At 41.9% G+C, this 72,089-nt stretch overlaps 3 protein-coding genes across 6 annotated transcripts; all 3 read right to left on the bottom strand.

Annotated features, from left to right (window-relative positions):
- Positions 1-29,186: 29,186 nt before the first annotated feature.
- On the bottom strand, positions 29,187-46,732 carry LOC116209446 (DNA mismatch repair protein MSH1, mitochondrial). Of its 3 annotated transcripts, XM_031543088.1 has the most exons (23): positions 46,361-46,732; positions 45,214-45,355; positions 45,001-45,098; positions 44,389-44,464; positions 44,139-44,258; positions 43,977-44,024; positions 43,507-43,571; positions 42,788-42,873; positions 42,426-42,590; positions 41,272-41,381; positions 41,075-41,180; positions 40,916-40,991; positions 40,708-40,766; positions 40,075-40,142; positions 39,277-39,450; positions 38,266-38,472; positions 37,454-37,710; positions 36,467-36,610; positions 35,922-35,979; positions 35,459-35,758; positions 33,704-34,432; positions 32,934-33,102; positions 29,187-32,089 (listed from the first exon to the last, which is right to left on the bottom strand). In XM_031543088.1, exons 1-23 carry the CDS (start codon positions 46,477-46,479, stop codon positions 31,884-31,886), a joined length of 3,582 nt encoding a protein of 1,193 aa, XP_031398948.1. In that variant the 5' UTR covers positions 46,480-46,732; the 3' UTR covers positions 29,187-31,883. The 3 variants fall into 3 exon arrangements, with proteins under 3 accessions (XP_031398948.1, XP_031398950.1, XP_031398949.1); XM_031543090.1 differs by lacking the exon at positions 46,361-46,732 and having other exon boundaries at positions 45,029-45,098; positions 45,214-46,315; XM_031543089.1 differs by lacking the exon at positions 29,187-32,089 and having other exon boundaries at positions 32,549-33,102; positions 46,361-46,731.
- Positions 46,733-51,910: 5,178 nt separating this feature from the next.
- Positions 51,911-53,858, bottom strand: LOC116207350. Its single transcript, XM_031540257.1, has one exon. It carries the CDS (start codon positions 53,690-53,692, stop codon positions 52,061-52,063), a length of 1,632 nt encoding a protein of 543 aa, XP_031396117.1. The 5' UTR covers positions 53,693-53,858; the 3' UTR covers positions 51,911-52,060.
- Positions 53,859-55,993: 2,135 nt separating this feature from the next.
- LOC116208423 (nuclear transport factor 2-like) lies at positions 55,994-65,975 on the bottom strand. 2 transcript variants are annotated; one of them, XM_031541861.1, is made up of 10 exons: positions 65,762-65,975; positions 65,534-65,645; positions 64,821-64,955; positions 59,748-60,066; positions 58,404-58,672; positions 57,929-58,120; positions 57,585-57,707; positions 57,429-57,494; positions 57,116-57,194; positions 55,994-56,638 (listed from the first exon to the last, which is right to left on the bottom strand). In XM_031541861.1, exons 2-10 carry the CDS (start codon positions 65,570-65,572, stop codon positions 56,421-56,423), a joined length of 1,440 nt encoding a protein of 479 aa, XP_031397721.1. In that variant the 5' UTR covers positions 65,573-65,645; positions 65,762-65,975; the 3' UTR covers positions 55,994-56,420. The 2 variants fall into 2 exon arrangements, with proteins under 2 accessions (XP_031397721.1, XP_031397720.1); XM_031541860.1 differs by having other exon boundaries at positions 57,585-57,706; positions 57,925-58,120; positions 65,762-65,969.
- Between the last annotated feature and the right edge of the window lie 6,114 nt (positions 65,976-72,089).

Genomic DNA, 72,089 nt, shown 5'->3' with positions numbered 1-72,089 from the left:
TTCCTTCGTTTATCCGCATAATTCTTTTGTCGCCCTTGAGCGGTCTTTAATCTTTCCCTGATAACCTTGACCTTTTCGGCCGTTAAGTCGACTATTTCCGATCCAGTTAATTGCCTCTCTCCAACTTCATTCCAACGCAAAGGTGTTCGACAAGCCCGACCATAAAGCGACTCATAAGGAGCCATTCCAATACTAGATTGGTAACTGTTATTATAGGCAAATTCCATCAAAGGAAGGTAGTCATCCCAGTTACCTTGAAATTCTATGATACACGCTCTTAACATATCCTCCAATGTCTGAATGGTCCTTTCGCTCTGCCCATCTGATTCGGGATGAAAAGCAGTGGTCAAATTCAGCTTCATACCCAGAGCAGTAACAAAACTATTCCAGTACTTGGAAGTAAAATATGAGCCTCTGTCTGATACTATAAATACCGGCACACCGTGCAACCTCACAATCTCTTTAATGAACAATTCTGCCAACTGATCAGTACCAAATGTCGTTTTAGCTGGTAGGAAGTGAGCGAATTTAGTCAGCCTATCAACTATCACCCATATAGAATCATGCCCCCTTCGGGTTCGTGGAAGTCCCGAGACAAAATCCATGGTGATCTTCTCCCATTTCCATTCAGGTACAGGAAGAGGTTGTAATAACCCGGATGGGTGCTGATGTTCTGCCTTAACCTGCTGACATACTAGACACTTAGTAACATATTCAGCTATCTCCTTTTTCATGTTATACCACCAATAACTTCTCTTCAAATTATAGTACATCTTGGTGCTTCCCGGGTGCATTACATATGGTGAGCTATGGGCTTGTGCAAGAATTTCTCTCTTCAACTCAGCGTCATCAGGTAGACAGATTCGATTCCCGAACATAAGTGTATCATCCTCTTTCAAAAGAAATTCAAACTTCTTGCCTTCCTTTACTCTGCCTTCCTTAATCTTGTTTTTCATCTCTACCAAAAATGGATCTACTTGTTGCGCTTCTCGAATTCGATCAATTAGCACTGGCTTCACATCATAAATAGCCATCAATGTTCCAGAACTGGTCGCCTCTAGTTTAACTTCCAATGACCTAAATTCATTAATAAGTGTGTCGTGAACACTCCACATACCTGCTAATCTTGCTGCTGATTTCCTACTCAATGCATCTGCCACGACATTTGCTTTCCTTGGATGATAGTTGATCGTGCAATCATAATCTTTAATTAATTTCATCCATCTCCTCTGTCTTAAGTTGAGTTCTTTTTGAGTGAACAAATATTTCAGACTCTTGTGGTCTGTATAAATCTCACATCTTGCTCCATACAGGTAATGTCTCCAAAGTTTGAGAGTGAATACCACAGCTGCCAATTCAATATCATGTGTCGGGTAATTCTTCTCATGATTCCTTAGTTGCCGAGATGCATAAGCCACCACTCTGCCATTTTGCATTAATACGCAACCTAAGCCTTGATGGGATGCATCACTATATATCACAAACCCCTCATCAGTGGACGAAATAACAAGCACTGGGGCAGTGGTCAATCTCTTCTTCAACTCCTGGAAACTTTGCTCACACTCATCTGTCCATTCAAACTTCACACTCTTCCGCGTTAGCCAAGTCAGGGGAGCAGCAATAAGGGAGAATCCTTCCATAAATCTTCGATAATAACCAGCTAATCCTAGGAAACTCCTCACCTCTATTACACTTGTAGGACGATTCCAATTCAAGATAGCTTCAATCTTCGTGGGATCCACTGATACGCCATCACCTGAAATCACATGCCCGAGGAATCCCACTCGGTCTAACCAAAACTCACATCTGCTAAACTTAGCATAAAGTTTTCTTTCTCTCAAAATCTGCAACACTACACGAAGATGTTCTTCATGCTCATTCTGGTTCCTCGAGTATACCAATATATCATCGATGAAAACCACCACAAACTGATCAAGATATGGCTGGAAGACTCTATTCATTAAATCCATAAAAGCTGCTGGAGCATTTGTTAACCCGAAAGGCATCACAAGGAATTCATAATGTCCATACCTAGTGCGAAAAGCAGTCTTGGGCACATCGGAGTCCTTGATCTTCAGCTGGTGATATCCCGATCTAAGATCGATCTTTGAGAAGACGGTGGCACCTCGGAGTTGATCAAACAAGTCATCTATCCTAGGTAAAGGATATTTATTGCGCACTGTGACCCGATTCAATTGTCGGTAATCGCTACACAATTTGAGCGAGCCATCCTTCTTCTTCACAAACAAAACTGGAGCACCCCAAGGAGATACACTAGGCCTGATAAATCCCTTTTCTAATAATTCTTGTAGCTGGACTTTCAATTCCTTGAGCTCTGACGGGGCCATACGATACGGTGCACGAGAAATGAGGGCAGCACCGGGCTCTAACTCTATAGTAAACTCAATCTCTCTATCATAAGGAAGGCTAGGTAAGTCATCTGGAAAAACATCTGGAAACTCGCAGACTATTGGAATTTCACTAAGTTTCGGTGAGTCGACCTCGGTAGCAACCACATGTGCCAAATATCCTTCACACCCCCTTTTCAAAAATTTCGTCGCCTCAAGGGATGATATAACATTGAATGGAGCACCCAACTGATCTCCATGAAGCTTAAATTCAGGCTCATTTGGTATTCTAAAGATAACCTCTTTCTTGTAACACTCTACAGAAGCATGGTGAGAAGCAAGCTAATCCATCCCGAGGATAACGTCAAAATCCCAAATGCTTAAGGGTATTAAATCTACTAGCATCTCCTTATCCCCTAAGTGTATCCTACAACCGCGATACACTTCCCTAACCACTACGCTCTCCCCCGTCGGTGTAGCTATGGACATACGACTATCTAATAACTCTCGTGGTCTATCAGAATGCATGGCATATGACAATGAGATATATGAATGAGTGGACCCTGGGTCTATCAGTACATGAGTAGGTTTATTAAAGAGATTTAACGTACCCGTCACAACAGCAGGAGTAGCGTCTGCATCCCGCTTCGTTAAGGTGAATACTCTACCCTGCGTCATTGGTCTATTTGCCTGGCTTGCTGAGCTCACCATCGATCCGCCCCCTCGGCTTTGAACACTCTTATTGCTACTCATCTGCCCACGGCCTCTCATCGCCGATGGCCTATTTCCCACATTAGCACTGCTAGACGCCGCTACTATAGGTTGCCTACAATTCCTCTGTACATGTCCCTTCATGCCACATCTAAAACATGTAACCCCCTCACTCCTTAATTGTGGGCAATTGTTTCTTAAGTGATCACGACGTCCGCAATGAAAACAACTCCCGGACTGCACTTGACAAACACCGGAATGAAATCGACCACAATTCTAACAATTTTGATGCCTCGGGAGGTTAGTTTCACCGTAACTTCCACCACTTTGACTCCTCATGCCCTTATCTTGAGACCATTGCGGAAATTGCTGATAAGTCGATTTCCCTCTATTGAAGCCTTGAATGAACCCGCCTCTTTTTGGGGGTCGGGAGGAACCCTCTACCATTAAACTACTAGGCCGGGTCCTACTTTGCTCCCTCTGAAGAACTTCCTCTCGTAAGTCCTCCTCAGCGATAATGGCTTTATTATACAGGTCTGCAAATAATGGGATCTCCAGAACGGAAACACGCGACCTAATATTGAGGTTCAATCAATCCAAGAACCTACTGCATTTGGAAGTTTTATCCCTTGCCTGCACTCGGTCCAACCTCGCACTCAAACGGGCCATCTCCCTGTCTAGGTGCGCGACTCGAGCGCGTGCTCTGCCCAATTCCGTCTGAAGCTCCCTGTAGTCCGCGACCTCTGCGCGGGAATCAACAAGCTCGCAACGGAGCCTATCTCGTTCCTCCCTGATGGCCCGTAGCTCCGCGTGCATGGCTGCTTGGATGGAGCTTTCGGCTTCGGGAGCGAGGGTAGATGTAGCTCGAGGAGTCGGGGTGGCCTGGGACCGTTGTGGTGGTGTCGATCCCTGCGGGTAGAACCAGGCCACGTATGCTGATGTGGCGGAGAATGCTCGCTCTTCGTCGGTGGGGTGCTCGGGGAAGTACAGGCGCTGTATGGTGCTAGCATCCCGCTGACGGCGGATCTCCCGAATCTGTAGGAATCTATCGGGGGCCGTGGAAGTGGAGTCGGCCCATTGGATGCGGAAAGGTAGGCGGTCCGCCTCGACGGGAATGTCCTGTAGGCCGCCGAGTTGTCTGATTACTCGACCGGGAAATACGAGGGTGCTCCCCAAATGGCTGAGGAGGGGAACTCCCACAATTCCGGGACATCCCGTGATCATGGGGCCGCCGGGGTTCCATCGGGCGACCCAAAGGAACCGTGAGGGCGTCAGCTCGCGCCAAAAGCGCCTCCATTCCGAGAAGCTGTGCTCGGGAGGTGGGATGACCGGCGCCAAGCGTTCGATCAGCGAGCGCTCGTCGGCGATGTAGAAGAACGGATGTGACGAGCAGAACGGGCGGATATGAGCTAGAAGCCAAATCTGTAGCAGGTGCGGAGATCCTCTCGTCCTTCCGCGCCGAACCTCCCTAACATAGTCAAGAGACCGAACGGTCTCGGCTAACAAAGCCTCGACATAACTATGGCCTCCTACCGCTTGGAGGATGACTTGGGCTATAGCCCCGTCGATGGGGTTCGGCGAGTACGGGAACAGGAGGGTGCCAAAGACCAAGAGCAGGAATCCATGGCAAGCATCGCGCTGATAGGAAGCCGTAGTAGGCGTCATTGCGCAGAGGAGTGTCCAATCAGAGAGCCACGCAATCCTAATGCCTTGATCCCACCTCTGATGAAGCTCCTCGTGGATATCTTGAGCGGGTATGTGGAGAAGAGTGGAGAGCTGACCCTGGATGGTTGCGAACGGGTTGGGTCTGAATATGCCTTGGGTCGTGGGTGTGGGCCTCTGGATGAGTGCCGTGTACTCCTCGATCGTAGGGGCTAACTCCGTCCCCTGGAAATTGAATACTGCGTGCTCGGGATCCCAAAGTTCGGCAGCGGTCCTCAGGAAGATCCAGTCTACCGGAGTCTCGGTGAGCATGACCACGTCTCCGATGATGTCCTGGATGAATGCGTGGTCCACCGGCCGGAGAGTCCTCCAGATGCGCATGATGTCTTGCCTTGGCGGCGTGATTGCTTCGAGCCTAAGACCGGGAGTCGGGCGGTCCATCCTTACCTAGATGGAGGAGATGCCGGCTTAACGTTTTTAGAATCAAATCAATGTAGTGTCCTAAGTCTTTTTTTCGAAAGAATGTATGCAGTACGGAAAGATAAACTATAGTTGTGTTCTTTACAGTATACATCGCTCTTTCTTACAAAAACTACAAAAATGTCCGTCCTAAAAAAACTACGGGCCGACTCAAGGACTCGACTTTGGGTCGGTTGACGGCATGGAGGTAAAAAAATTGGTCCAGCATGACGGTCCCTGTGTATGCATGGTTTTCGGTGCTACTGGGAGAACCGCTAACTAGGGATGGGGGCTCCCGACTCAAGGGTGTCAATTCCTCGAAATCGAGCAAGGATCTTTGGGGGCCGGTTCGGTGGCATAGCCGACTCGATCCGTTCCCTTACTCGGAACCTCTGACTAACCTAGCTTCCTATATTGGTGCCCGTGGGATGTCGGACAAGGTACCTAAGAAGCTAGTATGATGTGCAATGCATGTGCGGAAAATAAAAGTGTGTAAAATAGATAAGCGGGAAATGCGGAAAGCGGTAAATAGACAAGCAAACAAAACAAGCGGGAACGAGCCCGAACCCTCTACTGTCCCCAGTGGAGTCGCCAAGCTGTGCGCACCCGAATTTAATCTCGTCTGGGCACGCATGCGCGCGCCTAAGCAAACGCGGCTTGGGAGTATCCACCTTCCCGGGGACGCGCGACGAACGCACGTGAGAAAGAGTCGCCACTCGCCATTTTACGACCCGAAAGTCGAGGGCCGGCAAGTTACCCGGGTCTAGGGGTACGGGGTACACCTAAATGCTAAGGCAATGGTCATAAGGAACCGAAAATTCCGAACTCGGGGGTTCTATTACGTGCGGGCCTATATCCCGCACGCCCTTTCGGTACTCTAGCTTGCTAGGCTTGCCATTTTGTTTATTTACCGCGTGACTTATAGTTGCGCTTGACTCGCTCGTTTTGACATCGTAAATTCGATGAATTGATCAAGTTGGGCCCAGAGTCCGAAAGATGAGTAGACTGGTGCATCGAGGAGTCGGTTCACTATCTTAGCGTTACAGTTCATCGAACCGTGACGGTCGATTCCCTGCGTGAACCGAAACCACGAGTATCCAAGCTTACTCACCCTTTGGTGGCGATAGACCAACTTAACCGACCCAGCACTCGGACCTCTCGCTCACCGATCGGGGATCCTTACAATTGAATGAGCGATTATACAAGTAAAATTCTCACAATGTTCTCTCGAATAATTACAAAGTATAACTGAATAAGTAAATGGATCCCGATCGGTTTGCATTGGGCCAATATTCCGCTCCGGCTCACTGTGTGTTTTGAATGACCAATAAATAAATTAAGACAACGCGAGCTCAAAGAGCCGGGGGTCGGGTCCAATCGAACCGACGGTTTACAGGAGAACCGATTAGTTCCCGCTGTAACCGTTAGACCGATTGAGCTCCCGGGTGATATCTAAACACGTTTCACACATTCAATCCAAATTACCTTCCACATAGGCCATACTTGGAGTGTGATGGTGACTCGAGGTTATATCCCATTCCGCACTCGGGTTGTACGCTCTCGGTGAGTTAAGAGGCGTTGGACCTCGTGTTCAGTGATTTGAGGCATTGGACCCCGTGCAACACGTGACCTATGAGTTCGGACCCGAACCGCAATAAATCAACAAAGACAAGAATAAAACAGAAGAAAACTGATATAACTGACACAGTACAGAAAGTAACTGACAACCACTGATAAGTGTCAGTGAATACAAACGAGTTTGTGTGTTATGCCGAATGTACGTGATTTAATCAGTTATTAACCGGGGTTGGTTAGCAAACAATGTATCTAACCTAGGCAAACATAGGTGGTGGATTAGAATAGGGTTCTAAGCCAATTATATGTGTGTGTTTGCTTTATGACTCTTATTCAGTTAAGTGTCACTGTGGTTTCACCGAATTAGCCAAAATCGTGTTTTGACTCTAGATTGGAATATATCATTCCGCCTATCCATTATCTAGTGTTTGATTACGCCGGATGTATGATTAGTCCGGTTCTTTGTATTTTGTAACTGAGATAAAATGCTTCCCACCGAATCTACGATAGGAAGATAGAAACACCGAAAGTGGACGGAATGGGCCGTGCGAATGAGACTCGTACCCGAACGGGTAGCCCTTTTCCGTCCATAGATCGAGGCGTTTCCAACTCCCTAACGCCTAGGGTATCAGTGAATCACAAAATGACGATTATGCCCTTGGATGATAAAATTGCGATGTTTATGTATAAATTGGAGGTCGCGTCACACGAAGGAGTCTAAGAAGGGCTCTCGTGCCCCGACTCGGGCCGCCTCAAATCGGGCCTGGACTCAAGTCATGGCACGTGAGTACTCCCTAGACATCAATTCTATTCGTGTTACTCGACTCGGTATTTCGAAATCGTGAACTTTTAACGAAAAAGGTCATTTCCACTGTTCCGTGAACCATCGATGCGCTTACGAATTGATATTCGATTTGTCCAATTATTTAATTCAAGTGGTTTAATTAACCAAATGATTCGTCCCATTTATCTCGTTTGTGAGACTTTTTTTGTGTTTATCATTTCGCATTGTGGTCATGATTTTGTCGGGAGGTATCCGAGCCTAGTACATCCACTATACAATTTGGGTTCGTCTATCAACTAAAAGAGACAATGTAACCACAAACAATTCCAAAGACCGGTTTCGAAGTGACGATGGAAACCTATCCTCACTCAAAGGGGGTCCTAAAGCTTTCGGCCGTCTCTAAAGATAAGCGGCCGAATGCCCTATGACTCGCTTCGAGTGTCGATGGGCTTCCATGTCCATTTTAACCAGCCTTTGCATGCAACACATAACATGCACGTGGAAGTAATGTACATTTCATTAAATCAATATCAATGCGATCCCGATCTACACAAATAAGCATGTGAGACGTCCACAATAGTATATTCAAAAGATCAACAAAGACGACATTGGATCATTTGGCGGTAAACTTGGAGATAAGCCACGGGAAACACACGGCATCACGAAGCAAAGAACTCCCGAAGCTTCGGATGGACCAAGGGACCTCTCGACCCCCTTGCAAAGGGGATGGCCGCGGGTCTCCCTTGACACACCCGACCCCTTTGGGTTTCTCACATCAAGATCCGGAACATTTCCAACATGTATACATATCATAGGCACGGCAAACGACAATAAACGTAGGGGACTACATGTTTCGGGGTGAAAGAGCACCCGGTGCGTCCATGAGGGGCAAGGGAACTCTCGGCCATCCCTTCGGGAGGCATGGCCGTGAGTTCCGCGACCCCCACGGACCACGAGGGGCTCTCTAGCCTCGAACTAAGTCACGCCCGACCATGAGATACACGTTCATACAACATTCGAGAGTAACCAAAGAGATAAAACGATAGGACGTTGCATGGAATTGCATGGAGGCATAGATCCGAGAAAAAGATGACATTTTTCATGCCTTCGGGTACCCTAAGTCACATTAACATTTCACGTGAACGAACATCAAAGACCTTAGCTCTTTTAAGTTGTAGAGGGACGTTACCTAGCCCCAATATACGAGGGAAAGAATCGGGGAAGTGGCCGTGGGAGTCGCAAGACTCGGATAGAAGTCACGGGTGGGTGACCCGGGTGGAAGACAGCCGCGGCCAGTCGGGGAAAAACAAGTCAGCACGCTTGCTCCGGTCACGGTACGGTGCGAGGTCGGGCTCGTTAGACTCCTAAGAGGCGGATCTAGATGACCACGGGCAGACCCGAACGTGCCGAGGCCTGAACAAACCCGAAAATGTGAGAAAAAGTTCGGTAGAAGTCAAATGAACCAGGTAAAGGAGAAACGAGTGAAACGGTGGTTGTGCACGGTTGATTAGCCCTCGGATCGTGACCACCTCTTCACGAGAGAGGGTGAGAGTTGTGAGGAACCCTTTGAACGTGATGGCACGACTCTCCGAGGTCGTGGGAGGAAATGGCACGTCGAGGGAAGTCCGGTGCGCACGGTTAGGGTCTCGGGACCCGATTATACTTTCGGCTGGAACGGGGTGTAGAAAACTCCAAATCGAAAATCTAAGCCCGAAAATGGACTTAGGGGGTGGAAAATATGTAGGCTAGGGAGTTTGGTGATTTTTGGCTTAAGTCGGGTCGGGTGGTTACCGGAATACCGTGTGGTTTTCCGGCGGTTTCGGCCGGTTTTGGCCTTGGCACAGGCTGAACGGAAGTGAGGGAGAGGGCTGGAGGTTGAGAGGATTCTAGAGAGAAGTTGGCTTGAGAGAGAGTGAGAATGAAGAAGTGATTAAGTCTAATGATCAATGGGAACTTATAGGATGTGTTAATGGCTTGATTAAGGGGAGTTGATTGCGGTTTAATGGGTTAATGGGCTGCCGAATCTGACTTAGAGGGCTGCCGAAAAATTAGAGGAGCATTGATGAGGGGAAAATGTCACATAGTGTGTAGGGAAAGCAAGAAATAAGTGATAGGAAGTGATGGGAGTTGATGGATGGATGTAAGTGTGTAAGAAGATTTGAAATGGGTGGTGGAGAGAAGCTCTTGGAGATGGAGCCGCCGGCCTTGAGGGGTTTGAGCCGCGGCTTAGGGCTGTCCAATCGGAGCCGAGGGTTGAGCCGTGGCTTGATGGCTTGGCTTGGCTGAGCTGTGGGTCCCGTTCGGTCGAGAGAAAAGCCGGAAAATACTTGAGACTTGATTGAGCGCGCGTCCGATCTCCGATGTCCAATTAATTTATGGATTTGGAATGCTTGAATGACGAGGATTTGAATGAGCCTAATATCGCCATGCGTCGTGTGGACGGACGTTCGGGCGACTCGGCGCCTCAGGAGTCGGTTTTGCCCTATTCGGACGTTCGGAGTGGAGTTTAGCGTCCCTCGATCCCCGATTGTTCTTTGTGCATGCCTGCATTCGTTTTGGCGATCCTTTTGCCCCGCGGGGGATCGCTGGCCCGTCGTCCTCGATCGGGGACTGTTGGCCCGGGAGGACCTAGGGACTTTGACCGGGATTTTCTCAGTGTTCCCTGAATGTCTTGAGGTGCTCGGGGATCATTGTGAGGTGCTCGGGGATCGTTGTGATCTCTATTTCCAGTGGAAGTGCCCCGAAGGCTCGCCGGGAGGCGTTCGTGACCACTGGAACGTCCCTCGGGAAGCCAAGTCGAGTTCCAGTAGGTCATCTGAGGCTTGTTCTCCGACTTTGGTGGTCCTTGGGTGCCTGTAGGCCCGTTTCCGGGTGCCGTTTACTTGTCAGTGGGTCGGGCCCCGGGAGCTCTGTAAGAAAAGGCGTCCGTGAGAGACCGGGGTGTCCCGGCTCATGTGGCTTGCCCCGGAAATGAGTCCGGACGTGCCGTTGGTCACTTTGGCACTGAGAGAGATTTTTGGAGTCCCATATTGGGCACCTTTCGGTGCTTCGGTGACTCGGTGATGAATAGTGCCATAGTGCCAGCTCCGCCATTTCGGGGTTCTTTGTCCGTTAGTTCTTCCAATGGCTTTCCTCCGTCTTTCTCAGTAACCTAGCTCTTCTCCCGTTGTTCGTGACCCTGTGCCTGCCTATTCGCCCCCTGATTGCCGGGCGAGGAATAGTGTCCCAAGCTTCGATCTGGAATCCTCGTGCGGGAAGCCGGTGGGCCAGAATGGGGTGCTGACACTAAGTTTTTTCGAAAAATAATACATGCAGTGCGGAAAGATAAGCTATAGTTACGTTCTTTACAGTATACATCACTCGTTCTTACAGAAAAACACAAAATGCCCGTCCTAAGGAAAAAAAACTGCGGGCCGACTCAAAGACTCGACTTTTTGGGTCGGTTGTCGGCATGGAGGTAAGAATGGGTCCAGCATGACGGTCCCTGTGTATGCATGGTTTTCGGTGCTACCGGAAGAACCACTAACTAGGGATGGGGCCCCCGATACAAGGGTGTGAATTCCTTGAAATCGGTTCGGTGGCATAGCCGACTCGATCCGTTCCCTTACTCGGAACCTCTGACTAACCTAGCTTCCTATCTTGGTGCCCGTGGGATTTCGGACAAGGTACCTAGAAACCCGCTAGAATGATGCGATGCAAATGCGCGAAGTAAATGCGAGAAATAAATGTGCTTAAAATAAATGTACGGAAAGCGATAAATAAACATGCAAGCAAGCAAACGGAATTGAGCCCGAACCCACTAAGTATGTTCCCCAGCGGAGTCGCCAAGCTGTACGCACCCGAATTTAATCTCGTCGGGGCACGCATGCGCAAAGCCTATGCAACGTGGCTTGGGAGTGTCCACCTTCCCAGGGACGCGCGACGGGCACGCGTGAGAAGGAGTCGCCACTTACTGTTTACGACCCGTAGGTCGAGGGCCGTTGAGTCGCCCGGGTCTAGGGGTACAGGGTACACCTAAATGCTAAGGCAATGGTCATGCGGAACCGAAAATTCCGAATTTGGGGGTTCTATTACGTGCGAGCCTATATTCCGCACGCCCTTTCGGTACTCTAGTTTGCTAGGCTTGCCGTTTTGTTTATTTACCGCGTGATTTAGGATCGCACTTGACTCGCCCGTTTTGACACCCTAAATTCGATGAATTGATCAAGTTGGGCCAAGAATCCGAAAGATGAGTAGGCTCGTGTGTCGAGGAATCGGTTCACTATCTTAGCGTTACAGTTCATCGAACCGTGATGGTCGATTCCCTGCGCGAATCGAAACCGCGAATATTCGGGCTTGCTCATCTCTTGGTAATAATAGACCGACTTGACCGATTCGACGCTCGGACCTCTCGCTCGCCAATCGGGGATCCTTACAAGTGACTGAGTGAATATACAAATAAAATTCTCACAATGTTCTCTCGAATAATTACAAAGTGTAACTGAATAAGTAAATGGATCCCGATCGGTTTGCATTGGGCCAATATTCCGCTTCGACTCACCGTGTGTTTTGAATAACCGATAAACAAATTAAGGCAACGCGGGCTCAAGGAGCCGGGGGTCGGGTCCGATCGATCCAACGATTTGCAGGTGAACCGGTTGATTCCCACTGTAACCGTTGGGTCGATCGAGCTCCGGAGTGATATCTAAACTCGTTTCACGCACCCAATCCAAATTGCCTTCCACATAGGCCGTATTCAGAGTGTGACGGTGAACCGAGACTAGATCCCATTCCGCACTCGGGTTGCACGTGCTCGGTGAATTAGGAGGTGTTGGGCCTCGTGTTCGATGATTTGGGGCGTTGGACCCCTTACAACACGTAACCTATGGGCTCGGACCCGAACCGCAATAAATCATCATAGGCAAGGATAAAACGGAAGAAAACTGATAAAACTGATGCAATACAGACAACAACTGACAACTATCGGTGAATACAGACAAGTGGTGTATTAAGTCAAATGTACGTGATTTAATCAGTTATTAACCGGGGTTGATTAACAAACAATGTGTCTAGCTTAGGCAAACATAGATGGTGGACTAGGATAGGGTTCTAAGCCAGTTACATGGGTGGATTTGTTTTAGAACTCTTATTCGGTTAAGCGTCACTGCGGTTTCACCGAATTAACCAAACTTGTGTCTTGACGCTAGATTGGAATCTAATAATCCACCTATCCATTATCTAATGTTTGTTTAGGTCGAGTGCACGATTAATCCGGTTCTTTGCGTTTTGTAACTTAAATAAAGAGTTCACCACCGAATCTACGATAGGAAGATAGAAACACCAAAAGTGAACGGAATGGGCCGAGAAAATGAAACTTGCACCCGAACGGGCGGCCCTCTTCATTCATGGATCGAAGTGTTTCCAACTTCCTAACGCCTAGGGTATCGATGAATCATGGAATGACGGTCATGCCCTTGGACGATAAAATTGCAATGTTCGGAAATAAATTAGAGATCGCGTCACACGAAGGAGTCTAAGAAGGACTCGCACGCCCCGACTCGAGCCGCCTCAAATTGGGCCCGGACTCGAGTCATAGCACGTGAGTACTCGCTAGACATCAATTCTATTCGTGTTACGTGTCTCGGTATTTTGAAATTGTGAATTTTTAATGGAGAAGGGCATTTTCGCCGTTCCGTAAATCATCGATGCGTTTACAAATTAAGGATCGATTCACCCAATTATTTAGTCCAAGTGATTTGATTAATCGAATGATACGTCCCATTTGCCCGTCTGTGAGATTCTTCGGTGATTATTGTCCCATGTTGCGATTACGGTCTTAACGGGAAATATCCAAATCTAACAAATCCCATAAGTAATAAGCATGTAGACAACAATTAGACGAAAGCACAATTACAAATAATTCCAAGGATAGACTTCGGAATGATGAAGAGGCCAACCGAGACTCCAAAAGAGGTCATGGAGGAATCGGCCACCCCCTCCAAGGGTAGTTGGCCGAATGCTCCTTGACCCGATTTGGGTTTTGGTGGGTCTCTCACGTCATTCCTAATTGTCCCTTGCATACATCATATAATATGCACGCGATAATAACACGCATTTCATTAAATTGACATCGACACAACTCCAATTTGCACAAATAACGTACGAGACATTCGAACGAACAACATATTCATGAGATCAACGGACGAAATTAACTCGTTTAACGATGAACTTGGAGATAACCCAGGGGAATCACGCGGCCTCAAAGAAAAAGAGCCCTAGGGCTTCGGGTGGGCCAAGGAACCTCACGATCCCCGTAGCGAAGGGGGCGGCCGTGGGTTCTCTTGGGCCAACCGAACCCTCCGAGGCCTCTCTCTCTTGGATTCCGAGTATTTCTCGTCATGCTCGTGCGTTATATGATGTTCGAGACAGTAAAACGTGGGGAACGATGAACTTCGGGGCAAAAGAGCACCCGGTACGTCCATGAGGGGCGAGGGAGCTCTCGGCCATCTCTTTGGGAGACATGGCCGCGAGCTCCATGACCCCCACGGACTTTGGGGGGCTCTCTAGCCACGAAGTAAGCCGTGCCCCACCATTACATGCACGTTCATACGACATTAGGACGTAACAAAGGAAATAAAAACTAATAACGACGCATGGGATTGCATGGCAATATGGATCCGAAAGAAAGAAAAAAAGAAGCTTTCATGCATTCGGGTTCTTTAGATCGTATAAACGGTTCACATAAGCAAAGTCAAGGATCCTAGCTTCTCTAAGTTGTAAAGAGATGTTACCTAGCCTGGTTGCGAGAGGAAAAGAGTCGGGGAGGCGGCCATGGGAGTCGCAAGACTCGGCTGGAGGCTACGGGTGAGCAACCCGAGAGGGAAACAGCCGCAGCAGCTCGGGAAGAAAGAGGTCGGTACGCTTGCTCCGGGCACGGCACGGTGCGAGGTTGGGCTCGTTGGACTCCTAAGAGGCAGATCTAGGTGACCGTGGGCAGACCCGAACGTGCCAAGCCCTGGACGAACCCGAAACAGTGAGAAGAAGTTCGGAATGAACACAAAGAACCCGGTAAGAGAAAAATGGTGAAACGGTGGTTGTGCACGGTTGATCGGCCCTCGGACCGTGATCACCTCTTCACGGGGGAGGGTGAGGGTTGTGAGGAACCCTTTGAACGTGATGGCACGACTCGCCAAGGTCGTGGGGCGAAATGGCAAGCGTAGAGGTCCGGCGTCCACTCGGGTGACCCACGGGACCCAATCCTCCTTTCGGCTGGAATGTGACGTTGGAGGCTTCAAATCGAAAATCTAAGCCCGGAAATGGACTTAGAGGGTGGGAAATATGTAGGCTAGGGAGTTTGATGATTTTTGGCTTAAGTCGGGTCGGGTGGTTACCGGAATACCGGGTGGTTTCCTGGTGATTTTGGCCGGTTTTGGCCTTGGCACGGGCTGGACGAGGGTGTGGGGATGGGCTGGAGTTTGAGAGGATTTTGGAGAGAGATTGGCTTGAGAGAGAATGAGAATGGAGAAGTAATTATAGTTAATGATGAATGGGAACTTATAGGCTAGGCTAATGGCTCGATTAAGTGGAACTAATTGCGGTTTAAGGGCTTAAACAAGGGCTGCCGAAAATTGATGGAGGTTAGGGAGGGGTTTGGGTCATGTTGAGTGTGGGGAAAGCAAAGGAGAAGTGATAGGAGTGATGGATGGATGATAGAAAGTGATGGATGTGTAAGAGAAATTTGAATTTGTGGTGGGGGAAGCCTTGAGCCGCCGGCCATGGGGGGGAAGCCGCGGCTAATTGCAGCCAGCCGAGCTTGAGGGGTTGAGCCGTGGCTTGGGGTTGAGCCGCGGCTTGACAGCTTGGCTTGGCTGAGCTGTGGGTCCCATTTGATTGAGAGAAAAGCCGGAAAAAGCTTGAGACTTGATTGTACGCGCGTCCGATCTCCGATGTCCGATTAATTTATAGATTCCGAATGCTTGAACGAAGAGGATTTGAATGAGCCTAATATCGCCATGCGTCGTGCAAACGAATGTTCGGGCGACTCGGCGCCTCGGGAGTCGGTTTTGCCCTGTTTGGACGTTCGGAGTGGAGTTGAATGCCCCCGGTCCCCGATTGCTCTTTGTGCATCTTGACATTCGTTTCGGTGACCCTTTTGCCCCGTGGGGGATCGTTGGCTCGTCGCCTCCGGCCGAAGACCGTTAGCCCGGGAAGGCCTAGGGATTTGTGACCGGGGTTTTCTCAACGCTCGCTGAATGTCTCGAGGTGTGCGGGAATCGTTGCGATCTCTGTTTTCCGTGAATGTACCCCGAAGATTCAACGGGTTGGCTACCACTGAAACGTCATTCGAGGAGCCCCGTAGAGTTCCGAAAGGTCGTCTGAGACTCGTTCCACGACCCCGGTGGTCCCTGGGTGCCTGTAGGTCCGTTTTGGGGTGCCGTTTACTTGTGAGTGGGTCGGGCCTCCCGGAGCCCCGTCAGAAAAGGCGTCCGTGAGAGATCGGAGGCGTCCCAGCTTAAGCGGTATGCTCCCGAAATGCGCCCGGACGTGTCGTTGGTCACTTTGGCACTGAGAGGGATTTTTAGAGTTCCATATTGGGCACCTTTCGGTGCTTCAGTGATTCGGTGATGAATAGTGCCACAGTGCCAGCTCCGCTGTTTTCAGGGTTCTTTGCCTGTAAGTTCTTCCGACTGCTCTCTTCTGCTTTTCCAATGGACCCAGCTCTTCTCCTGTCGTTCATGACTCTGTGACCGCACGTTCGCCTTCGATTGCCGGGCGATGAATAGTAACCCGGGCCTTGATCGGGGATTCTCATGTAGGAAGCCGGTGGGCCAAAATGGGGTGCTGACAGCCACCCCCTCAAGGAGAATGTCGTGGGCTAGCTTGATCCGACTCAGGTCTTGAGCAGTTTCCTCACATAATTCCAACCCATTTCCTGCATGCTAACATGCAACATACTATTATACGATCGTGGAAACACGCTAAAGACGTATTAAACAAAACATCCACAAAAATTGATCGGGGACCGCCTTATCACCCCCACAAAACTCGAAAATTAAAAGTCCTAATTGATGTCATACCTATGCCTTAAGGACGAAAATGAGTTGGGAAAGTGTGAGGTGAGCTGTTGGACGCTCAGGTGTAGCAATGATCCGAGGAAGCCTTCCTTGGAGCTCGGGTGAGACGCCATTGTGAGGGAAAGGAGGGGCGTCTCCTCCGGTCCGGCACGGGGTTCAAGGTTGTTAAGAGGTCCACGAATGTGGCTGTGGATGGTGCTCAAGAGGCGAGTACCCTAGCTGACCCGAATCAACAAGAAAAACTGTGAAACCTTAAAGAGGAAAGAAAAAATGAGAAAGAAAGAGTGGTTTGCACGGTGGAACGGCTCTCGGGCCGTGACCTCCATGTCATGGGGAGAGTGAGGATCGTTAGAGACCTGTCAAAGAAGAATGGCACGACTCGCTTCAGTCGTGGGGGTCGGAGAATGCAAGGAAACCGGGAAACCTCGAAGGAGCTCGTTTCTGTTCAGCTCTGGAACGGGTGGCTAGGGACTCCAAATGGCAAAATGGATGTCGGAAATGGACTTGGGGGTTGAATACGTATGGAGTATGTGTGACTTCCTCTTTTTTCTTCTTGTTGAACCTAGCCTATTTTTTTTATTATTCCCTCTCAAATGCTGGCCAAATTCAACCCATTCCTCTGCTGAAAGGATGAGAAAAAATAAGGTAGGAAAGAATTTTGAATTGGAAAGCGAATGAATGTGATTAAGGGCCATTAAAACCGGTCAAAATGGAGAAAGTTGCTGCCTTCTTCTTTCCCTTATCATGACCGAATTTATTTCTTCTTTTTGCTGAAAATGAATGGGAGAAAGGCAAGCTAGGATGTGAAATCCGACAATTTTAATTTGAATATCACTAATTATATACGTTATGTGTATTTTATATGTATATATGTTTATATATTGCTGCCGGTTGACACCGCTGACTTATGTAGGTATTGATATATATCTATATTATATATACACACACATATGACTATAATGCAGGTGTCTTGAAACGGAAAAAAAAAATGCTAATGGGCTGATATGCTAGTGTAGACTTGGAATTAGTAAGCCCACAAGGCCTCCAATATTCTCTGGGCCCATAATACTAAATTTGTAATTATTTATTTATTCTTCCTTCTTGAAGCTTCCCACGTCTCTTTCATTTTTTTTGTTTTGTGTTGGGTTTTAATTTTCAGGGAGGGCTCTATTCTTCGACAGAAAGGAAAAAAAAAAAACCAGGGCACGAGAGAGAGAGAGAAAGAGAGAGCTCCATTCGAGAGCAGAGATAGGACGGACGATAGAGGGGTAGAGAGGGTAGCCGGGAGCTCGGGATGAAACTCATGCAAGAGAGGGTCGAGTTTCAGCTCTGTTCACGGGAAGAAGAACATAGCAGACCCGATTAGAGAAACAACGCGAGGGAGAAACGACAGCAGAGCAAGATCGAAGAAGAAGAAGAAGAAGAAGAGTAAAAGGAACGATAGGTTCAGGGAGTCTTCCAACCTAGCTTGCATTCGAGTAATGGGTATGCGAATAATAGGGATCGCGGAGACTAAATTCTAGCACTAAAAGGGTCGATCCAATGAGCTGTATTTCTTGGAATTGTCGGTGAATACCTTATTCCATTGTGAAATGATATATATATATATATATATATATATATATGCGCACCCGAATTTCATCTCGTCGGGGCACGCATGCGCGAAGCTTATGCAACGCGGCTTGGGAGTATCCACCTTCCCGGGGACGCGCGACGGACGCACGTGAGAAGGAGTCGCCACTTACTGTTTACGACTCGTAGGTCGAGGGCCGTTGAGTCGCCTGGGTCTAGGGGTACAAGGTACACCTAAATGCTAAGGCAATGGTCATGCGGAACCGAAAATTCCGAATTCGGGGGTTCTATTACGTGCGGGCCTATATCCTGCAAGCCCTTTCGGTACTCTAGTTTGCTAGGCTTGCCGTTTAGTTTATTCACCGCGTGATTTAGGGTTGCACTTGACTCGCCCGTTTTGATACCGTAAAATCGATGAATTGATCAAGTTAGGCCAGTAATCCGAAAGATGAGTAGGCTTGTGCGTCGAGGAATCGGTTCACTATCTTAGCGTTACAGTTCATCGAACCGTGAGGGTCGATTCCCTGCGCGAACCGAGACCGCGAGTATTCGAGCTTACTCGTCTCTTGGTGACAATAGACCAACTTGACCGGTTCGACGCTCGGATCTCTCGCTCGCCGATCGGGGATCCTTACAAGTGAATGAGTAGATGTACAAATAAGATCCTCACAATGTACACTCGAATAATTACGAAGTGTAACTGAATAAGTAAATGGATCCCGATCGGTTTGCATTGGGCCAATATTCCGCTCCGGCTCACCGTGTGTTTTGAATGACCGATAAATAAATTAAGGCAACGCGGGCTCAAAGAGCCGGGGGTCAAGTCCAATCGAACTGACGGTTTGTAGGAGAACCGATTAGTTCCCACTATAACCGTTGGACCGATCGAGCTCCCGGGTGATATCTAAACACGTTTCACACATCCAATCCAAATTGCCTTCCACATAGGTCGTATTTGGAGTGTGATGGTGACTTGAGGCTAGATCCCATTCCGCACTTGGATTGCACGCACTCAGTGAGTTAGGAGGCGTTGGACCTCGTGTTTGGTGATTTAGGGCGTTGGACCCCGTGCAACACGTAACCTATGGGCTCGGACCCGAACCGCAACAAATCAGCAAAAGGAAATGGAAAACAAAAGAAAACTGATAAAACTGATGGAAAACGGATAACAACTGACAAACGTAGGTGAATACAGACAAGTTGTGTATTAAGTCGAATGTACGTGATTTAATCAGTTATCAACCGGGGTTGATTTGCAAACAATGTGTCTAGCCTAGGCAAACATAGATGGTGGGCTAGAATATGGTTCTAAGCCGATTACATGTGTGAATTTGTTTTAGAATCCTTATTCAGTGAGATGACACTACGGTTTCACCGAATTAACCAAACTCGTATCTTGACTCTAGATTGGAATCTAATATTCCACATATCCATTATCTAATGTTTGTTTTAAGTCAAGTACATGATTAATCCGGTTCTTCGTCTTTTGTAACTGAAATAAAAAGGTTCACCACCGAATCTACGATAGGAAGATAGAAACACTGAAAGTGAACGGAATGGGCCGTACGAATGAAACTCGCACCCGAACGGGTTGCCCTTTTTCGTCCATAGATCAAGGTGTTTCGGTCTCCCTAACGCCTAGAATGTTGGCGAATCACGAAATGATGGTCATGCCCTTTGAACGGTAAAATGTGTAGGGCGTGTATGTGAAAGTTGGGATCGCATGACACGAAGAGGTCCAAAGAGGACTCGCGCACTTAGACATGAGCCTCCTCAAATCGGGCCTTGACTCAAGTCATAGCGCACGAGTGCTCCCTAGACACTAATCCTATTTGTGTTAAGCGTCTCGATGTTTTGAAATTGTGAATTTTAAAATGGCGCCCTCACTGTTTAGTGATTCGTCGACGCGTTTACGAGTTGATTTTCGATTTATCCAATTACTTAGGTCGAGTGGTTCATTTAGCCGAATGGTACGTCCCGTTTCCCGTTTGTGAAGTAGTTTAATGAATGAGACCGCAAACCTCAATTGTTATGGATCAATGAAATGATTGTTCGATATTAACGTACCTAACATACGAATTAACATGGAACCAACAATTAAATGAAAATTATGATTACAATCAATTCCAAGAATCGGTTTTGACCGTTTCTTGCATGCATAAAACATCAAACACGATGACAACGTACATTTTTTACATAGCCGGTGCAGCCATGATCTTAGGAACGCAATTAAACATACAAACAAGCACAAACACGATATTTAGAGGAATCGATAAAACGGCACCGACTCATGGGAAGCGAAAAATGTAAAAACTCGGGAAACGACTTGAGTCGGGGAAAGGAAGCCATCCATGGCCCGAGGAAGCCAAGAGGGGCTCTCGGCCACCTCCCTTGGGATGAGGCCGAGAGGCTCCTTTGGCTTGCTCGAGACAAAGATGTCTCCTCGACTCCGATTCAAGCTATTTCCCGACATGCTAGCACTATATACGATGAAGACATGCATAATACGATGTACAAACACATAAAAACATAAACTTGCATGCGAATCGGTCATGGACCGCCTTATCGCCCCACAAACGCAAAGAAAACGTAAAAGTCCTAACTTCTCTGAGTTGGGAATGATTATACCTAGCCCCGGGATGCGGGAAAAGTCGAGGAAAGCCGGAAAAAGGGCTTGGGAAGTCGGTTCTGCCCCCTGGAATGAATAGACCCGAATCAGTAAAGTCGGGTCGGCGGCAGACCCGACTGGCAGTCCGGCTTGTCGGGGCTGTACCGGTTGATCAGGATGGAATTTTCGTGCGGGGCCAGTTGCATTGGATTCCCAAGAGACCAAGGATCACGTCTGCGGTGGTTTTGGGAGGAGAGCACGCGTAGATTTTCCGGAAATCAAAAATAAAGTCGGGTCAGTAAAAAAAAAAAAAAAAGACCCAGTCGGGTCAAAACAGACCCGACTGGCACCCGACGAAGGAATGGCTCCACAGAAGGCTCCCGGTGGTCTTTTGATGCAAGGTCGGTGGCATTGGACTCCTAACTAACTGAGGATCGTGGTGGTAGGTGGCTCATAGCAAGATTCAACCCGAGCTGACCTGTACGTTCTTGCAAATTTCGGGTTAGAAAAGACGACCAGAGGAACAGATCCGACTGGGCTGTTTGTGTTGAAACGGCTGCAAAGGGGGCTCCGGGTGTTGCACCAAGCTGGCTCGAGTTCCTCCGACTCCTAAGGGACTGCTCTTGGTGTTCGTGACCAGCTTATGGCGTGCGCCCGACTGATTTCAACTGGAAATGCAAAGAGAAACCGATAAAAAATACAGTGGAAACCCGGTAAAGGAAAAGAGTGAAAAAGGGCGGTCTTGCGCGGTTGAGCGGCTCTCAGCACGTGACCAACCCGTCACGGGGGAGAGTGAGGGTCATGAGGAACCCTTAGAAAGTGATGGCACGACTCGCCATGGTCGTGGGAAGGAATGGCGTCGAAGAAGCCAGGGAAGCCGTGAAACCGTCTAGGGAACTCAGTTCTGGACAGAGCTGGTTCGGCAAGCTGGAAGCTTCAAATCGCAAAACTAACACCGGAAATGGAATCGGGAGGTCGAATACATGTGGGCTATGAAGTTTGGTTGAGCTTGCTTAAGTCGAGAATGAAGAACTCGCTTAGAAACCGGGAAAACGCCCTAGGGACCCGAATCTGGACAGAGCTGGAACGAAGTGCTGGGAGCTTCAAATGAAAAATCTAAGGTCGGAAATGGACTTAGGAGGTCGAAAACATGTGGGATATGAAGTTTGGTCAAGTTTGGATCGGGTTGGATGGCGGTCGCCGGAAAACGGTTGAGTTTTCCGGCATTTTCGGCCTTGGACGGGCTGAGGGAAAGCTGGACGACTTTTGGAAAGTGCTGAAGTTTGAGAGGGCTTGGAGAGGGTTTCCTAGAGTGAGAAAGCTAGAGAGATGATGGAAGTTGAGTTGTGATTAAGATTACCCAAGAGGCTTATATAAGAAGGCTAATGATGCAAAATTAGTGAAATTAAGTGTGATTTAGAGGGGGTTTATGGGGCTGCCGAATTTTTGAAGAGGGGTTAGGATGGGGAAATGTCACTTAGAGTGTGGGAGAAGCAAGAGGAGAAGTGATGGGAAGTGATGGATGGGAGATATGTGTAAGAAGATGTAAGAGATATTTGAATTTGTGTGGTGGAGGGAGCTTCTTGGGTTTGAGCCACCGAATTGAGCCGTGGCTTAGGGATTGAGCCGTGGCTTGGGGTTGAGCCGTGGCTTGGGGTTGAGCCGCGGCTTGGAGGGTTGGCTTGGCTGAGCTGTGGGTCCCATTTGACTAAGAGAAAAGCCGGGAAAAGCTCGAGACTTGATTGTACGCGCGTTCGATCTCTGATGCCCGATTAATTAATAGATTTGGAATGCTTGAATGAAGAGGATTTGGATGAGCCTAATATCGCCATGCGTCGCGTGAACGAACGTTCGGGCGACTCGGCACCTCGAGAGTCGGTTTTGCCCTGTTTGGGCGTTCGGAGTAGAGTTTAGTGCTCCCAGTCCCCGATTGCTCTTTGTGCATCTCAACATTCGTTTCGGCGACCCTTTTGCTTCGTGGGACATCGTTGGCTCATTGTCCCCGACCGAAGGCCGTTGGCTCGGGATGACCTAGGGACTTGTGATCGGGGTCTTCTCAGTGCTCTCTGAACGTCTTGAGGTGCTCGGGGATCGTTGTGGTCTCTGTTTTCCGTGGACGTGCCCCGAAGGCCCGCCGGGAGACGTTTGTGGCCATTGAAACGTCCCTCGGGAGACCAAGTCAAATTCCGGAAGGTCATCTGAAGCTCGTTCCCCGACCCTGGTGGTCCCTAGGTACCTGTAGGCCCGTTTCCGGGTGCCATTTACTTGTCAGTGGGTCGGGCCTCCCGGAACCCCGTTAGAAAAGGCGTCTGTGAGGGATCAAGGTGTCCCGGCTTAAGCAGGATGTCTCCGGAGCGCGCTCGGATGTCGTTGGTCAATTTGGCACTGAGAGGGATTTTTAGAGTCCCATATTGGGCACCTTTCGGTGCTCCGGTGACTCGGTGATGAATAGTGCCACAGTGCCAGCTCCGTCGTTTTCGGGATTCCTTGTTTGTCTGTTCTTCTGATGGCTCTTCTCCGCCTTTCTCGGTGGACCAGGCTTTTCTTCCGCAATCCATGACTCTGTGCCCGCCTACTTGCCTCCAATTTCCCGATGGTGAATAGTGTCCCGAGCTTTGGTCGGAAATCCTCCGTTGGAGCCGGTGGACCAAAATGGGGTGCTGACAATATATATGTATGTATGTATGTATGTTATGTGAATATTCTAGTCCTTTGTGAAATGATGCGTTCTAATTATATAAATTGTTGAGATGAATATTGTGATAGTTAGATTAAGAAATTGGTCGTGCTATGTTCCGTGATGGAATTTGAGAGGTATTATCTTGTATGTTTCACTTTGATTTTAGATAACGCAGTGTGATTGTGTTTACTGGTTGTGTATGAGATATGTGATGGTAATGTGCTGCCATTGTTATGTGATTGGGATTATGCTGGGGTATAATGATGTATGACGTGAGATGGTATGGCTACAAATGATCATGATTGTGATTGTGGTTTGACTATAGCCATGGGCCCGCTGGACCCGACGGATTACAAAATGGGCCAAATCGGCCGCTGGACCCAGCGGAATACAAATAGGGCCTGATCGGCCGCTGGACCCGGCGGAATATAAATAGGGGTATGATCGGCCGCTGGACTCGGCGGAATATAAATAGGGGCATGATCGGCTGCTGAACCCGGCGGAATAGAAAAAGGGGCTTGATCGGCCGCTAAGACCCGGCGGAATACAAATTGAGGTCAACTCTTACCGCTAGAGGTTAATAGGCGGCCCCCGCTTATGAGATATGAATATTGAGAGTTGAGGATGATATGAATGAGATGTGCGGGGTCACGGTACCGTCACAACTCTGTTGCGAGGAAATGCAACCCTATGGCTATATTGACTTTGGTTGTGTTGTCTATTGTTTGTTTGGTTTGATTGCTGTATATATGATGATTTTTATGATTGTCTGACTTATTATGTGGAAGCCGTGTTGTTTGCTAATGTGATTTAGTTGAGTGCAAGGTGATGTTGAGCTAATAGTTAATTCTAAGAATAGTTTTATATGGTTATAAAGATAATTGATTGGTTACGAATGAGTTTGATAATTATTTGTATGTATTGTATAATATACCGTGTTGGTAGATTAACTGATAGACTTGGTTATGCTGTTACTATCTATATGAATATTTGGTTGTTTAAAATATATTTATCACTTAATATTATTCATTTTGCTTTGGAATTTAGTACTCACTGAGATGCAACTCACACTCTGCATATATTTTTCCAGATAAGCTTCCAATTGTGCGAAGGAACCACTTTTTGATATCGGGGATCAGCTCGGAGAACTAGGTAGGAATCCTTAGTTAGTTGATAGATATTCTTGTGTATAGAAGGGACTTGAAAATGTTACGACCTGGAAATTTTGTTTAGTTGTATCACTGATGTGAGAGCGAAAAAAAATTTCCGAAAAAGTGTGTATACATATTAGAGTTAATGGATTTGTTATATACTTTGGAAATTTATTGGAAATCAGGTTTTTATGTGAACAGTTATTTTATGATAATGGATTCGAGGAAATATAGCAAAAATTTTACTGTAATTTTGGGTCGTGACATAGGAAGGCAAGAAATGACTAGAAATTGAAGGCATTGAATACTAGTCAAATAAGTGATAGTCTCAGCCATAAAGAGAAGGAACCAAAAGAGGAAATTTGGCCATCTTTGCTGAAAATAAATGAGGAGATCTTAATGGAAGAACAAGCTTGGATTGGCTAGTGAAATGAATGTGATTGATGCTTGATGACTAGTCAAAGAAGTAAGGGGATTTTTTGCCATAAGGAGAAGAGAGCAAGGGGAAAGAGTGTCTTGAAATGGCAAGTTCTTAAGAGAAGTAAAATAGGAAAGGAGAAAGATGGGTCATGAGGGGAATGGAAGGGGTTTAAATTGCAAACTAGAAAAGGAAAAAGTTGAGTTGGAAGTAGGGTTCAAATATGGAATAATGATATCAAAAATGGGAGAAAAGTTAGTGAGGGAATAAAAGTAAAAAAAGTGACCAAATGTGGAATAAAATAAGAAAGAAAGGACATGGATGTGAGTTAAAGAGAAATATGGACGGAAATGTGCTAGATTGGGAAAGAATGGGATTAACTTGCAAATGAAATAAAGAATGCCACTAGTTTGTGAAAAATAAAAGATTGGCCAATTTGTGAATAATGAAAGGGTGGTGCTAGTTTTGTAAATAATAAATAAGAATAGGCCAGTTTGCAAATAATAAAAGAAAAAGAGCTAGTTTGTAAATAATAAAAGAAAGATGCTAGTTTGCAAATAATAAAGGAATTGGGCTAGATTGCAAATAAAGGAATGGAGAAGTGGTCGTGGGTCCCGCGCGGATTCAAGAGATGTTGGAGAAGTTCGGGTCCCAAGCAAATGCACGTTCAAATTTTATAACCCAAAAGACAATGTATTGTTAGTGTGTGCATTTGCTTGAGGACAATCCCGACAAGCTTGATATCGGTTTATCATGACTTAATGCACTTGGAGCTGGGGAGCCAGTTTTGTCCGATTTGGGTGACCGGAGAAAAATTGACTATTCCAATCGCCTGTTTGCATATCTGTGCATTGTACTGCTTGTCTGTGTATGTTCTGTCATCCGCCTGTAAACTTCCTAGGAGGACCTAAGACCTTCATTTGCCACCATGCTTCTTAAGTCGCTTGGTTGGCTCTGTCGATCTTTGTCTGATTATATTCTGTTGGTGGCCTGATTGGTTATCAAGACTTTGCTAGAGTCAATGGACTAAAATGGGATGCTAACAACTCCAAATACACATATACTCCTTTTTGCAAACAAAACATGAGTTCTAAGCAGTTGCAAAGTTTGCTACAAATGGCCAATGTGCTATTGCAAATCTCTACTGTAAACCAGTATATCATCAAAGAAAACCAAAATGAACTTCTTCAAGTAGGGCCTAAACACTTCATTCATAAGACTTCGGAAGGTTGATGGTGCATTTGTTAGCCCAAAAGGCATAACTAAAAATTCATAATGGCCTTCATGAGTTCAAAAGGCTGTTTTATGCACATCGGGCTCATACATTCTAATTTGATGATAACCAAGCCTCAAATCAATCTTAGAGAATTGTAGACCCATGTAATTCATCAAGCAATTCTTCAATGATGGTCAGGAAAAGGTAGTCTTGGTCACTACTATGGCCCTGTTTGCTAACAATTCAGATAGTTGGTGGATTGGGTCCTCGCGTCATATTTTCTTCCGAAAGGAAGAATTATGTGCAAATATGATTGAAGAACTAGGTTCTTCATATATGGGCAATGGCACTTCAACTGGTTTCAGAGGCCGAGGGAATGTGTAATTGCTGTTGGAAAACGGAAAGTAAGAAGAGGTATCAAATGTTGATTTTCTTTTTGTACCTGAAAAGAACCTACTCTCGATGAGAAGAGCCTTGACTTTCTGAACTATTAAAGCGCTGGCGCGCTACTTCTAGCAGCTTGTTTCCAAGCTTTACTAATAGGGCTTTATAGAGAGAGGTGAGTAAGGGGGGAGACCAATCCCGTTGTTTTGAAAGGTTATTCTGTCAGCTGATTCACCAGGGTTCAATAGGAATTTGTGAATTGGATACAAGAAGATAGGATCATCGATCTGTTCTGCAAGTAAATCCAATACTAGCTTATGATCTACTTGTTCTTATCTCCATAGAAAGCGAAGCACTTTCAGACGTCAGCATCCACCCCCACCCACTCCCTATTTGAGTAAGGTAGGAAGGAATTGGCAGAATTTTGTTAGGTCCCAATGAGGGGGGACCGGGTCATGCGACGGATGCAAGCTAGACTTTAAAGCAAAAAATCCAAGATTTCATAGAAAAAGGAAAAATCAACGTGGCGGATAAACAGGAAGCCCCTAAGAACCCCAACGAGAAAATAGGAGTTTTTTAGAACTCGCTCCCTAGTCACGCTCCGATCTCAACATGCTGGGCCGAGGAAGTGTCCGATTTCCATCATCCCGCTACCATCACTACAATGAATGCTATTAAGACTATCTGGCTTTGTGAGGAAGATCCCTCCCACTGGATCATCATGACCCCTACGTTCCGGCTTCCAAAGGCGATCCTAAGGGAAGAAGAATTTCTAATAAAGGGAGTTGGCTACAGCACAAACAACGAGAGGAAGCTCCACCGAAAGAAGAAGAGGAAATAAGACTCGAGTTTCTGCAAATGTTTCAAGAGGGAGTTCCATGGGAAGAGGAAAATGTTTAAAAAGAGAGAAAAGGGAAAGAAAAGAAGTCAGCAGGTCCTTTTCCGCTTGATCGCTAACTCATGAGCAAAGCCGCCTTCGGCCCTTCGATTAGTAAGCCCCTCTTCGAACCTCTACTGAATTCCACAGAATACTTATCTTTGACTGTTATGTTGTTGAGTCCTCTATAATCAATGCACATTCTCCAAGAGTTATCTTTTTTCTTCACTAGAATGACAGACCCCTGATTAGAGCATTTCCCTTGTCATCTGCTCAATAACATCCTTATGCATTGCAGGATGTTTGTATGGCTTGCAGTTGACAGGTTGGGATCCTTCCTTCAAGGGTATCCTGTTATCCTGCTGCCTGCGAGGAGGAAGGCTTTTTGGTTCTTGAAATATATCAGCAAAATTCAGCTAATAAGACTTCAATCTTCTCATAGCCTTATATTCCTGATTCTCATACAGCTTGCACACTTCCCATCCCCCAACCAGTTAGGCTGTGCAGTTGTAACACAGCCAATTGGCCCTTCTTATTCCAAAATTTATCAATTCCCTCACTGCTAACCACTTTTAATCTTTCTCCTGGATTCCCATGCAGAACACAGTCCTTCCCATTCATCTTGAACTTCATATTAAGGTTCCTAAAATTCCACAAAATATCGCCTAATGTAGACAGTCAGTGAATACCTAGGACCATATCATAGTTGTCCAAGGTTAGTAGCAGTACATCAGCAGAATAATCCTGGCCCCGCATTCTCCACCTGAAATTATTACAGATGGAATCACAGCTTAGCTCACTCCCATTAGCAGCTGCCACCTTCACAGGACTGATCTTAGCTGTGATATATCCTAGTTTCGTTCCAGCTTCTTTATCCAAAAAGTTATGAATGCTGCCAGAATCCACCAAAATATGTAAAACTTTAGTTCCCACCTAACCTGTGACTCTTAGGCTACGTTTGGTTCACTGGAATAAAATAGACAGGAAATAGGATAGACAGGGAATATGATAGACAGGTAATAGAATAAAAATTCTGATGAAATTTTTTTGTTTGGTTGGAGGGAATAGCAAAAGTGAGAGTTATAATTCTAATGTTTAGTTGGGTTGAATAAAGAATGGAAAGAAAATGAATATAGTGAAAAGACAGAAATGTCCTTCATGCTAAATTTAATGAGTTTTATAAAATAAATAGATTACTTTAAGGATAATTTTTATAATTAATAAAAAATACACATTTTAAATAATTTTAAAAAATTAATTATTTTAATTAGATTACTAAAAATTTTGTTTGTTAATAAAATTAACTATTTCAATGTTTAAATAAGCATAATTATCTATTTTATAATTAACAAAAAAACATTTTAAATAATTTAAAAGTAAATAATATTTACAAATTAATTATTTTAAATAATAAAAAATATTTCAAAAATTAAATAATATTTGAAAAATAATTACTTTAATTAACTTACTGAAAATAGTTTTTCCTAATAAAAGTAATTATTTTAATAATTTAATAAGCATAATTATCTATTTTTATAATTAATAAAAAATAAACATTTAAATAATTTAAAAGTACATAATATTTAAAAATTAATTATTTTAATTAATAAAAAATATTACTAATTATAAAAATCTAAAACCCTAAAACAAAGAGCTGATGGTCTATACAAGCAACAGCCTATTATCGATGGAGCTAAACCGAACTTTGGTTATTTCATTGCTCAAAGCATCAAATTCATACAGCATCATCCCTCAGATTAGCTAGCTCATGCTTCTTGATCCAGAGACAGATTCATAATGACCTAAAGAAGGTCAAAAACGTTACATGATAGGAATTATCCGATTTCAGCTTTAGCCAGTCCATAAAACTCAGCAAATGGTGCAAACTGCAAAGGCTTCGAATTCCAACTTTTCCTTCATACGAAGAAATCCCATATATGTGCAACTCGAGAAACGGAAACTGCTGAAATGTCAGGGCTAAGATTTCCTCTTCCCCAGGATTTAAGCAAAGGAAGGTGATCCTACGTATGGGAAAGTTCCTATCTTCAGCCATCCCCATACTTCCTCCTCAACTTTTCTTTGACAAATTCACTGCGAGTTTATATTCGCGCTCGCTGCGGAGCAGCATTGACGTATTAAAGATGAAAGCCGTAATCGAAAAGTCCAGCTCCAGCTAAGAAGAATCCAACAGTTATTGCGAGCTTCTTTGGTGTCGAAGGGTAGCAGAGTGTCATCTCCCGCACCGAGGAATCAAAAACTCAGGCAATGAAAAACGAACACACTACTGGAACGTTGATGATTCAGAAAATAAGCAGAAAACGATCATTTCGAGGAACTCCAGAGAAGTGGCAGTTAATCCAACATATACAAACGTCTTCACCGGCTCTGCCGCTATCTTGAGATTGAATTGGGAACTCTACAAACCTTCACTTTCGTACATCCCAGCAAGAAAGAGCATTTCATCAAGCAAGATCATATCACCTCCGAAGCTCAAACTACAAGTTCCAATATCAAGATTCGTCGACTCCAACTAAACCAATACTACTACTTTCCATTCTAATGTTCAATCCAAGTTTCTTTTCTTTGGGGTCAAAAAGCGAAAAAAAAGTAAAAGATGAACATCACGATGAGCAAAACTGCCATCTCTCAATGGCTTTCATCGAACAGAGAAAGCACACCGCCGGCTCGAGCTCAGTGGGATGTGGGACTTGTTTGCCGAAAATGAGTTAATGGAGGATGAGATTTTGGTGGGTCTGAGTCGACAAGGTGAGGCGGAAGTCTCTCTCGGCCGCCAGGCTCGGCCCTGATCAGCTCACTGGCCGGCAAAGAACCATACGCCGATGTCGGGCTCTGTTTCTCTTCTATACTCAGTCCTTGCTCCTCGCTTTGCTATGATATTTACATACGGAGGTGGAAACCCTAGCGCTTACGGGCTGATGAGAACACCTGAGGGAAAGATGTTGTCCGCCGCTTGCGTCGAGTCCGCGAAGGCCAACGAAGAGGGAAAGATGTCCAGTTGCTGCTTTCTCCGGCAATGGAGTGGCGAAGATCTTCCCCGGAGTCCTTTTCCGCTAGTCGAGGGACGAATCGACGCCGGATTTGGGAGGAATTGAAGACCCAATAGCTCGATTGCTCTGGTTAGGGTTTCTACGAAGCCTTCCCGGTTCAATTTGGGGCTTTCTGCAGGAAAATAGGACGATGGCATGCAATTGTAATAATTCAAAGAAGTTGAGGGCATTTTTGACTTTTTGCTCGAAATTCCGGATGGGGGCCCGCTAATCCGGACACTCACGGGAGGCTTCACCATTCCTCGTGCAATCAAGATAGGGCAGCCCGGTCGGAACACTTATTCCGCATTCCAGTGAACCAAACGCCAGATAACTTAATATGTACGGAATAGTTAATCCCTTCCTTACCTAATCGTGCGAACCAAACATGCCCTTATGGTTTGATAACTTTGAGCCCCACAGAGTGCATGTATGGAAATCTAAGGTGTAATATTTTCCACCTCCACACTATTTTCCTGCTCAAACTCCTCTTCTTCCACATGTTCAACTTCTCTTATGAAAATCTGCCTCTTAGTAAACTAGTGACCAGGAGTAAACCTTTCATCACTCCAAAAACATAGCCCTTTAGCACGCCTCATCCATTTCTTTGCTGGTCAAGGCTTTGGTTGGTCTGAGATTTTTGCTGTGGATTGGAGCCACATTAGAGGGTAAAGGTAGCAGACCAGTTTGGTTAATATGGTTTGGTTTGGATGCTCCTACAGGATTTGTAACAGCAGGTTTTGGAGTATATGGGGTGATAAATCTGGGTGTGGAAGCAGTGGTTTTGAAAGTTGGGCCTGTATTTGGTCTATAAGAGAGAAGGATTTCCAAGAGCAACATAGGTGGCCTCCTGCAACTTTGCCAATGCATAAGTATCATGCAGTGTTTGTGGTTTGAACATCCTCACAGGGTTTTGGATCTCAGCCTTCAAACCTCCCAAGAACAAACTAATGGCATTTTCCTCACTAATTGACACTTTGTTAAGCAAAGCATCAAACACATCCAGGTAATCTTACCTGTCCGTGTGAGATTCTTGAGCTCTGACGATGGATCCTCGAATGGTTTCTCATTGAACCTTGCAATGATAGCCCTCACATATTCTTCCCAACTTAATGGGCCAGCTGCCGCACCTCTTCCTCTGACAAATCCCTGGTGCCACTGCTATGCTTTTCCTTCAAGATGGATGACCACTAGCTTCAACTTGGCATCCTCAGGTGTGGAATCAAATTCAAAGAACTGCTCACATCTGTATATCCACCCAGTGAGATCTTCCCCATTGAATCTTGGAAATTCCATCTTTCCCATTCTTGAAGTGTTGAAGTAGGGGGTGTTCCTCGGTCATGGTTTCCTGCAGCTCCATTCTGGGCGGCCAATTTGGGCTCTGTTCATCACCTCAGATTGTTGAAGACTGAGTGCCTTGATCAAATCTCTAAGTTCATCGAATCTTCTATCACCTTGCGATCGCAGTTCTGCCATTTGCTGCTTGTGTTCTTTGATTACGGCTTCCAATTTGCAAATTTCTGCTGCATGAGTCTCCACCATGGCTGCCCAAGAAAGTGCTCTGATACCATTTGGTGTGGATCAATTCAAGAATTTGATGGCAACGGAGAGAAACAGAAGAGAGAGAGAGGATAAAAAAGTGAGGAAGAGAATTCAGAGAGAGAGAGAGAGGACATCCACAATCAACTTCCACAATCAACTTCCATGACCTCATTTCCCTTCCACAGTTACGGATATATTCCACAGGTTAACTGTCAACTGCCACCCCCTAACAACCATTGTTTACAAAATGGCCCAAAAATTCTAAATTGATTACAATTCAACCCCTAGCACAAGACACCCTTCCTTTTGTAGTGTGTTTTAGATCATCTTGCACACTACTTCAAGTACAATTCGTCACCAACAGTGACCAAACAGAGAGAATATAGAAAGCTGTTCAACTCTGACCATCGATAACTTGGCAAAACCACTTGTACAATTCGATAAATTTGAGCACAACATCATTCGGATGAAAATGAGTTAGATTTGATTGGAAAACAGATCGAGGCAAAGTTAGCAACTCAGTTTGCCCGTATCTTTACGAAGAAAATTATGCTCGAAAATGAGTACAACGGGCCATGTTATCCCAAAATTCCAATGAGATCATTGCACACTCCCTTTCTACCAACAAATGCACAAAAAAATGCTCGGCAGAGCAGCTGAGAGATAAAACACAAAATTGCTGCAGCCAGTGGTAGTCTCATACCAAACTAGTAGAGTCTCGACTACTATTCACATAAGCACGTAATCTCCTCACGAGCAAAGCAGCTCCCACTAGAAGAATGAATTAATGTAGTGCTGCTACAGTACCCATGGCGATATCAGATGAGCCAAAGTTTCGATGCTTACCATCGGCCATGTTGGTCAACTGAAATCCTCTGTTTGCTAGCTGATTTATGAGAAGGGTCTCCAGTTGGCAAGCCATGCTTTTCCCCGGGACTTTGAAATAGAGGAAGGTTGCGTTTTGCATGCCTTCCTTCGAACGGTGTGTATATACTCTGCCTTCAAGATCATCTGTCTGCAGCAAAGGCATTGATTAGCTATCTGTAAAGGTCACAAATATCTTGTATAAAACACTCAGTACATATCCCCTACTGGTGTAGAATTACACACGAGCACCTCTCACATTTGGAAGGTTAAACCTAACAAGGGCCTGACATGGCAAGGTGCGGTTTTACGAAACTATTAGAAGCTGGATCGCCTCAAATGGACACATCAGGTAAAATCTTTTAATCTTGGAGACGAGCTGGAAACAGATGCAGGTTTCCAATCGGGTTGTCATGCTCGAGACTGGAGGGGTGTACATTTCACTAAAGCAGACTGCTAACAGACGGCCATGAATCAATTACATGCCAGTGGACCCACAAATGGCAATGATACAAGAAACTGAACAGAACCTTAAAAAAGAACTCTTCCACATGGAAATAAGCAGGGAACAATAGGAATGCATCGAGCGTCAAATACAAAACCAAACGAGCTGATAACACGAAACAATAATTTGACCCATTAGCGGACATCATTTTCATGCTCCATGCTCGTTTCTCACTCGTTTCGATTTAGGTAGTGTTTACTAAAATAAATTTTAGCCATAAGAAGCTGTAGGATTAGAAGCAAATTACCTCTCCTACATATATCTTCTTGTCAGGTCTAAACATAACGTAGACTACAGAAGAGCCAATTGCCGATGGAGGTGGCTGCTCCCGAGCTGCAATTGAGAAACACTGTACTTCTATAGGTCCTGACAATTTCTTCCGCTCATAATGCTCACCCAGCTTCTTATGGCATATAAGATTTACAGCCTTCTTTACTTCCTCCTGTAACTCATCAATACACTTTACTGGTTCTATCTCATCATGCAGAGCGCTCGCACCCATCCTATTCAAATCAGGATGGACCTTATCAGGCCCGTCACCAGCTCGGACCGCACAAGATTTTTCTACTTTAACGCCGTCAAGCCCTGAAAATGATTCATTAGCATATTGAAGGTACAGTTCTTCAGCCCGTTGGATTATCACCTCAGGCACCCCTTCCCTCTTAGCGGTTTCAAAAGCAAGGCTTTCTCGACAAACCCCATCCACCAACTTCCATGTGGGTATTGTCTGCCCATCAACATATTCTGTGCCCATTGCTTTGTATACAGTGCTCTTAGTCGTTAAAGGCAGATTGAACAATCCGTGCAAATGACTTGATACAATTCCAAGACAACCAATCTTATCGAGGGTCTCAATGATGCTGCCAGCAATGCAAGTCCCCTTGGCCGTTTCTGTTCCGCGGCATATTTCGTCTATTAGCACTAGGCTTCTTGGTGTGGCTCGAGTGATGATAGACCGAATCTCTGACATCTCTACCTGGAAAAATGAAAAGGGACCATCTCAGTGCCGAAATATAAGAAATATTGAGGCCAGCTGAGGCATTTAAGTACTAACAAATGAAAGACACGTATTAAAGCTTTTGTCTTCACTTAATCAGCTGTTCCAGCGAATCAAGTCTTCACTAAGTAAAAACTTTTCACAGAAAATAACCCATGCCTATTTTAATCAAAAGAATACTACCAACTGAAAATGACAGTCATGATTTCATTCTCCCATGCTATACCTTTGAAATTTTAACTGCGAGTAGGACAGTTGGCAATAGCTATCATTGCCATACGAAATGATGCTAATAGCTGATCTGTATCTGATAAAATTTGCTATAGCATTTCCCCACTGACATAAGTTTTTTGTCCTTAGCAGGGCATTGGAACAGGATTTGATTTTGAGTCTTGGGTCTCACTAATTCCTGATTGTTCCATCTATATCCTGTCATCTACTCTAATACATAAAGCCTCGACCTCTCATGTCTCCTTGCATTATTTATTGGTCAAATTACATTATCCACTCTACAATCTTGACCAAAAATACGACGACTCCTGCGCTAAACTTGTGAATCTTTATTGCTACAAAACTCCCATTTTACCTTTCTCTCCTTTTTCTCTCGCCCTCTCTCTCCGTGCCCAAAAGAAATTCAGTTCTTGTTCTTTCCTTATTCTTTCTTAATTATTTGGTTGCAATTAATTTTGCTAGCGTTGATCATATCGTGTTTGCGATGCAATCATGTGGAAGTATTTATTTGGCCATTCATAGTCTATAGAAACACCATTTCAAAATCCCAACCTAGAGCAGGTCAACATCGAAATCTTCAGCATGCATTTGCCTAATCCTTTCAAAAAATGAATTCAGCATACATCTATTTATAATCTATACTTCCAGGCTATACATGTAAGAACTAGATTAGAACAAGATTAATAATCCAGACTAGCTCCAAACATTATCGTAAAATAGATCATCAATTTGGAACCAAAAATCAAATGTGAAAGGAGGCAAGACAAAATCTACCTGAAATGAACTTTTCCCATCAGCAGGACTGTCATAAGATTTCATGTGGAGCATGATTGAATCAAAATGTGGTATCAGTGCTGACTCTGCTGGGACAAGCAGTCCACATATCCCAAGCAATGAGGCAGCACAAATTGATCGAAGCAAACTTGACTTGCCTCCACCATTGGGCCCCGTCAGTAGAAACAAAGACTGCATGTCCACTGTATTATCCACAGCGCTTCCCTGGGCTATGTCCAACCAATAAGGTGAGAGGCCAGTTAATTTCAGCCTATTTGTTTCTTCCGAAGGTTTTACATCCTGCAATCATAAAAACAAGGGCGCTTCACCAATAGACTTTCAATGAGAAATCACCAAAAGATTGTCCCAATTAAGATCTGAAATCATTCGTTTGGATACGCAAACATAATAATCGACATCTGTCAACAAAGAATGAGTACGGACTACCATGAAGGAGTCTTACCTCAGACTTACGGAACTTTTCAATGGTAGGGAAGACCCATTTCCTTCTTCTGCCTTCACTGTACATGCAGATAAAATATGAAGTAAACTAGTGTGGCAATAAAGGCATCTTAAATTTGAGATAATAATATGAACAAATATGTTGCAGTGTAATCATCAGTAAAATGGCCACAATCCAAAAGTAATTTACAGCAAAGGCAGTTTTCCACATGGTTATGTATCCCAAGAAGTGCACAAAATTTGCACACTCTGTTGTTTTTGTGAATCAATGACCCTTCACAATTATGACGAATATTTCTCTCAGAGAATCCTGATAATTCGTATCAATTCTCGACCCTTACCATGCGGTCAGGTCCAAATATATATGTTCAAGACTTCAAGTTTCTTTTCTAGGATTTTCCAACCTAAGTCACTCATCAAATGAAAGTGTACCAACTTGAAGATTAGGATCAATTTGTTCTTTGGAAGTAAGCTACCAACTGCCATAGTCGAAGCTAATAAACAGGGCAAACTATTCGACTCTTCCATATAGATAAACATTCCAACCTCACATGCGCAAATAATGCCTTCGCGATAACCAGCAACATGGAGGCAAAGACAAGGATATTTATTTTTACTTGCAGCTCCACAGAGAGCCGCCGTAGTAACTCTAGAACTCGTGCTTTAGCTTTTTCACCAGCCTCATGGTACCTGAAGAAGACATGCAGGTCAGACAGCAAAGACGCATGAATAAAGGAGAAGAAAAGATCCTGAAACTTTACCGATTTTCTTCTCATTCTAAGGCTTTTTCCATGACGTTCTAAAAGTACCCACTCTACCGTTTCCAGTTATCCTCAGATGTTGCAACCAAGATTAGGCAGCCAAAGTATATATTGAAATAATCATGAAAATTCTACAATTTGAGTGTATAGATACACACACTCAAATTGCAATAATCATAAAATAAGAGTAGAAAGCCTACAACTAAATCTATTTATATTATTTGGGTTAGAAACTTTCCAACATCTTTTTTATATTAAGCAATTCCTAGAAAAAGGAATAAAATTGCTAACTTTCGTAGAAAATAAAATTAATATTTATGTTGATAAATTTAATGCATAATAAATGTGTATCCTATTTTACTATTATGTTATATGGATTCTTTACACTGATCACCATTCACCATTTTCACTCTATCATACTTCTATTTATTCCCATCCAGTTTTTGAATACATACATGCTTTTAGGATAAAACAGGAGTAGATAAAGGTCCAAGACCAAAATTATACTTATTCCGAAGTAATCTCTTTAGAATCATTTTAATATTTGATACCATTTACCATACCCCTCTATAATATGGAACCCTCCCATACCAGCAGCCACTTTCCTATTGTATGCATTTCTAGTCAACAATGGATGGTGATATCCATATTCACCATCGTATTTTGTCATCCAAATATTTTAAAATGTCACTCAATTCAATCTTTTTGCAGACCAAAGGTGGCTTTGAGACAATAAGTGAAGATTCAGTAAAGGATTATAGAAATTGCATACCTAGCTAAGGCATCCTCAACCTTCAAAGTGGTAAACCACTCCTCCCCAACTTTTCTACCTTTCGAATCTACAGCAGGCTTTAGCTGCTTAATCTGTTCTTCACCAGAAGTACCAGCCCAAACTGTAGGAGCAAATCGTTTTCCCTTAAACCAAACAGCTCCATGTTCACGAGAGTACGATATGTCCCCCTTTGGTCCCCCAAGTGGAGCCGTCATTGCTTTTATTCTTGATATAATGGGGAGGAAATCTTCAGAAACCTGCAAATACCATAGTACCGAATCCGAGTAATATATGCATATCAAGACACCATATACAGGTAGAAGCTTGCAGTAATAAAACCAGCCACTCTGTTTGATCAAGATTTATATTTTATACTCCTTGCTATTCCTTAGCTTTTTAACTTTTTAAAACATGCCTATAACATTTCACTGCAGAAGTTATGGACTGGTCATAGTAAATTTAGTACCAGAACAATCATTTTCAAGACTTTATTTGCTGTTACACACTATCCTGTGGCTCCCCCATCCTTTGCCTTTAGTGGAGGTAGTCTCCAGAGGTATGCTCAGAAAGATAGGAGAAGTAGCAATTAGTGAAAACTGCATCGATCATGTTTGCTTGAAATTATTACCAATTCAATGTACAACAAATTAGAAAATCCAGGGCCAACACATTTTTCTTCAGATTATGTGAACATTGATTTGTTCTTCAGGTTATGTGAACATTGATTTGTGAAAATCCACACTGACATATGTATGGTGCAAAAGCAACAGCAGTTGATGGATATAATACATTTACCAGAAATATAGACTTACAGCTAATGATAGAGCCTCTGCAGCTCTTTCAACTTCTGCAAATTCATCTTCTATATGAATTCTCTTAATACGCCCTTTCCAAGAAGACTCCATGTCCTCAAAAAATTCACTTGAAATGAGCGGGAAGGAACTTATCTTTTGGTCACTTTCACCATCTAAGGTTATCATTTCACCAATTCTTGTAGACGCCCATTCACATTCAATAACCTGCAGAAACCCAGTTTGGATGCATCTCAAAATACAGGGAAACAATCTAAACGAATGTTGTAGCCCTCGAAGTCCTTCAAAGGAAAGAATAAATGCAGTTTAGGCACTTATATCCTAGAACCGACCGAACTGCAGCCACAGTTTGATCCTAAAGTATGGATATTTAAACAGAATTCTTGAACAAAAAGTGAGATCAAGTGGGATATTACGAACTGCAAATTTTCTCATTTTAGTCATGCATGGAAGCTGAGTTTCGATAGAGAAAGCTAAAAATCCCATGTAAAATGATTGGACGTGCCCCACAAGCAATAGATTGAGAAAAGGACCAACTCTTCAACCAGTTTGAATGGCCAAATGGCAAAATTATTCCAGGTTAAGTGCCTCCTGTACCAGAATCTCGCCTTTGCTTCCTGATTCAACCGGTTGAGCCAGCCAATCTAGTTCCAGCTCTGGAAACACTACCAAGAAGTTGATCTTTAAGATGAAATGAAGAGCTTTTGATATTAGCAATCCTTTCAAAGAGAATCTTCTTAGAGATGTTTACCTAATCACTGACCGCAAAACAAATTGGCAGTCAAGTTGAATTCTATTAAAAAGCAAACAGGGGGTAGAAGGGAAATATTTCCTAAAGACAGTTTGCATAAAAATGGGGATCAAAATGTCATCCGCAACCGGTGTCAGTTGAATCAATTGGTAAGAAAGTCTTGTAAATATCATTACAGCTTTTTTATAATATAGTCCTACTTGAGTAAAGAAACTGCCCATGAATGAAATTAAAGAAAATGAAATTTCAGAGATTCTCACCAACATGTCAAAGTCAATCTTTAATCCTGTCGCAACCCATGCAGGGTCCATCAGAAGTTTTAGTATATCACAAAGCTCGGGACTACTACGCATGTGCAGAACTTCATCTAACACATTCTTTATTCTGCAAAACTCAATGTGATTGGTTTCCCTCAGCTCAAGGAGCTTCACTAGCTGCATGAAAGCAAAAAAAGGAGGAAAAAAGTAAAAGTGAAGCAATCAAACACTTTATAATAACAAAGTATGATTTAGATTTGGGATGAAATCAACAAGAGAGGGGAACCAACTAAGAGTCTCTTCATCATGTTTAAAACAGGATGTCAAAAGGTTCAGCATATTCAACGGTGACTTGGACACCTGACTATAGGAAGTTCAATATACTAATCATCCTGACTTATAAAATTCTGAAACTAAATTGATGAATTCGCTATAGAATATGAGAGCAAAACCAACATATTAAAGTAACATACTTAAAGCTTAAGATATAACCAAGATGAAAATAAAATTCTATAGGAATTCACAGTCTCAAGCAATTAAAATATGGAAACAAAATTATTACAATGAAATGGTTAGATATTAATGTTGGCGTCATGAGATCCACCACGATTCAATTATCTTAATAAGAGAAGTAAGAAGAGCAGAGCACCAGAGATCTACATCATATCCTCTGTCTAAATTTTCTATACCAGTATGAAGTAGAAATGAAATGAGAGAAAGATTATCCTACAGATACGATAAGATAGCCAACCAAATGTGCTGAAGTATGGTTAAGTAAGAATATCAATTGCAGAATACAACCTTTGCAGGCGAGACACAAGTAAAGTCAGGAATCGAACATGTTATATTGTTCATGAGTCGGCAAGTTGCTGCCATAAAATACAAAGAAGATAACTCAACATGTGATCTTAAGATGGAATGGCATACTTATTAATAAAATAAAATGACGGCATCACGTAAGAGTTACACTAAGAATTTATTGGAAAGACATTTAGATATCACAGGTTGAACTTAAATATAACAGTTATGAACAAAATTCCAAGGTTTAGTAGAAATAGAACAGGAATTAAACCATACAGCTTAAGACAAAAAAAGTCGTGCTCAGAGAGATTAAAGACATAGAATACTTGTCTTATGTTTGCTTAATGCCTAATACAAGGACAAAGAATATGAGGCTAAAAATATCGAGAGTACATATGCACTTGAAAAAATTTCACATTCCCTATCATGAGAGAAGGGAGGAGGGAAACGGAGCATGAATGCACTATCAACTGTGAAGAAATTAGGTGCAATTCTAAAAGTGGAACTTGCTTAGATTTTAGTTTTGAATACCTTACTTGTGAAACTAGTAACTGCAAATATAGGCCATGCTATTGGCAACCCATTTAGTAAGTTTTTATATGGGATTGTTCAATATAAATGACATTAGAACACCTTGAATTGTGGCCGCAACCTCGTAAGTAGGAGGATTTAAGAGAAGGTCTCTAATGTACCTGAGAATCAGTTCAGACGAAACAAATAAGCAGCTAAACGGGAAGAAGACAAAAGCATGAAAAAAAGAAACATGTATTATCTAGAAAATTAGAGGACATTGTACAAAGAAAATAAGTATTACTTAGAAATTAGAGGACATTCAACTTACAACACAGGCAACCCAGTGCAATTTCCTGGAAGCAAAACCTTCAACAAAGAAGGTATTCCTTCTGTTTGTATGGCACCTAGAAGGGGGAGAACAACTAAGAATTTCTGCTTATGATTAAGAATGAGTAATAAAGCAAATAACAAATCCAGATAAACTTACCAATTTGAGTGGCTGTTCCAAGATGCAATGGGTGGGGTCTATTTTCTGTACAAACCGAGACATTTCTAAATGCAACTCCATCATCAAGTCCATAAAGCTCCTTTACCTAAAGATTCGTGATAAAAATGGAAAATGAAGCATCACTAGTATAATCGTCAGTTAAACAAAACACAGATTGGAAAGTTTTGAAGGAGGACCTTGAGAAGCAGCCCTTTCAAAGGATCAGATTCAAACCATTCGAAGTTCCTGATAGTGCATTCAGCCCACAGTAAGCCTCCCTCACCATACTCTCCCCATCTGCAGGTGCCTAATAAAACCAACAGCAATGGACGTACAAGTAGAGCATTAGCTTATAATATAAGAAAATTAGTTTTACCTGCTCAAGACACTCTATAGATTTCACACGTCCCGCTCTTTTCTAGGGTCAGCCTGTTCTTCGGCATTTTCCTCAAGAAAGACGCCTTTTCTTCTCAATTTTTGGTTGGCAAGAAAGACGATCATTTATTACGCAGGAAATACTAAAAAATTTCCTTCTACTTCTCTTGTCTCTTCCACTAGATGGTTTTCTACTTAATGTATTGTTTGATTAAGATCATTACTATAATAGAAATATCTTCGTCCTTTTTTCTTGCAAATACTTATTCAGTGGGGTCCCTTCTGGATGCAAGATACACAAGCTAAAAAGGGCAATCTGCACAATCATGTAGTGTCGCTTCTGCCCCTCATGATGGGAACTCTAGTTGACACGACCAACCATATATTAAATCTTATCTTGCCATGATTTTGAAATTGCCTGGACTATCAGGGCAAGATTTTGAAGCCAATATTGTATATATTCTTTAATATAAAACGTGACAATTAAGTTTCCCTCTGCTCAAATTCTGAATTTCAAGACAGATTTGACAGTACAGAATATAATCATTATTTGTGGTATAATATGGAAAAATAGCTCATTTAAACCAACCTGATACTATAGCTGCTGAAAAAGCAAATAAATCGAGCTATCTTGAACCAAGTGCTCTCATCAAAAGTTCAGTTCTTGGTATGGAATGCTTAATCAGCTGTATGCTATACTAGATCACTAGTAATCTATGAAGGACACCCTGCCAGTTCTGAAGTTGAGATGGCATGCTCTATTAAAGCTGGCCTCTTCAATTATTAGTTTGAGCTATTTAGTACCACATATTCAGAGTTTGAGTAAAGTGTTTTATCTTGGTGCAACCTAGTGCTTGGTACTCAAACGGTAAAACAACTATAATATTCAACATGTACTTGATGCTCACAATGACTGATAGAATTTGTTGCATTCAAATGTATACAAAACATAAACCCAACAAGAAGAAAAACTAACCTGATGAATTCTGTCGTAGTGATGTATGAAGATATAAATGATGGTATTGGCAAGTGCGGAGTTTTGTAACCAAGGATTCTTCAGTGAGACCATCCTCAAGAGAATATGTCTTCATGGTCTCCAGAACTAAAACCATGCAATACCCTCTTGCTGATCTAGAGATACCTGAAATTTTTGCATATTGTACAATGCAAGTTTATGGACTACAATACCAGTCTAACAACAAGAATAACAAACCAATAAAAATTCAGAGAGTAGTCATATAATCATTTGCTCATCATCAAACAAACAAAATATAGCGCTTTTTAATACATCCAACGAATCTTATTTCTTACCAGAGAAGACCAGTAATTTGGACATACCTATGACTGGCATTGGCTCTGGAAACTCTAAATCATGATCAACTCCAACAAGCCCATAAACATAAGGACTACCAGGATGAGCATGCCTACACACCCATAAAAGTCAAAGCATAATTTGCACGTCAATCTATGGAAGGGAAAAATAACAAAGAAAGAGCATTGAAAAATCAGTTGCATAGACACTTCCAACGTAAAAGTACTTTGGCATGCCTATGTCTTACACTGGAGAAAACTTTCATAATCCTACTTTTAATCACTTGCTGCAGGGGCAATGTAATCGCCAATTTCACTTGACAGATCCAATATTTCAGTCTGGCAATTTACATTGCATTGCAAAATGTTCTTGTCTCTCCTGATTTGAGAATCAATATATTCACATCTTGGATGCATTGGGAGAGCTTTGTTCCAAAATCAAATGATTCTTCTCTCCAGGAAATTAAGTCTAAGTTTGCCAGCATTGATGTAGATATCACCCCATTCATGTGAATATATTATCAGATCATTGATGATTAACGCAAGTTTTATAATCAATGACAATCCAGAAAAGAGAAAGCTTTTTTTTCATATGCTAGGCAGGTGAAGGTAATTTCTCCAGACAAGAAGAGAAAAGGCATGTTTATCAAGTGACACATCTATACTACCCATACTAGCCAAATAAAGACATCACAGAATTTACTTATTGAAACAATCAAGCAGTCAACTGTCAACATCATATTTACCCTGATATAAAACGATCTTTACGGGATCGTGCTTGAGTTGGACCCTGAACTTCCTCCACAATGCACTGAAATTCAAAGATAAATATTTGGGGAAAAAAATCAGATCTAAATAGATATATAAAGGCAAAGCAAATGAGAAGATCTCAGACCATGGATGATGAAACGCGAGTAAAATGTAGATATGCCAGAACTAATCCTCATTATGATGAATACACGATAAATATCAAAAAATAAGGACAAGAATGCTATCATGAGGGAAGGGGGAAGAGGGTGCTTGTTGATGGAAGAATGCCATCAGATCCACTTATCCACAAACAAACAAATCTTTTTTTTTCTTTTTTAATGCAAATGATAAAAGAAAGATGGATGCAGGCTAACTAAATGGAACACACACAAGCACCATAAAATATTTTACTGCGAAAAATGTGGAGAAATTGTTTGGGAAAATTGCCCAGAAAATTATAACTTACCACAGAATAACCATTCCGTGTCAGGTCATCTAAAGTTTGCCGGAGATTCTAAACAGGAGCCATTTGGAAAAGCCAGACAAGATTTGATAATCAGAAGGGAGTATAGTTAACATGTGGGTCAATTTCTGAAGATCATTGCTTCATATGATGATTAACCCATACCACAACAGGGCAGCCAGCTCTTGGAATGCTATCAGAACGCAAACCACCAAAAGGATTCAAACCAGCGTATTCAACGAGCATACAGGCATCTATTCCAATGGCTTCATAAAAGTCTCCTACCTGAAGAAAGAAAAAGGAATGCAATTCCTCCTCATTAAGATGAAACATAGCACCGTGAATAGATTATGTTTATAGCCATATAGTAGGGTTGCAGGCTTGATGAAGACTAGAAAGGCAAATGATTACAAACCCTGCAAAGCAAGACTTCTCGCGGGAACTTGGACTTGAACTGCAACATTTCCCAGTTAAGCGAACCTTCTTTTAGGCTACGTCAAAAAGAAAGTAATATAGGTCAATCATATTGGGAGAGAGAGAAATAGAGATTTGACTAATTTTTTTCCCAATATGGCTATTTCAGAACCTATAGAGCAAGGGCTGATGCATTTTTCAAGCTATTTATCACTGTCATATGATATCCTTTCATAAGCTTCTCTGAGATACATAAAGGAGATAAATCAATTATTCTAGCTCAAAATTAGAGCAAGCTCGGTATGCGTTAGACTTTTATTTCCTCTAAAACCCAATTTCCTAAATGTCATCTATCAATGCCAGATCTGCATTGATTAACAGTCTTAAAACCGCAAAAATTCAGTATACAATAAAGCATTACTTTTATTTGAAAAAAAAAATGTGAATTATTTGTAATAAGCCCAACTTCAATAGGTAAGCCCAACTTAAAAAGGTTTTCATGTATCTAATATTGAATAATTATGATTGCAAAAATTTCTTTACACATTAATTACTGCAGATTGTAGCAGCGGATTTATAGCACAATAAGCGTTCTCAATACTTCAGAACTTACTTCCCATTTTTCAAGTTACTGTCCACACCTAATAAATTGGAATACACAAGCCTGCTTGTCAAGTGGACAGTGGAAGGCTTCCTGCATATCTGCAACCTCTGCAATGGGGAAAAGAAAATGAGGGGCTTTCAGCTGAAAATCGCATCTCATGCCGACCCAACCACATTCAGTCAACAGATATGGGAGCTTCGCTGTTTTCAAACAGTAGCTTACCTCTTTCCACCAAGTTATATGCGAATTATCTTTGTCATCAAAGGCAATATCAGTAGTTTTGACCTTCTTGGTACCTTTCATGCTTCCACCCAGAACAACCTTTCGATTTCTGAAACAGGATATCTGAACAAGCTGTCTGCTTCTGCACCAATAAGGAGATATTAGTATATATAAGCATAAACATTATAGGTTTTAGAGTAGTATTTATATTTTTTTAGCACATTACTTGTCCTGGAAACAACAGGCTACATTGGTTTCATAAGCTAACAACCTGTATTTGTTTACACGCTCAATATATTCACAAGGGTAACAGGCAACCATTTTAGAAGTTACAGTGAGTATACAACAAACAACACGGGCATATAATGGACAGTGACTCGAGAATGCTTCTTTTGACAAATGTTATGAGTATCATCCCATCAAATCCCTCACCTGCCCTCCTCAGTGATTTCCCTTCACATCCTCAGATACAATTCTAACTTCAGGCTTCGTTTTTTAGTAATCACAGGTCTCTAAATAAGCCTGATCAATAGCAGACTCCATCCAGACCAATTCTCAGTCTCCAAATCCGAAGACGATTCCAAAATTAAACTTATAAGCATCAAAAAGATGAAATGGCAACTATAGCCAGACTCAGGGCAATAATAATCCAGCCTTCAGCAAAAATTAAGCCAAAAGAAACCTTTCTTCCTTAGGACATGTTTTAGGCAAAGCAAAAGCGTGCCCAAGCTAAAAGTTCCATGGAGTGAAATAATCAAGGACCCATTTGGCCACGCGATTCAGACAAGAAAAACCACTACTTTCCCGGTAAGTATTGGAGCAAAGGAGACAGAACAACTCTCCAAAAGGTTGATTAGAACAACACAGCACAAACCCACCAGCCCATCATACGAATCATTCTATGTATGCACGAAAAAGCTTGAAACTCATGTTTCGGACGATGAAGCTGAAATGTCGGAAGAAATAATGCATGACAAGCGTAATGGACACAACAAGTAACATGTCCAGACAAACAATTCAAATAAGGTTGACAGAACATGAACTGCCCAAGTAGACAGAAGGGCAAAACAACGCCAAGCAACAGAGAGAGAGAGAGAGGGCGGGGGGGGGGGGGGGGGGGGGGGGGGGGGGGGGGGGGGGGGGTTACTGGAGGAGCTTTGAGGGAGTGACTGGGGAGTATCTCCGAGCAGGGGAGCGGAGCAAGAGGGCCATGGAACGCCATTTGGGAAGCGAAACGACAGCGCCCCGGGTAGCGAGCCAGTACATGGTCGTCGTCTCCTGTAGACGAGGCAGGCGATTCGATGAAGCAGAGATGGAATCTCTCTCTCTGCTCCGACAAGGAAAGAATGCAGATAGCGGAGCCGAAGGAAGAGAAAACCCCAGCCCGCTGCAGTGAATGAAGTGTGATGAGGGCTTCTTCTTCCCGCCACAAACCAACAAAAGAAATTGTTTCTGCTCGATGCTGTCCCTTCCGGACAGTAGAGTTTGGATTCAGAAGACAACAACAGAGCAGCAGAATTCTCAACTAAAACTAAACTAAAAAGACAGCAGAATCTATCTCCGAGATTTATTAAGAAATTATCAAACAATTATAATTATAATTATAATAAATAGTCAATTTATATTTAGATAATAATGTTAACTACACTCAATAATAAATATTTTTTATATTGTAATAAAAATTATATTTATAAAATTCACAAGAAAAAGTTATATTATAAATGGTAGCTTTATATAGATACAGTAAATAAGTATTAAAATGATTACTAGAACAATTGCTATAAAAAGCATACTAAATTTCAAATTAAAACGTTGAAAATATTTGAAGTTGATATCGTATAAAACTTCAAATTAAACATTGGAAATATTTTATCTTGGTAACGGAGAAATATGTGCTCAAAAAGGAAAAAATAAATTTTTAGTCTTATTATTAAACTTGGTGTATTTGACATATCTAATTAATAAATATCTCAAATTTTTATTATAATATTAACTTAGTCTTATATGTAAAGAGATTATTGAAGATTTTTATTTTACAAATGAAAATTAATAAATGGAAATATTATTATTTTTATAAGAAAATTAGTGCTTCAAAATGTGAATTTGTACAATAAAAATGATATTTAGATTTATGAAAAATGAAACCGTGTAATGTACAGGACAAAAGGACTATAAATCATATAACAGACAAATAAGAAAATAAATATTATAATGATATGTACTTGAAAGTGATTAAGCACATCTACAAATTATCGTAACACACTAATTTTATAAAATTACAAGAATATTAAAAAAATTAACGTGTGAAAATAAGGATTTTCAATAGTATTATCTTAAACAATGTATGTAACGTATATTCAAATGATAAATTTTTAATATATAATAGAATTGTATTGATCAGCTAGATATATATACAAGGCATATTCAGCAAAATAATTAGTTACTTATGCAAAGGATTTCCATAAAAATTAGTAGAAGACACTAGATCTATGAAATTAGGGCCACATAAAAAAAGTTAAACAAATAATAATTGAAAGTAAGTATATAAAAAATTATTATTTCAAATAAAAAAATTTATAAGATCAAGTTTGTATACCTGCATTTAATAAATTTTCATAATGCCTACAATTAAATAAATATTAAATATGCTTTAAATTAGAGAATTATAATTGTAAATTGTCAATAAACTATTAATAATTACACTACTATATTTGAATTATTATTTGATTTTTTTTGTTATTGTTGAAAATTCTAGAAAATGGTAATAATTTCAATTAAAATAATCTCGTGTAGCATACTAGTTAAAACAATAGAATTAAATGTCCCCAATTAGTATTATCAATATCCAAAAAATGACTGATATTATAAAATATAAAAATATAAATATAACTAGACAAATATGATTAGATGTTAATATAATTATTCCCATTGGAAAAAGTTAGTTGATTATAAATACAAAATTGAAATCAGTTATTACAAGATGCTAAATTGTATAAAATTATGGTAATATAAGAATATCAAAAATAAATTTTTGAGACGAACAAGTAAATATTTAAAATGTACTGTATAATATTTGAGATGAGACACTTATTTAAAATGTATTGTATAAGAATTTCTAAATGTGAATAATATCGTAAATTCATCTAATATATTGACAATGTACTGTATAATATTTGAGATGAGACATTTATTTAAAATGTATTGTATAAGAATTTCTAAATGTGAATAATATCATAAATTCATCTAATATATGGACAAATAAATAGATCATAATGCGTAGTGAAAGATCCAAATATTATTAAATTATTTAAAATCCAACTTAATGAAGAATTATTATTTAAATTTAATGATTTAATTTTTTTACTGTAAGCAAATAAAATGAGTAATTATTATAAAAATGATTTAAATGTTAAAAAATAAAAATATACAGTCTAATTGCTAAAAATACTAAAGAAATGAAGTGAGATGAGACACTTATTTAAAATGTATTGTATAAGAATTTTTAAATGTAAATAATATCATAAATTCATCTAATATATGGACAAATAAATAGATCATAATGCATAGTGAAAGATCCAAATATTATGAAACTATTTAAAATTAGTCCAACTTAATAAAGGATTATTATTTAAATTTTATGATTTAATTTTTTTTTACTGTAACCAAATAAAATGAGTAATTATTATAAAAATGATGTAAATGTTCAAAAATGAAAATATACAATGTAACCGCTAAAAATACTAAAGAAATGAACCGATCACATATAAATTTTTCTTTTATATTACTACAAAGCACCTTTTTTTAATTTATGGTAAAGTAGAAGAAAAAGTCACTTATGAACTTATTGTCATAATATTAAAAAAAATTGACGTTTGCAAGTAGGGATGTCATAAGCTTTGCTTTAAAGAAAGATGAAAAATAAATTTCCAATATGATATTTGAACGGGCCAAACTGAATTTTACCATATTAAATACTTTATTTTCATTAGAAAAAGTACTATTATATTCAGTAAAAAAAAAGCATTAATCGATATATTGTATATATTCTAAATGAGACTCGTAAAATCAAATGAATAGCATTACTTGAATAAAAATTGAGATAATAAATTTTTGGTTTCCAAAAGGAATTTTTATGTGGCAAAAAAAAAAGAATTATTAATTTTTGTAGAAATACTTCATTTGCTTAAAATTTACATTTTTCCCCCACCAGGAGAGGTCGTTGGAGTTGAGAGAGAGGGAGCACAAGTGGAGGCTCCCTGTTAGCGACCTTCGGCCCCAGCAGCCTCCGACAACTTTCCCTGTGGGGGGCTCCCCTCTATTAATTTAATATAAAAATAAAATTGAAGAAAACTAAAAAAATAAAATTCAAGGGAAAGAAGAGTGGAAGGACTTATTTGATGTTACCATAAGGATTATATTGATCTCTAATTTTCTGTTTGGATTGAGGAAATGAATGGAAATGAAAGTGAGGGAAGGAGAAAGTTATGCAGAAGTTTTTGAAAATTCTATACGACTTTCATTCTCTCTCTTATAATATCCAAGTAAGCTCTAAATGGTTGTTTGGATTGAGGGTTATGGATATGGGAGGGTAATTGTATAAAAACTCTCATTAGTCTTCATAACCCTCCGCTCCATAATCCTCCATGACCTGCATACCCAAACAAGCAATAAGAAAAATGATTAAATTGATGCAGCGATGGACCAAACTGATCTAAAAAGAATGACCAAATTGGTTCTTATTTTTTATACCAAAAGAAAACCTCATTTTGTTGCAAATTAACCAGCATCATGTACAGAATCCTCACGATCTTTACACAACAATATATGTAGGGAGACCAATTTGATGTAAAGAGTCCAAATTGATGCAGAGGGATAAAATTAATGCATAGCAGGACCAAATGATGTCAATTTTTTTAACGGGACCCGATTTATTCAATCTGTCCATCTCAGGGAAGAAATCGTTAATTTACTCATATAGAGTACATAAATTCTCAAACTGATGTTGCCCTACTCTTAACGTGTTGATAAGCTCGTTCATTCATTTGTTGCAGTCAGTGCTTTCTCATGTCATTCATAGAAGAATTTCTCCACGGCAAGATTGAGAAACAATAATGATAAATAAAATAGAATCAAAGGGAAAACATGATCTGATGATTATCATATGATCTTTCTAAGACACCCCCATCAAATTAATTGATCTTACGTTTATGCTTTAAAACCCCCCTGCGATTTCAAGCAAAACCTAATGGCTCTGTTGGGATCAATCGTTGGTTGGGATCGATTTGTAAGAATTGAAAGGGGTCTAATTCACAATAATCTCGATGAAACAATTAAAAGAAAATAAGGGAAGAAAAGCTTGTACACTCGTGTACGTGGTTCGGGCCAGTGGTGTGCCACCCGCACGTCCACGGGCAAAGGAGGTTTTCCAGTTCTTCTTTTACCATGAGCGATGAAGCCGCAGAGTACAGAGTCTCCCGAATCCCAATTACAATGTTCTTTCTCTAGATGTTCACTTTCGATGTCAACCCATATGTAATCTTATACAAGAATAAAAGAATCAAGGAAAATAAAATTCCATACATGAAAGAAATCAACTAATCAAGAAAATAACAAAGTAGCCAAATATGTTGTGATTATGCTATATCTCGTCCAGGAATTATGTTGCTTTCTGCAATCAACTGCGCTGCTTACTACAGTCGACTGTTTGTGGCTTCTGTCCTCTTCGGCCTATTCAATTTGCAGTTGAATATCTGCAGTGCTGCAATCTACTGTCCGTAGCCTAAGTCTTTCATGTTGCCTTCAAGTCTTAAGGTGAGAATTCGAGTCACACTCAACAGACTCCATGTCAAGTAGAAGTGATGAAATGGTAGATCTATAATTGATATGACAATTTGAGATTTAACGATATAGAGATAATAAATAAATAGATAAAAAGGAAAACTTGATGATTTTATCATTTTTATGTTAATTACCCAAAAGAATTAAATTCTTTGCTACCATAAAAAAGCCTATCAGCATCAGAAATCAGTGAAATTATTTCTTTAGGCAAACTTGTAGCCTAATATATCAATGGATATGGAAACGAGCGTTGCTAATATAAGGAGCCTCATTAAAAAAAAAGTTTGTTGCTATTTAATAAAATTCTTACTTTTTCAAAATTATAAGTTTCTTACAAAATAATAAGTTTCGCACTATTTAACGGATATCTTATTATATTAAAAATAATGATATGTTTGTTTTCAAGGTTAAAATTAAAAAAATTTAATTTTAACTTTAACTCAACACACTACACAACAAAAATACACATTTCTCAAGTCAAAAATTTTAACTTTAACTTTAACTTTAACTCAACACACTACACAATATTTGTCCTTTTCCACAATCAAAATCAAAATTACTTTAACTCTGAAACCAAACGCACTATAAGTTTCTTATTGCATAACAAGTTTCATACTACTTAACAATTTTCTTATTATTTCGTTACTGACAATCATTCGATAAACTGCGACATGACACATTGTGATTGGCCTTTGTAAATATCCCTTTTAAGGAGGCTCCTTAGGGAAGTTTATCTCACTGTAAATAAAATCAATATGAATTTGTTGCAATTTGTTCAGTACTTTATCACGCCGCCCATAGAATCACACAAGAATTTCTCCACGAGAAAAAAATTTGAGAAACAATAAAAGGGTCATTGAGAAGAAGATAAATACAATAGAGTCAAAGCGAAAGAATGGTCTAATTAACATGATCATCGTATCTTTCTATGTCACAACCATCAAATTACTTGATTAAACCCTCGTGATTTCCGACCCAACTGCTCATGCAAATGTCACACATTTTGTTTTCATCTTTCTAATGCTGGAGAGTCCTTCCCGCAAACAATGGAACACTCACACCCACAAATGTTGCTGACGCAAGAGAACAGCCCCCCTCCTCCGGTGGCTCCCCCGTCGGTGTGCCTCCGGGAGTGCCGGAGCTTGCCCAACCTGCCGCCACCGCTGCTCAGCTTGCTGTCTGTGTTATCCATCCCACTCGACAGGGGAACAGTCGACTTCGAGTAATCGTACACAGGTGGGAGCTCCATCCGCCACCTCTCCAGTTTCGACTGCAGGCCCTCCTCGCTCTCGACCAGGCTCCAGCCCCCTACTGCCGAGCTCTCCCCGTCATTTAGTTGCATTCGTTGGTACTTCAGTTTTGCTGCCACCGCGGCGGCCACCTCCGACGGCGAGGGCCCCAGCTCTGACTCCGTGATGTATAGCTTCCCAGGCTTGTTCGTAGCTTCGAAATCCAGTGCAAGATTTTTCGGGACTGGCTTCCCGTTAATGCTAGTGGCAGGCCTCTGCCCCAACTTCGCCTTGTTGATCCCCGAAGGATTGTTTGGGCTACCAGCTGCACTTGACACCCACTTCGACTTGTTCGCCGTGGGCTGACTCGGGCCAAGAGCTGCAACTTCTGGCCTCTTTACCCATTTCTTGTTCGCCGAGAGAGCGTTTGGGCCAACAATAGAAAGATCCGCCTTCTGGCCCCCCTTGGACCGGTTTGTCGCCGGAGTACTCGTGGTAACTGCTGCAACTTCTGACCCCTTGTTCGCCGCATTGTTAGCTGCTTTCCCCTTTTTGCCCTTCCCTCCTGGGCTTGCGAATGCCAAAGCTGAAGCTGAAGCATTCACCAAGGAGCTGGGCATGGAGCTAGAACCCCTCCTAGGTTTGTCCTGGACAGAAGAAGCAGCCTCTGAGGCATTGATCACCGAGTTCGGCTTCTCACGGAATGACACCTTTCTCTTCAGGGTCTTGACTGCATGCATTGAACTCGTATCGCTCTTCGTACGCCTTAGCTCGGGTTTAGCGATCGCAGTTGGTAGTATCTGTTTCTGCTGCTCATGCTGTTGATCCTTTTGTTGATTGGTTTGTTGTTGTTGCTGCTGCTGCTGCTGCGTATGATGATTATTACTATGGTAGTACGGGTTCTGCTCTCCCATAAGGTCGAGGTACCCGACCGCGGAGGCGCTCAATTGCCTGTACAGCGGCATGCTCCTCATGGAGCTGTCGAGAACAGCCACCCCGATGTTTAAGATCCCCTGGGGGCGGCCTGAGGGGCGCCGAACTTGGAGGGCCACGAAGCGCATCCCATGGTGTTGTTGGTGTCTGAAAGGCCGGGACGGTGGGGGAACAAGGTTGCCCACGAGAACGCGGACCCTGCCCACGAGCACATCCTTGAACCAGTGCACTGCATAGATCTCAATCATCACCCCCGATGTGTCCGACGTGAGGAACTCGTCATCAACACGGAACACAAATTTGTCATTCCATGTGGGGCTGTTACGACCGTGGGAGTCGACCCGGGTGGAGAGCTTGCGGTCAGGATGGACCCAAGCGACCGCGTAGGTGCGCATGGAGCGGGTCACCTTGGCAAGGTCCTGGGCAGAGATGATGTTGAGCTCGAGGAGCTGGAATGGATTGAGGATTAACGAAGACATTGTTGAAAGTCCACCGTATGTGTGTCAGCCTTGGCGATGGTGCTAGTGGTGGAGGAGGAGCAGGGACCTGCTTGTCGCCGCCCGAGATGAGGACGGCGAGGCAGGAGGTGGCATCAAATGGGTGAGGGAAGAGGAGGAAGCGTTCTGGCAAAATGGAGGGAGGGAGAGAGAGAGGCTGTGAGGTAAAAAAATGGGGATTAAAACAGTAAGGGCGAAAACTTAGGGAACGGGTTTACTATTTTTTACCAGCACGAGGTTTGTTTGGGATGGTCTTGTCTTCTTACTTGGCAATGCTCCTTTTTTGGGAAGGTTTCAGCTGTCCTTAGTCGATTCTTAAGGACATCAAAGAATGACAGCAAACCCACCCCCCCCCCCCCCCCCCCCCCCCCCCCCCCCCCCAAAAAAAAAAAAAAAAAACAAGAAGAAGAAGACAGATACATAGATCTTCCATGCCAGGAATGGACCTCTCTCAAGCTCTTGTTTCCGTGGTAATTCTTCAGAAGGAAAATGCTGGCTATGGCATTAAGGTCTAAGTCGGCTCGACTCTGTCGAGTGACCTCGAGATAACTTTCAATATTGCATGATCAGTGCTCAAGAGCAGCCGTAGACATTGCAAACCTCTGCACAGACAAGTGATCTACAAAATCACAGCGTCAGTCCCAGGAGTCACAAAATAGTAGTGTGCTGTAACAACAAAATCCATCTAGCACAGGATGAGTATGAAGACTCGGTTCTACCCCTACTTCATCAGGAAAACACTCCGTCAAGTCATTCTATCTCCTCGATCAGAAGCATCGATTCAACTCAGCTGCTGCTTGGAGCTGGAAGGCTTTATGGCGTCTAAAGATCCATGATCGACTAAAAATCACTTGTGGAGACTTGCGAGTAAATACCTCCCCTGGTTCACTCAAAATGGAGCCTCATGCCTGCTCTGTCAAACCAACTCTGATAATTTTGCACATCTTTTCGGAGATTGTATATTTTATGGTGTTGCTTGGAAGAAATCACCTTGGGATATTCGACTAAATATTGAATGAGTAAGAAATGATCAAAATGCTTGTAAGTGAGAATTTGTGAGCCCATATGAGCCAGTTTTCCACTTTTAGGCATCTTAATTGGGTGTTACACATTCAAGTGAAGGATATTTGCTCTAATCTTTTCTCGTGCCCATCACTAATTGAAATCGGCCTTGTTTGGTTTCATAGTGTTATTTTAGAATCACAATTCTAACTTAACTCTACCAACTACAAAACAAAATAACTTAGACAAAGTCAAAGAATGGGTTCTATTTATACCATTTTTTTCCACAACAAAACAACATAACTCATACAAAGTTAAAATGTGGACCCCATTGATACCACTTTTTTTCAAAATCAAAATCTGATTTTAAAATTCTATTATAAAATCAAACACAACATTAGTTTTCTTGATGACCCCTGCTCCCTTTGCACAAATGTTACCTGATGCTGCTTTATTCACTTTATTCGCTGCCTTTATTGCTTATCATTTATAGACACTTAGAAATGAAGTATTATTTTAAGGTAAAACTGCAGATCTTTTGGACTCCACCCAGCAAATCAAAAGAGCATTCGAGGAACATAGCACCAAACGGAAAACCTTGGCACACTTTGAGCCCATGTCAGGACCAGCACACCATTCCGAAGCATCAACCAGCTCGGGCCAGGACTGGTTCTACATCAAACACGGACACTGCTTGGACCTCCCACAAATCGTGTCTTGTGGGGACAATGAATCAATTCGACCAGCCCATTGCCCGCTCTTGGTTCTCTCCATCAGATGCTGGATTCCCTCTCTATGCCGAGCCCAAGGCAGTCCTGCTTTCCATTTCTTTAGCTTTTGATTTTGCCTGGAGGAAAATTTAGATTTGTACCGATACTTTGTTGCTTGTTGATGCTATCCACAAATCTCGTCACCCCCTTGGGATATTAGGAGCACCATTCCAGATATTGCTAGTCTTCTTTCTCTTTTTTCGGATTGGAAGTGTGCCTGGATTTCAGGCTTGGATAACATTCTAGCTCTCGATTTAGGACAGCTCAGTCTCAAGTCAAATTCTCAGTCATTTCGTATACTGGAGGGCTATACCAAACCTGATGTTCCCTTTCCTTCTTAGTAATATCATTATCATTTTGCCTATCAAAAAAGCGTGCGGTAACTTCATCATCGGGATACCAGGCAATATTGTCCCAATTGATTCGGAACGTGAGATTGGCTGACAAGAACCCCTCTTCTTAATCTTGATAATCTAAAGGCTGTTGCTACTATAACCTCAATCGGACAATATTATAGGGCAAGGCAAAGATGCCAAACTATGATCAATGGCGAGATTGCTTAATGCTCGCAGTTCGAAACATTACCAAGTCATGGCAGATCCGATATTCAAAAGAAAGCTAAGAATTTGAAACCCACCCAAGTTAGCTATATATCAAAATTCAATTTGATCAATGATAAACTATATGCTGGAAATTGGACTATGACACAAAATTTGCATACTCATCATCTCCTAGGGCGGAATCAAATTAGGCAAAAAGCCACATTTTATATAAACCTTCCCAGAATGAATATTCTATCTCCATATTTTACCTATCATAATATGGTAAAAATTGACTCATGCTGCTAAGAATTGGTGGAGACAAATGATGAAGATGAAAAGGGTTTTGCTTGATTCAAAACTGTCTTCTCATCCCCACATTCAAATGATAAGCTCTGCCTACTCTTGTGGGTTTTGCCCACTTCTTGATGATATCTGCTGGCCCGAGCTGCCTCGTTCTTGCCGGTGATTTGGCCTGTAAAATCCGTTCCCTCTCGATCTGTTGTACTCTCTGTCACCTCCCTCACGGGCACTAGCACTTCCCCTGTTTAAGTTCCGAGACCCGAATCGGGTCCTCGAAGACTCTGATTGGTAGTTTCCTCTGCCTCTTCCCCTCCCTGCAAAGACAAAAATTTACATCAGAAGACATGCGAAGAATACATAAATCCTCAGCTCAGTTAAAATATGATCTGTTATCCCAAGCTAATGAACTTTTGACAAGCCAATGGTTCTAGCTAGGCTTGGTTCCCCTCCCATGTGGATGGCAACATGATGAAAAAAAGAAAACAATGAACCTCAGATGTGTTCTCATGATAGATCGCTCGTTTAGCCACTCAAACTAAATACAAGGGGGTTCGATGCAAACATAACTAGATCCTATTGCCTTTGCATTTTGCCTAACACGACCAAAGACATAGTATTTATTACAGGATGCGTCATTGTCTAATATTCAAAATCAGAACGCTCAGATAAAACTTTTTATAGGAGATTGCTGATCACTGAAGAAACTCTATTCAGCGTAATAAACTGCTTTGCCGATATTATCAGTCTGATGATGCATAGAATCACAATTCAATATTAAACAAACTGCATACTCGAACGAGAAGGGATGTTGCTGTTGGGTCTACGCTCTTCAATGTACACCTGTCGTCCTGCAACCTGTGCGGTGGCCGCCTACAAAAATAACAGAAAAGATTGTAGCTGCTTTAACATTACCAATTATTATAATGACACAAATTATTAATCACAATCAGCCCAGTAAACTACTTTGAGAAACTCACTTTTCACATGGGTCAGAAAAAACGCAAGAGGCAGAGAGCCATATCATAGAGCCAACATGTATGCACCGAAGAAAGATAAAGAGAAACTGGAAAAAAAAATGATTAAATAAAAAATCAAGTTTCTAACCTTTACTGCATCATGAACACCAACCATGTCTTCAAATTCCACAAATGCATAGCAGACTCCTAGATCCTGCAAGAAATATAACATTTTTTTCCAGCACGATAAGTAGCCATAGAATAGAAGAGAATATACCATCAAGAAAAGATATCAACAAAAGACCTTGCGACCACGAATGACCACACCATCGGTCCTGATTCTCCCGAACTTTCTGAATTCCTCCTCAATCTCAGATTCAGATACAGTAGACGGCAAGTTCCTCACGTAGACCGATTTTAATTCCCCTGTAACATCAGAACATATAAAGAACAAAAATGATCATTTAAGTTATTGCTCTAACTTAACCTATTCCGAATCCATAAATGCAAAGAGAAACTTTAAATGAATTTCCAGTGATTGCTTATGTAGGATGTTTTGGATTGGTTACTGTTAGTAATGCAATAGATTCTAGAAATAATACTATATCACAATTATTGAAAGGTTTTCCTCATAGAAAAATGACCTTCATCTTCGAAGCCAGCGACCTCCTCTGCTGCCTCAGCTTCCGACCTCTCATACGCAGTTGGAGATGCAGCTGATTGCTGATTCACTGGTTCCAGAATCTGGTCCCATTCTGAAGCTGCAGGCTGGAGATTCTTGCTGCTAGCAGAAGTCGGGGGACCCACAGATGGAGGAGATTGCCCCTTGACCACACGTAACTACTCAATGATTAAGAACAAGCAAATAGAAATTATTATTCCCCAGTATTGAACAGGTCCAGTTCTTGATTGGAACTGACCAGTCAAATCAGTCTCAGTGAGCCAGCTGGTTCAAATTTTGAGCCATTTCTATTTTAATTAAACTTGTTTACTTCACGTGCTCAAGTTACCTTTTACTATATTTCCAGAACTCTGGTTAGAACCAGTTTTAACCCAAAAATGCTGCATAGAGCAAATCCCATTGAGAAAATTAATAAATCAACATATGCAGTGAAACACATACTATTGAAGCATAGGTGTGCTTATGTTGTTCTCCAGAGACCTCATCAACCGAGGCAGATGAGTGATCCTGAACAGCATTATTTGCAGCATTCTGAGTAGGCCCATTTGACTCTACTGCAAGACTGCCCTCATGAATATTTTCCGACTCAGGAACTTGCTGTTGCGGCTGTTCTGGTAATACATTGAAATTGTCAACAGGTCCATTTTCTTTTACTTCAGCAGGAGCAAACTCTCTTGCCAGGACTTCTCGACTCAGCATATAGGATGGAACTGCATATAAATAGCTGAGAGCAAGTGAGAAACTATCCCAATTTACCCAATGAGAGTATGTGTAACAGTGTATGCCACCGAATCTGATGAAATGACGAGTATCTTCCAACAGTTGCAAGAGTAACACATTTGCTGTTAATGTTAGACCTCTCAAGCTTGTAATAGCGTAACTTTTCTTTTATCAGTTATATCTCGATTGTATTAAAATTTGACTTGTCATAGTTCTTCACATTCTTCAGGAAAATCGCAGATAGCCTCTTATATCGTAACTAATTCAAACCAGTACCATTGTGCACATTTCAATTTTCCTATGTTATGAGCCATGTCAAATTACAATCTTTTATAAGACATTTTTGCGTACAACATCCGTGATAGCTAACAAGAGTAAAACCTTGACAAGTTTGATGGAGCAAATTTTTCCTCTTTTCCTTCACCATGAATGTCCACCAGATTGTTTTTGGAATTTGTTCTGAGTTGTACCAACTAACTAAAAATATATGGACTGAACATTATGGACAAAACACGGGCTGCTTAAAGACATAACCCCAAGTTCTAACAGGAACCCTAACAATTCCCAAAACCACTCAATTCTCACTCTTGTTAACCAGATCCTGCAGCAGATGCAATGACAACTGTTTTCCTCTCTGTGTTAGTTTAAAGTTTGATAAGGGTTTAACAAAGCTAAGACTATATCTTGTCATTAATTGGAATTATCGGCATACAATGGCTAATAATGTGCCATTTATTGCATAAGCAACATTTTATGTTGAGAAATATTAAGCAATAAAATCAGAGGGGAAAATTTGCTTCTAGAACTTCCATGTACCTTTTCATTTGCATTCACTTATTGTATTCCATATAGCAGAGTAATAAAAAAATTTCTATATGCATAATGCTGTCATGGTCGCTACAAAATAACTAGATTACATTTATGGAGAGCCAGCTCCAAGCTCCATTATTATACACACGACTAGCTATAAGATTAACATTTATTTTTTCAGCAAAGATGTTAATCTTACATGATTACTGTAAGTATTCAAATACTAACTGGAGAAGGGGGAAACATAACCTATACCTGAATCCTGATTAGAAGGAGGAGCACTGAGCTTGGCATTAAGATTGTTCTGAGCTAACAAAACTGTTGGATGATGATGATGGTGGTGATGAGCTTGCTCCTCTTCAAAAAAGTGAAAAATATCATTGAGAATGAAAAACCCCGTCTCCTGTGGTGCAAGAAAGAATGTCTGCATGAACTTTCTGCTTCCATTGAAATTCTTAAGCTGCACAGAGCCTGATATCATCACGAGAACACCACCACTCCATGACTCCAGCGAATGTATTGTCTTAATTTCGACTCCGGTGTAACTGATGGACATGATAAGCGAGTGGATTTGCTGCAGGGAAAAGAAACTACTATCAGAACAAGGAAGGCCAGAAAAAAAAAAAAAAAAAAAAGGCCGGGCATTCTTGAGATAGTAGAAGAGATATGCAAGAGAATGCACTGCCAGACAAACCCACCCAAAGAGCAATCCATCCAACAGATATGATTATTAAGAAGGAATTACTTAACAAACAAAACTTTCAAAAAAGAGTATTATGGCCTTCTAGAGTGTTAGTGCCAGAGTTTAATAAAGCAAAGGCCGACTGTGAATTCAGATCAGTATGATAGAGACTGCCACATATTCTACTCTTGAAAAGAAGATGAACTAGGTAAAACAGTGAGAAGCATTCTTTTGGCCCAGACAACAGCTAAAGAAGGATTCCAATGGGAGCAACTCTTTCTTATCAAAATTAAGATTTAAGAGCAACTAAATATTGATATTATTAGAATATATTTCTTCATTCATTGTTTTCCATAGACTACCAACCATACTTCTCAAGAACTCTTCTCCCTTTGAAAAATTATTTGGAAAACTTCCGGACTATTCTTTTCTTTGAACGTTTGGGTCTGCATGTTTTCCTAATTTAACCCCTTACACTTCTAATAAACTTGAATCCAGGTCACGAGCTTGCATTTTTATCGAATATGCTGCCAAACATAAAGGATATCAATGTTTTGATCTGGTTTCTAATCGGGTTTACAAGTCACGTCATGTTCGATTTCACGAATTTGAATTTCACTATTCTTAGGTACATGCTCGTAGTTTGCCAGTTCTCCCTCCCGCCTCTCTGAGTCCACGTGGCCTAGCCTCATACCTATGTAACTTCCGGCCCAGATTAGTAGGGTTCCACTTCAGCTCAATCCGACTGTCTGTCCAGTTCAGTCCACCTCTCCCCATGGGCCCCCGTCAATTCCAGTCCAGATATCTGTTGGGCCCTCACCTAACTCAACCCATTCAGTCCATCTCCCTCTGCCTCGTCTAGCTCTGTCCCGAGTAGTCCGCCGGCTCTGCCTAGTCCAACTTCCATGTCCCAACCCAGTCCAGAGCAGCCTTCTGTTCAACCCAATACAACACAGTCCAGCACATCACCGTCATCCTCTAATTCTCCTGACTTGAATCCATCACAAAATTCTCATTCTACTGAGTCCTCTGAGCAGCGCCTCTATGCCACAAAATCAGCATCCTATGGTCACTAGGTCCAAATCCAGGATTATAAAATCAAACCCCAAATTTTAGTTGCTCACCACCTTTTTTTCACTGGTCATAGAACCAACTTGCTACTCACAGGTTGCAAAGGACCCCAACTGGCGAAATGCCCTGGCAGAATAATTCAATGCTCCAATGCAGAATGGAACATGGAGCCTGGTGCCACAAAACCCAAGGGTTAATGTGGTTGAGAGCACAAGGTAAAATATTGGGCAGACATGTCTATCGACCGTTACAAGGCTCGGCTGGTAGCTCAAGGCTTCCGCCAACAACCAGGTATTGACTACCACGACACGTTCAGCCCAGTGGTAAAACCCTCTACCATTCGTCTTATCTTTTCATTAGCTCACTCATCTTGGAATATTCACCAGCTTGACATCAAAAAGGCTTTTATTCATGGCAATCTTCAGGAGGAAGAATACATGAAACAACCTTTTGGCTTTGTTCATCCACTGTTTCCTAATCATATATGTTGTCTGCATAAATCTCTTTATGATCTGAAACAAGCTCCCAAGGCTTGGTTCACACCATTCAGTACTTTTCTGCATTCTCTTCGGTTTGTCTCCACTCCAGTTGACTCATCTTTATTCATTTATCGTCATGGCCTGCGCACCATTCTCTTATTATTGTATGTTGATGAGATCAAATTAACTGGGAGCTCCTCCTCTCTTCTTGATCAGTTTCATTAGCATTCTTTCTATTGAATTTGCCATGAAAGATCTTAGTCCTCAGAACTACTTTCTTGGAATCCAAGTGAAACGATCACAAAATATGCTCTTTTGTCTCAGCAAAACTACATTTATGATATTCCAACTCGTTTTGGTCAAGAGGAATCGACTGCCATTAAGACACATCCCGTACTAATCTTTCGTTGAGTGATGGGGAATTATTAGATGACCCTACTAAGCATCGAAGTATGGTCGGTGCTCTTCAATACATTACCATTACTCGGCCTTACATCTGTATTGCAGTCAACCTGGTCAGCCAGTTCATGCATGCGCCCCGAACGGTCCATCTCCAAGCAGCTAAGCGAATTATGCAGTATCTTCGCGAGACCTCCTCTCATGGGCTGATTCTCCGGCAGTCCGAATGTCCCGACACCAAGCGTTCCACCACAGGCTACGCTATCTTTGTTGGCCCCAACCTCATCTCCCGGCGTTCCAAGAAACAGCCCACGGTGTCCAAGAGTTCTACGGAGGCTGAGTATCGAGCACTTGCGTATGCTGTAGCGGAAACATTATGGATCTGACAACTCATCATTGACCTTAGCCGCTCTACACTAAGCCCGATTACAGTTGTTGTGACAATATCAGTGCTACATATCTTGCTGCAAATCCGGTACAGCATCAGAAGTCCAAGCATATAGCCGTCAATTATCACTTCGTGTGAGAGCGTCTTCACGTGGTGACCTATCGATGCGATATATCCCAACGTCCAACCGGCTAGCCAACATACTGACCAAGAATTTGTCGGTGTCCTTTTTTCAGTCACATTGTCACAATCTGTCAGGGGCCGTTTGGATTCAGAGTTAAAATTACTTTGATTTTGATTTTGATTTTGATTGTGGAAAAAGACAAATAAGATGTGATTATAAATTTGACTTGGGAAACGTGTGTTTTTGTTGTGTAGTGTGTTGAGTTAAAGTTAAAAGTTAAAATTTTTGAATTGGAAAATGTGTATTTTTGTTGTGTAGTGTGTTGAGTTAAAGTTAAAATCAATTATTTTTTAATCCAAACGGGACCTCAATGTTTGCACCCTCAATCTCCAATAGATTGAGGGGGTGTATTAGAATATATTTCGGCATTCACTGCCGCCATTCATAGTTTTCCATAGATAATATTCTTGCCATGTGTATACACTATGTATCGAGACACTTCCATGTATCAATGTGTGAATATATATACAAGCTATTGACCCAAATTGGGTCAAGGCTTCCAATATTCACAGATATCTTTATTGGAACAACCGGTAAAGGGCTGCTATTAGAGCTCTTGCTCCTTCAATACAGACACCCATTTAAGCATACCATTTTTGAAAGTTCCTGAATGATGTAGAAAACCAGGCCCTTCTTCCATTTAATCAAAATTTCCTTCATTACTAGTAACCAACTCACACTATTAACAGAAATTACAGGTGATTCAGAATGGACCACCACAATAGCAATTGACAATGCTACTCAACCTATTCCACTGGACCCAGATCCAGTGCAAACATATGATTCATCAAAACAGATTTATTATGCAATTAATATTGCTATTGCTTCATGGATCACCTACAACTATGCTCCAATCACTCAATAGCATTCACAATGTTTGTCCATGCTTTCACTTTCTCTACCCTTTACCATCAGAAGACACCTCTTTCTTTTACTACAAGATATGTCTTCTAATTGACAAAAATGACAAAAACCTAACCCATCATTACAAATAGCATTTCACACTTTTAATGTTACTTTACAAAAATGCAACAAATAACCTGCACACAATCTTTTTCAAAGAGACTACGTATTTACTAAAGAGCACCAAAAGGGGTGTCAAAAAAAAGTACAAATGATACCAAAAGTGTTCTGCAGAGATAAGAGATATTATATGGTAAGTTCTACATACAGTCCTTGTAGTTTCATTGAAAGATACCCTGTATGAAGACGGAACATGGACACCCTCTATATTAGGTACATCGATACCTGCTGAAAGTTTTCATAAGTACATTGAACTCCCCAGTATGTTTTCTAAAGACACTACTAACCCCAGCATAGGCGGCGTGCCTTTTAAAAAACTTACAAGGGGTGTTAATGTTTGAATAAATGGTGATGTACTATTTTCATTAATGAAACTTCAGGGATAGTGTTGATTGAATTGACCCGTTATTATATTGTCATTCTTTACTATCTGTGACAATCAACCAATAATTGCATCATAAAGCAGAGGAAGCAAAATCTCTTAAGCTCCACCGACTACAAAAAGGAGCCTTCTGGCAAGAAAAAAGAAAGAACAAATCATTTACACAAATTTATATTGACAATTTATTGTCCTGTTTAAATTAGTATGAAAGTCCTTGTCACCCGAGGGATAATTGAAGAACCATATAGCGAGCTGCCTAAACAGAAAATCAGAAAAACAAATCCACATGCAACTGCACATGACAATATCTTACTATTAGGTGAAAAATGTTACCAGATGAATGAGTCCATTTAAAAATTTTTTAAAAAAAATGATAAACTTTGATAATATTGCTGCAATTTTGTACATGCAAAATCATCATGAAGGCCTAAGACATCAAGAGGTGAAAAAGACTAAGAACATGAGTCTGGATTTCAAAAGAAACTTAAAAGGGCAACCAAAGAAAATTCCTCGCTCAGTTGTTATAAGGGGTTTCACAACAAAAAAGAGCAACTAGCTGGCAATGCACAACGATTTATCCAGCTCATCCATTTGGAGCATCTCACAATTACAAGTTCTAATAACATGCATTGCATAACACAATCCATCGAGAATATGGTTTGAACTTGGAAAAGTGGAAAATAAATAAATATATAAAGTGACAAGAAAGTGAAGAGATACCAGCATTGCTGTGGCAGTTTCCCTAGTATGACCATCAATACGGAGCACGGTGCTGGCATCAGAGTAGAACTGGTGCACTATCTCTGGCTGTTGCTGCAGAATTTGATAGTACTGCCCCACAAAATATGTACCAATCTAAATGTACATGCAAAACAACAATAACAAAACAAATGAATCAGTTTCTGGTCATAAAGTAAAAGATATTTTTAGCAAAAAGATAATGACACAAATGGGAAAAAGGAATTGCATTTACGATAACATTTACACAAGCATGAGAAAACTGCAAGATTTTGAATCCTCTAAGGAAGTTCCAATGTAACTTTCCGTCATATCTAAAATTTCGTAAACTTTTCAGCAGGTTCACTCCCCTAATTTAAGCCCAGGGCTTCAGCTCATAGTAAAAAACCGACGCTCTATCTCCAACTCTCTGGTTCAAATTTCAATCAAGGATACAATTTGAGCTTTGCCGAATTCCTGATGGAACTTCCAGCCCTCAATATCAGCATATCTATCTACTCAATCAAGCAAGCCCGTACATACTTTCAAATCCGATATATCCCAGAATTTAAATTGGCTTCTCTTCCATTACCCGAGCCAATTCCAATGGCAATCCCGGAGTATCTCATAGTTACCCATATGCCCGAAACAAATCGAATCCCCATATTACCGAAGGGATGAATGAAGCAAGTAAGAGATTGAGCTGTTGTATTGACCTGAGCAGCAGTAAGCGGAATGGGGAAGGCGGCCGCCATTTTCACACTCCAGAGAGAATCAAGAACCTCGCCAAATGGAAGAGCGCCCAGATCCAAAAATGACCCTCAAGATCTGAGACGCCAAAAACACGCAATGAAACCCCATAGAATAGCGCACCCAGATTGAAAGAACGGACCCAGAGATGAACGTTGGATCTGGGTCTTCAGATAGAGGGATAAAGGAAGCACCTTTTGAGGGCCCGCCGCTGCTCCGCTGCTCTTCCTTCCTCGACCCGAGCAAGAAGAAGACGACGAGGAAGACGAAGATAGTTGAGTCGTGTTGTGTGTCGGAGAAAGGAATCTTCTCCCCTGGTTCTTCTTATATGCTACGTTATGGCTGTGTATTCCCTGCTCTCTTTGATTTGCTTTGTGGGCTCAGTGCGAGTGACTTCCTCGGCGTCTGTCAGTCTCTCGAGAGACGGCGTATGTTAGTGGATGAGGCCTTCACTCGGCAGCTCTGCTGCGCGTCCGGCTAATGTGCGCTGCGGGTTCGGCCGTTGCGATTCGTTCTATCCTTTTCTAGTCACATACAGATTACCTCTCTTTTGGCCATAAACCGAGAATACGTCCTATGATAAACCTTCCTTTCTGGTACTTCTTATATTATACAATATCAATAAAAATATAAACAAAATAAAAAGATGATGCTAAAAATATTTTGAAGAAAATCAACTTTTAAGAGAAAATATCACTTTAAAATTTTAAAATCCATGTTTTATTAATTAAGATTATTAAAATTTTAAAAACACTAGGTTCGCGGGGTAATATGACCATTATGACTTATGAGTCTATCACGTCAAATTCATCTCATTACCATTTTCATATTTATATAGATATATCTTATCTTCTACTTTATATTATATATCTTATATTGTTATTTAAGCGGAAATTCGATTTTATAACTACTACTTTGGTCCTATCCTACGATAAAAAAAGAAAAAAGCAATTAAAAAGTCATGCCCTCTCTCCTCAGTGACATATTGTCTCTGCCTTCCACTTCCTTTTTTTTTCCCTTTTTAGTTTCTTAATCTTTAAAATTGTTTTTGAATTTCAAAATTAAGAATAAAAAAAAGAAAACTAAAGAATCTTGGAGCCGTTTGGATTCAGAGTTAAAATTACTTTGATTTTGATTTTGTTTTGATTATGGAAAAGGACAAATGAAATGTGATTATAAATTTAACTTGGGAAACGTGTATTTTTATTGTGTAGTGTGTTGAGTTAAAGTTAAAGTTAAAATTTTTGAATTGGGAAATGTGTATTTTTGTTGTGTAGTGTATTGAGTTAAAGTTAAAGTTAAAGTTAAAATCAGTTAACTCTCAATCCAAACGGGGCCTTAAAACCTCATTTAAAACATTTTGCGAAACGGTGCGGCCTCAATCCCACAAAACTAAACATAATGGCTTTAAAGAGAATTGTAACCAAATCCTTTGACCTCAATTGGTACTTTTTTCCTAAAATTTGAAATTAAAAAAAATATACCAACACGGATTGATTCAAGTAATTCGATATTTATTCATTTAAATAAATTTCGAGTTCGAGTCTTGTAAATTGAGAAAATTCATATTAAAAGATCGTTTTATTGCTTAGTTGGTCGACCCAACTCGAACTGAAGTAGTCGGGGCCCATTTAACTTCCGAATACCATGATACATACAAAAAATAATAAAAGAGATGAGTTAAAAGAAAAATATTGTCCATTTTATATTATTATTCTTTCTCTTTTTCCTCTCGTGCTCCCACAGTCCCACCTGTCAACCTATCACTATTTTGCTCTATCCTCTCAACATCATAATCTCATATTCTATCAGCATTATTGTTTTTTCAATTCTATTTCTAATTCTTTCTTTGGTTTTTATTACCCTTAATTTTTTTTCTTTATTTTCCAAATTAATCATCCATGAGCATATTAAAAAAATATATGATAGTTGAAATACGGTACTCGTGAATATCGTGCTATAAACAAATAAATTTCTAGTTTTTTTTTTGCTAGAAGCTAAGTTTCTAGTATTTATTTTATTCTACTTATTTTCAATGGACAATGTACTATACAATCATTGTTAAGATAGACATTTGCATTTGTACCATATTAATTTGGCTGCTAGCCCAACTAATCAAGTGCCTAAACTCGATATAATTTAGTCTCATAGAAATTTCTAAAAAAATCACTTATTTATTTCTTCTATTCTTTTGGCCACATTTATTTCTTCTTTTCAAATGCGTCAGCCGTTAATTCATATTTTATTGAATATAAATAAGAATTTTCAAATAATAAAGCTATTTAGGCTTATAATGTTTGCGTACCGTCTCTGTCTCTTGCCTCTTTTAGTCCCTCTACTTTTCATCTAAAGCTGTGTTGATTTTTTATGTTTAGCCTCACTAAAGACATAGCATATTTCTTTCTTACACCTTATAACCTATTATCATCTATCATCTAATCATGCAAATTCGCTTTATGAATTTATGCCTGATGGATTGCTGCGGGGCCCAGGCAATAGTCACTCTCATAAAAAAAAATTAATACTCTGAGCGAGTTCATAATGATTTTTTCGATTAATTTTTATGAAATTAATGATATTTTCCTGTCTAACTTGCACAATTTACCTTATTATTCACATCCGAGAATGTTGCATTCCCTTTATGACTTGATTTTGTTTCTTAATGAATTATTTGTGAAAAATCAACCGTCGGAAAATATTTCTGAAAAATATAGTACCAAAATAACCATTATTTGTGAAAGTGATTATTTATATTAGTCTCCACTAACAAATACCACTTGGATACTTGGATTTCGAGTAAGGCTAATAGGAGCTGTCAAACATTGGATTCAACTTTTGTAGTTAGGGTTTGGAACTTTATAACTTGTTTGGTTTGCAAATGTGATTTTAAAATCACAACTTTAACCTAATTCTACCAACAACAAAACAAAATAACTTATACAAAGTCAAAGAGTGGGTCTCATTTATACCACTTTTTTTCCATAACAAAACAAAATAACTCATACAAAGTCAAAGGGTGTGCCCCATTTATACCACTCTTTTTCAAAATCAAAATCTGATTTTAAAATTCTACTTTGAAACCAAACGCAGTATAAATTTTGGAAGAGCCGCCACTAACAGTTCTAGGACCGCATCTTAAGGGCGTTTAGTTGCCTAAGAGTTGAATAAGTGATCAGGAAATTAACCACCTAAGTTACCTATAAAAAAAACTACCATCTAAGTGTTTATCAATCTTGAACTGAAGTCGTGGTCCAAATACATAAAATAAAGCTCGAAAGCTAACTTTCCTTCCTAAATTGGTACATATTCGGTTATTTCTAGGTTTGCTTTTCATTTTAACTAGATGATTGTCCCGTGCGAGCCAGAGGTATTGGGGTTAACAAATTTTTTCAAATATTGTTGCCATTATTGTTAGCACCCCATTTTGGTCCACCGGCTCCAACGGAGGACTTCTGACCAAGGCTCGGGACACAATTCACCTTCGGGAAAACGGAGGCAAATAGGCGGGCACGGAGTCATGAATAATGGGAGAAGAGCTGGGTCCATTGGAAAAATCGAAGAGAGCAGTCAGAAGAACTTACAGGCAAAGAACCCCGAAAACAGCGGAGCTGGCACTGCGGCACTATTCATCACCGAATCACTGAAGCACCGAAAGGTGCCCAATATGGGACTCTAAAAATCCCTCTTAGTGCCAAAGTGACCAACGACACGTCCGGGCGCATTTCCGGGGCATGCCACACAAGCCGGGACACCCCGATCTCTCACGAACGCCTTTTCTAACAGGGCTCTCGGGACCCGCTCCACTGACAAGCAGACGACCCCCCAAAACGGGCCTACAGGCACCCAGGGACCAACGAGGCCATGGGACAAGCTTCAGACGGCCATTCGGAACTCTACGGGGCTCCCCGAAGGACGTTTCAGTGGTAGCGAACGCCCTCGACGAACCTTCGGGGCACATTCACGGAAAACGGGGACCGCAGCGATTCCCGAACACCTCAAGACATTTAGGGAACGCTGAGAAAAACCCGGTCACAAGCCCCAAGGCCTCCCCGGGGCAACGGTCCCCGGCCGAGGGCGACGAGCCAATGATCCCTCACGGGGCAGAAGGGTCACCAAAACGAATGTCAAGAAGCACAAAGAGCAATCGGGGACCGAGGGGCACTAAACTCTACTCCGAACGTCCAAACATGGCAAAACCGACTCTCGAGGCGCTGAGTCGCCCGAACGTTCGTTCACACGACGTAAGGCGATATTAGGCTCATTCAAATCCTCGTCGTTCAAGCATTCCAAATCAATAAATTAATTGGACATCGGAGATCGGATGCGAGTCCAATCAAGTCTCAAGCGTTTCCCGGTTTTTCTCTCAATCGAATGGGACCCACAGCTCAGCCAAGCCGAGCCATCAAGCCACGGCTCAACCCCAAGCCACGGCTCAAACCCTCGGCTCCGACGTGACAGCCCCAAGCCACGGCTAATCCCCTTGGCCGGCGGCTCCAAGGAGGCTTATTCCTTCCCTCCACCACAAATTCAAATCTTCTTACACATCCATCACACCCATCACTCTCTTTTGCCTTCCCCTACACTCAACATGACATTTTCCCCATCCTAATCCCTCTTGATATTTTCGGCAGCCCTAGCTTAAGCCTCTAAGCCGTGATTAAATCTCCCTAATCGAGCCGTTAGCCATTCCTATAAGTTCTCACTCATCATTAACTCTAATCACTTCTTCATTCTCACTCTCTCTCAAGCCAATCTCTCTCAAGAATCCTCTCAAACTTCAGCCCTCTCCTAAGTTTCGTCCAGCCCTTGCCAAGGCCGAAACCGGCCAAAATCGCTGGAAAACCACCCGGTATTCCGGTAACCACCCGACCCGACTTAAGCCAAAAATCATCAAACATCCTAGCCTACATATTTCCCACCCCCTAAGTCCATTTCCGGGCTTATATTTTTCATTTGGGGCCCCCAACATCACGTTCCAGCCATAAGAGTAATCGGGTCCCGAGACCCCCTAGCCGTGCACACTAAGCCTTTCGACGTGCCATTTCTTCCCACGACTTCGGAAAGTCGTGCCATCACGTTCAAAGGGTTCCTCACAACCCTCACCCTCCCCCGTGAAGAGGTGGTCACGGTCCGAGGGCCGATCAACCGTGCTCAACCATTGTTCATCCGTTTCTCTCTTACCGGGTTCCTCACATTTTTACCGAACTTTCTCTCACATTTTCGGGTTTGTTAAGGCCTTGGCACGTTCGGGTCTGCCTACGGTCATCTAGATCTGTCTCTTAGGAGTCCAACGAGCCCGACCTCACATCGTGTCGTGACCGGAGCGAGCGTGCCGACCCATTTTCCCTCGAGCTGCCGCGGCTGCCCTCTTCTCGGGTCACTCCACTCGTAACCCCAAACCGAGTCTTGCGACTCTCGAGGCCGCTTCCCCGACTCTTTTCCTCGTGCATCGAGGCTAGGTAACGATTCTTCACAACTTAGAGAAGTTAAGACCCTCGATCATTACTTGTATGAAATGTTTATATGACTTGAAAGATCTGAATGCATGACAATGTCGTTTTCCTTTAGCTCAGGACGTTCCCATGCATGCCATGCATTGTTGTACGTATTTTTATTATTATTCACGTCATCACGTCGTATTAATATGCATGCATAGTGCTAGGGGGGCCGGATCCGAGAGAAGGAGATCGGTATGGACTTGAGGAGGCCATAGAGCCTCTCGGCCGAACCTCATGAAGGAGGGCCGCGAGCCTATATGGCCTCCTAGGGTCCATGACCCTCTCCTCTTCCCGGAATAGACCGTCTCCATGCACGGGAAGTCCCTAGCCGTGGCTGTGATATGGTTAAGTGAAGGGAATGGCTCGGGATCTAGGAGAGAAAGCCCTTGGAGGGTTCGGCTATGTCAAGGAACCCACGGCCATGCCCTTGCGATGGGCGCCGTGGGGCTCCTTAGCCTATTCAAAGCCTTGGGGCTCCTCCTCCCATGATGCCGTGTGATTCCCATGCATTATTCCTAAGATTATCATGAAATGAGTTAATATTGATTGTCGATTTCGCGAATATGATGTTCTTTGAGTGTTTCATATGTTTATTTGCACAAATCGGGGTCGTGTCAATGTCAATTTAGTAAAATGTGTATTATTATCACATATGGGTTATTTGTTGCATGCGAGGGACGGTTAGGAGCAACGTGAAAGACCTACCGAGGCTCAAGCCGGGTCAAGGAGTATTCGGCTACTCACCTTTGAGAGACGGCCGAATCATCCGTGACCTAGTGGGAGTCTCGATTGGCCTCTCCATTACTCCAAAGCCAGTCCTCGGAATTGTTCGTAATTACATTTCCTCTAAATCGTCGCCCACGCGTTTATTACTTATTGGATATGCTAGGCCCGAACCTCATATGTCAAAACCATAATCGCGACATGAAATAGTAAATATCGAAAAATCTTACGAACGGGATAAACGGGATGTGTCATTTGGCTAATTAAAACACTTGGACTAAATAATTGGATAAATTGGTTG

Source organism: Punica granatum, chromosome 5 (assembly GCF_007655135.1).
Source record: "Punica granatum isolate Tunisia-2019 chromosome 5, ASM765513v2, whole genome shotgun sequence".
Classification (NCBI taxonomy): Eukaryota; Viridiplantae; Streptophyta; class Magnoliopsida; order Myrtales; family Lythraceae; genus Punica; species Punica granatum.
This window is presented reverse-complemented; position numbering and strand designations above follow the sequence as displayed.

Bases quoted from the DNA above. Each gene is read 5' to 3' on its own strand.
- LOC116207350 (XM_031540257.1), bottom strand. From the start codon at position 53,692: ATGTCTTCGTTAATCCTCAATCCATTCCAGCTCCTCGAGCTCAACATC.
- LOC116209446 (XM_031543088.1), bottom strand. From the start codon at position 46,479: ATGTACTGGCTCGCTACCCGGGGCGCTGTCGTTTCGCTTCCCAAATGG. The intron at 42,591-42,787 runs GTATGTCCAAAT...CAAAAATTTCAG, and splicing joins AGAGCCAATGCCAGTCATAG to GTATCTCTAGATCAGCAAGA. The intron at 35,980-36,466 runs GTTGGAATGTTT...CTGCATGTACAG, and splicing joins GCATTATTTGCGCATGTGAG to TGAAGGCAGAAGAAGGAAAT.
- LOC116208423 (XM_031541860.1), bottom strand. From the start codon at position 65,572: ATGGCGGCCGCCTTCCCCATTCCGCTTACTGCTGCTCAG. The intron at 57,195-57,428 runs GTTAGAAACTTG...TTATTTTTGTAG, and splicing joins GTGTTCATGATGCAGTAAAG to GCGGCCACCGCACAGGTTGC. The intron at 56,639-57,115 runs GTATGCAGTTTG...TTGTCTTTGCAG, and splicing joins CAACATCCCTTCTCGTTCGA to GGAGGGGAAGAGGCAGAGGA.